Source organism: Canis lupus, chromosome 6 (genome assembly GCF_011100685.1).
Source record: "Canis lupus familiaris isolate Mischka breed German Shepherd chromosome 6, alternate assembly UU_Cfam_GSD_1.0, whole genome shotgun sequence".
Lineage (NCBI taxonomy): Eukaryota > Metazoa > Chordata > Mammalia > Carnivora > Canidae > Canis > Canis lupus.
Window position 1 is genome coordinate 21615901 of NC_049227.1, and position 72089 is coordinate 21687989.

Sequence of the window (72089 nt, forward strand, 5' to 3'; positions counted from 1 at the left end):
AGTAATTAAATGGTTTGATACTAATGCAAGGATAGACATACAGATCAATGGAATAGAATTGAGAACACAGATTTTAAAAAAAGAGAATACAGAAGTAAACCCTCACATTTATGATCAATTGATTTTCAACAGAGATGTTAAAACAATTCAATGAGGAAAAGAGTAGTCTTTTTAACAAATGGTGCCGGGACAACAGGATATTCAAATTTGAAGAATGAGGCTTGATCCATATCTCATGCTACATACAAACGTTAACTCAAAGACCTAAATGTAAGGGCTAAAACTGTAAAACTCTTAGAACAAAATATAGGAGTAAATTTTTATGATCTCAGATTTGGCTATGATTTCTTAGATATGACACTGAAAGTACAAGACACAAAACCACAAAATAGATTAATTAAACAGATCAATTGGACTTCATCAAAATTAGAAACTTTGGTGCATCCCAAGGACAGTACCAAGAAACTGAAAAGACAATCCACATAGTTTAAGAAAACATTTGCAACTGATATGTTTGATGAGGGACTTGTATCTAGAAATTAAATATAATGAACTCTTACAACTCAAGAATAAAAAGACACATAACCCAAATTAGAGATGCCCAAAGATCAGTATGGACAGTCCACCAAGAAGTTATACAAATGTCCGATAGAGCATGAAAATTTGATCAACGTCATTAGTTGGAAAATGTAAATCAAAGCCACGATGAGATATTATTCATCACACTAGGAGTGCTATGATCAAAAAGACAGATAATAATAAAGACTGGTAAGAATGTGGAGAAGTTGGAACCCTTGATGGGAACATAAAATGGTGCAGCCACATTGGAAAACAGTGTAGTAGTTCCTCAAAAAGTTAAACTTAGTTACCATATGGATCCATTGACTCCGCTTCTAAGTATCTACCCAAGGGACCCTGGGTGGCTCAGTGGTTTAGCGCCTGCCTTTGGCCCAGGGCGCCATCCTGGAGTCCTGGGATCGAGTCCCATGTCGGGCTTCCTGCATGGAGCCTGCTTCTCCCTCTGCCTATGTCTTTGTCTCTCTCTGTGTGTCTTTCATGAATTAAAAAAAAAAAAAGTTTCTACCCAAGAGTAATGAAGCATATATCCACTCAAGAACTTGTGCATAAATGGATTCAGCAGTTCTGTTCATAATAGTCAAGAAGTAGAAATAACCCAAATGTCTATCAACTGATGAGTGTATAAACAAATGTAGTATATTCATTCAGTGGATTATTATTTGGCCATAAAAAGGGATGAAGTACTGAGGGCACCTGGGTGGCTCAGTTGGTTAAGTGGCTGCCTTCGGCTCAGGTCATGATCTCAGGGTTGTGGGATCAAGCACCACATCAGGCTCCCTGCTTGGCAGGGAGTCTGCTTCTCCCTCTCCATCTGTCTCTGCCCGTCCCCCTATTTGTGCTCTCTCTCAAATAAATGAAGAAATAAATCTTTTTAAAAAGGGGGATGAAGGGCAGCCCGGGTGGCTCAGCGGTTTAGCACCTGTCTTTAGCTCAGGGTGTGATCCTGGAGACCCGGGATCGAGTCCCACCCATGTCGGGCTCCCTGCATGGAGCCTGCTTCTCCCTCTGCCTGTGTTGTGTCTCTGCCTCTCTCTCTCTCTCTCTCTCTCTCTCTCTCTCTCTCCCTCTGCCTGTGTCTCTGCCTCTCTCTCTCTCTCTCTCTCTGTGTGTGTCTCTCATGAATAAATAAATAAAATCTTTAAAAAAATAAATAAAAAGGGGATGAAGTACTGACACGTATTACACAAATGAATCTTGAAAATATTACGCCAAGTGAAAGAAGCCAGGCAGAAAAAAATCACATATTATATGTTCCATTTATGAAATGTCCAGAATAGGCAAATCCATAGAGACATGTAGTAAATTAATGGTTGCCTAAGGCATGGGTGGGGGGGTTGGGGGCCTGGGAGGTGATAGTTCAAGGATATTGGGATTTCTTTTTGAGGTGATAAAAATGTTCTAAAGTAGATTGTGATGGTTGCACAATCCTGTGAATATACTAGAAACCACTGAATTGTACTCTTTATTGTATTTTTTTAATTAAAGTATAGTTGACACATGATGTTACCTTAGTTACAGGTGTCCATGATGTACACTTTAAATGTGTGAATTGTAAGTATGTGAGTTATATCTCAATAAAGCTGTTGCCAGAAAAAAGAAGGCAATTTCATATGGTTCAACTTAGTGTCTGAATAGAAATGATAGACTATGGTATGTCCTGAAGTTTTTTCTTTTTTTTTTTTTTATAAGATTTATTTATTTATTTGAGGGGGGAGGGGAGGCAGAGAGAGAAACTCTCAAGCAGACTCCACTGAGCTCAGAGCCCCAACACAGGGCTCAATCTCATGATGCTGAGGTCATGAGCTGAAACCAAGTTGTCCACTCAACCGACTGTGCCACCCAGGTGCCCTGGAATGGACTGCAGATTTGATAGAGCTTATGTATGAGGCCTGGCCTTCTGCATAGAAGGAGAAAGAACCAGCAGAATGGGAGATGAAGGAACTGGCCTGAGGTTGATGGACGGACCCCAGAGTCTGGGTGGAAGAAATCATATTGGAGGGGGTCCAGTTTCTTTTCCATAAGACCAGAGGAAAGAGGAACGGATGAGGTCAGATACTAATTAGCTGGTGGTGCAGAGAATATTTTTTCCCCTTATTTTCTCAGGAAAGAAGGCACAGTCATTTGCAAAATGAGAGGAGAGAGAGCAGGACAGTGGGTTTGAGGGAAGGGGAAAGTTGCTGAGAGTTTAATAAGAGAGTGAGAGTGAGTGGGGAACTCAGAGGGGACTCAGGGAGCATCAGAGGCCCTGCGGCCAGCAGAGGAAGGAATTCTAAAGTGCAGGAGATCTGGTTCCTGAAGGGTTCCCCTCCAGTTCCCTGCAGCCTTGTTTGGGAGCCACCTCCTCCTGAGTCATCTCTGCTTTAGGCCAGACAACCCCAATTCTTTCAATGTTACTCATACATCTTGGCTTTGAGCCTCTCACTCTGGACAATCTCCTGTGAACTGGCTGCCTTTGGCAACCTTCCTCCCAGAACTGAATGTTCTTCCCCGATGAGGACTGATCCAAGTCCACCTCCCGGGTTCTGGGCCCTATGCCTTCATTAATTCAGCCTGGGATGACAGATTCCATTTGGCAGCCTCCTGGCATTGGGTTGATGACAAATCCAAAGAGCGGAGGGAGGTCTGTGTGACAATGGGTCAGTCCTCCTTGTTAGCCACAGGAGAAGGTGGGATGGGAGGAGACCAGGCTTTGTTAAAGAAGCTGGAAAAGATGATTAATGTGTTGAGAAGTGGAGAATGTCTAAAGGTGTGGGATCAGGGATCAGATATGGAACCACGTAGGTGGGGTATTCCCTGCTGCCAGGATCTCCTCTGGTAGGCCAGCCGGATAGATAGGCTCGGCACTCATCACCTTGAACCTAGTTATTGAACACAGCCAATCAAGCACTTCCACCCAGGAGATCCACAGCCAATGAGAGCTCAGGAACGCAGCAAGAGGATGGGAAGAGTGTGAGGGAAACCTCCAGGACACCTTCTGAAAAAAAAATGAGATTTGGGATGCCTGGGTGGCTCAGTGGTTCAGCATTGGGGTTGAGCATTCAACTCAGGGCATGATCTTGGGTCTCAGGATTGGGCTCGCCGTGAAGAGCCTGCTTTTTCCCTCTGCCTATGCCCCTGCCACTCTCTCTCTGTGTCTCTCATGAATAAATAAATACATGATCTTTTTTAAAAGTTTAAGATTTTGTTTTTCAACTTAGGTCTTGATCTCAGGTTGCCAGGTCAAGCCTTTCACTGGGCTCTGTGCTGGGCAAAGAGTCAGCTTGAGATTCTCTTCCTCTCCCCCTGCCCCTACCACCTCTTAAAAAAAAAAAAAGGTGTCCCCAAGGGACACCTGGCTGGCTCAGTTGGTGGAGCGTGCAACTCTTGGTCTTAGGTCATGAGTTCAAGCCCCACATTAGGTGTAGAGATTACTTAAAAATTGGAGTTGGGGGAGCTCCGTCAGAAGCCCCTTTTACCCAGCCCAGCTCTGCCTGCATCTCACCTGGTCATCCTGCAGGCCTCATCTGGCCCTTTTCTGTCTCCCGCAAGCCTTCCTGGTCAGGCGTCCCCCTTCTGCACTCCCACAGTACTACCCACTCTGCTCATCCTCTGCATAGGACTAATCACACCACACCCAGAACTCTCTACCTGTCCATCTCCCCACAGGTCTGTGGAGGCGGGAGTGCTATCTGGCTCGTCCTTGTGTCTCCAGCTCAAGGCACATCCCAGGCACTCAATAGGCATGTGTTGATGGAATGAAGTTTTGAAGGAGACATGAGATGATGCTTTGTCTAGCCCAGGACTCTCAGACCACACTGCTGGGTGTAAAAATAAGAGCACAGAAAATTCTTATCCACCTTCTACCCTTTCTGTAATAGGTTCTTTGGCTCCCTTAATATTCTCCCTAAAGACTGTGGGGAGACCCCAAGGAAAAGAGCACGGACTCCAGAAACAGAATTTTTCAGAGTCACTTACTAGCTCTGTGATTTACCCTACTTGTGCCTCGGTTTTACTTATCCATGAAATGAGTCATAAGGTTGCCATGGAGATTAAGTGTGCTACCACTGGTATAGCACTTGGTAACAGTGCCTGGAACTGTAAACACCATATAAATTTTATTTATTTTTTAAGATTTTATTTATTTATTCATGAGAGAGAGAGAGAGAGGCAGAGACACAGGCAGAGAGAGAAGCAGGCTCCATGCAGGGATCCCGGTGCGGGACTTGATCCTGGAACTCCAGGATAACACCCTGGGCTGAAGGCAGACACTCCAGCGCTGAGCCACCCGGGTGTCCCTACACCATATAAGTTTTAAATAAATATCCAGAAAATGCTCCACAAACTGGTCCTTCTGGCTGCCCTGCCATGTTCCCTCTTTCCACTCCAGCTGCCTATGATGATCTCCCAGTAGTGATGATGCCCCAAATGGTACCTAATCCAGTCTTGTGGGGGTCCAGGCAACCTCTATGCATTGATTAGGTTGCATTCAGCCACACTCCTACAATCACCGAAACCAGGGCTTCTCACGCTTTGATGTACCTATGGACCAACTCAGGATGTTGTAGATTCTGATTTGGAATCTGAGGCAGGCCTGAGAATCTGCATTTCTAACAAGATCCCAGATGATGTCAATGCCTTGGGTCTGTGGATCACATTTACTTGACAAGGACCTAAACAATAAGGATTTATTTTTCTCACAAATCTGTGAGAAGCAAGCTTATAAACAAACATTAGAAAAAGGCTTAAAGGGATCCCTGGGTGGCACAGCGGTTTGGCGCCTGCCTTTGGCCCAGGGCACGATCCTGGGGACCCGGGATCGAATCCCACGTCGGGCTCCCGGTGCATGGGGCCTGCTTCTCCCTCTGCCTGTGTCTCTGCCTCTCTCTCTCTCTGTAACTATCATAAATAAATAAAAATTAAAAAAAAAAGAAAAAGGCTTAAAAAAAAAGAAACATGAAAAGATATCGAGAGGGAGGTCGTATCTGTCATTGCTTTAACATTTTAATATTACTAGAGTCTGTGCCTCTGTGATTCTCTGGGCCACAAAATGGCTGCTTCGGCTCCAGCCATAAAGTCAGTGATCAAGGCAAAAAGAGGGATGGATAAAGGGGAGGGCAAATTCTGAGTGTACCTTTTCCTTTTGTAAAGATTTTATTTATTTATCTACTTATTTATTTATTCATGAGAGACACAGAGAGAGAGGCAGAGACACAGGCAGAGGGAGAAGCAGGCTCCACACAGGCAGCCAGACGTGGGACTCAATCTCGGGTCCCCAGGATCATGCCGTGGGCCTAAAACCACTGAGCCACCGGGCTGCCCCTGAGCATACCTTTTTAATACAAAAGCCTAAGCTATCCCACACACCTCGAGCAAAGCTCTGCTTACAGGTCATTGGCAAGAATGCCTTCATGTGGCCACCACCAGCGCTGAGGAAGGATGAGAAGGTGACTGACTGTGCACAGTCTTGCCCAACACAAAACAGGGAAGAATGAGAAGAATGGATATTAGGTAAGCAGTTGGCAGTGTCAGCCACAGTCTGTACTTATGCCCAGAGGCCTATGCACATCAAGTCTTGTCACACTCAGATTACAGGATTAGTAACATAGTATCTCCCAGCCTCCAAGGCTCAGGGCTGTGTCTAAATGGGGATGGTGGGAGGATAATCTGAGGGCTGGTCTCAGAGCTCTCACCTCTGACCCATTATTTTGAGGCAAAACAAAACTTTATTTATTTATTTATTTATTTAATTTATTTATAAAGATTTTCTTTCTTTATTCATGAGAGACACACAGAGAGGCAGAGACACAGGCAGAGGGAGAAGCAGGCTCCGTGCGGCAGGGAGCCCGATGCGGGACTGGATCCCAGGACCTGAGTCGAAGGCAGATGCTCAACCACTGAGTCACCCAGGTGCCCCCAAACAAAACTTTTAGCATGAATTCTTCTGCAGGAAGCATCTCAAACTCAGATATATGAAGAGAGCAGTGGAATCCCCTTCACCCCCAACACACCCCCTCCCCGCAGGGAGCCACTCCCCTCGTTTTTTGCTTTTTAAAATTTTATTTATTTATTCATGAGAGACACACAGACAGAGGCAGAGACACAGGCAGAGGGAGAAGCAGGCTCTCTGTGGGGAGCCCGATGCAGGACTCGATTCCGGGACCTCGGGATCATGACCTGGGCTAAAGGCAGATAGAGCCACCCAGGCATCCAGTCATTCCCTTCTTGAGGCAATAGCATAGTGGCATTGCTTGGAGGGAGTTAGACTACACCCACCCCCCATCCTCATAGCATCCCTCTATGCTTCGGCAAACTGACCAACCTCAAGCTCAAGGGGTGGGGCCTGGAACTAAAGCCAGATCAGTGTGCCCCACATCCCTAAACTACCAGTGATTAGTTCAGAGCCAAATCAATCATCAGATTGAATATTGGAATGAGCTTATGCTTTAACACAAGGAACCAGTGGCAAGGCTAAGAATGCTTTTGAGCCATGCCGTGTCCTTTGGAAATAAGATGCTCTGAGATAGGAATTCCTATGCCCGTATCTACCCCTTATTTTTATTCAGTGATGCATATTATTAGTCTCTAGCATTTCTGGTGCTCTGGTAGATGAGCTAAAGTTAGCAGAACCGGAGTCCCTAGAGATCTGAGCTGCTGCGCCCCAGCTCCCCCCACACAATGGCTGACATTACCAGTTGATTGGCAGTCAATCTGTTGAGCCCAGCTACAGGGGAACACCTGGGCACGTTAACAGGGGTGTTCTCAGGGAGTGACCCTCATGCAGCCTCTTGGGTATCGTGGCAGCTAGAGGATCAGGAGAGGGCATGTGGGGGTCAAGGAGAGATGTTCATCTTGGCCATCAAGCCTCACCAGTTAAACCAATCTCCAGAGCTAAAAAGACTCGATCCAGTGCTTTGGGTTGTAATATTGGAGAAGCAAACTTGCTTTTCCATGCTGCATGTCAGCAAGGATGGCCACAGCTTCAGAAGATTGAGGAAGCCCTCTTGAAATCCCAAGGAGGTGACCATCACCAAAAACAGAGCCAGCTATGAGGAGGTGGAATGAAGACTCAGAAAAAAAGAAGAGTCACAGGGTTTATGACCTACGTAAACCACGCTTGGACCATTACATTTGGTAACATAATACAGCTGAAAGCACCATAGCTAATGCAAGGAGGCATCACAGTTTGGGGTGATTATACACATGGCTCCAGCATCAGACAAATCAGAGGGTGACTCATCCTCCCACCACTTGCTAACTGCTTGACCTCACTTCCAAGAAGCTCTTTCTTCAGCTCTAAAAGGAAAAAGCTGCCTTGGTGGGACAGGCTCCGTCTGCTCAGGTGCAAGGAAAGTCACAGTACATTGTGGGACTTCTTACATCACATTAAAGGCCTGGGAGCCCCAACAGCTCAGGGGACCTGTTGGAAGTGTCAGTTATGCCCTTGGTGGGTGATGAGCCTGGGAGAGCTCTGAGGGCTGGCCCTTGGGTCACTGTACTTAGTGCCATTGTCTGAGCCCACATGTGGGTTTTTAAAATTTTTTATTAAAAAATTTTTTTTTCACCTGTGGGTTTTTTAAACTTAAATGGCTTTAAGTGGCTTGGCCATTCTGCTGAGCACAGAGGCCTTGGCTAAGCTGGAGCCCCAGGCCACAGTCCAAATGAGCACATGAGGTCATTTCCCCCAGGGGCACTGTCACCTTCCCAGGTGGCATACGAGGTGGGAGGGGCAGGGGAGGGAGGGTAGAGGATCAGTCAGGTTCCAGGGCCTCATGCTTTCCCTCGATCTAAAATACTTTTCTCCCCTCATCCTCAGAGATGACCCAACATATGTCCCACAACGAATAATATTTTGGAGAGCAAAGCCAGAAATGGGTATTGTTTAGACTTCTGCTGTCTTTCATAGCAACCAACCCCCTGCAGGTGAGAGAACATGCAGTCTGATTTTCTTCTGAGAGCAAGGGACGAACAAATCCGTTGGGGACAAACTATGAATCCATAGCTCACTAAATTATCTTGCTATCACACAAGTATATTATTTTTCACAATACTATTACTATTAAATTGTTATTTTAAATATATAGCAGTTGGGAATGTATTTACCAATTTACCCTCAGGTAAACACAGCTTTGACTCAAACCTGAGATCTCTAGGATTTGCATTAAATGGTTCTGTGTGCCTATTGAGACTGTAGTATTAGTTTTCTTCCCTAGGTCTTCACAAAGAACAATTCCTGGTGAGGTGTTAGATATCTAAGGTTGACTGCCACTTTTTTTTTTAGAAGTTTTTTTTTTAATTTTTATTTATTTATGATAGTCACAGAGAGAGAGAGAGAGAGGCAGAGACACAGGCAGAGGGAGAAGCAGGCTCCATGCACCGGGAGCCCGACGTGGGATTCGATCCCGGGTCTCCAGGATCGCGCTCTGGGCCAAAGGCAGGCGCCAAACCGCTGCGCCACCCAGGGATCCCCTCACTTTTTTTTTTTTTTAAGATTGTCTTTATTTATTCATGAGAGACACAGAGAGATAGACAGAGGGAGAAGCAGACTCCCTGTGGGGAGCCCAATGCGGGGGACTCCATTTGAGGACCCTAGGATCATGACCTGAGTCAAAGGGCATATGCTCAACCACTGAGCCACCCAGTGCCCGTTCTTTTCTTTTTTAAAAGATTTATTTATTTGAGAGATAGAGAAAAAAACATGGGGGAGGAGCAGAGGGATAGGGGGAGAGAATCTCAAGCAGACTCCCCACTGAGTGTGGAGCCAGACTCGAGGCTCAGATCCCACAACCCTGAGATCATGACCTGAGCTGAAATCAAGAGTCAGAGGCTTAACCAACTGAGTCACGCAGGTGCCCTAGGGTCGACTACCTCTTAAATAAATAGTGAAAATGTCAGTATAGTATGATACTATTTGTGTAATTTTTTTTTTTTTAAAGCACATAGCAACAGTATATAGATACTATACAAAAGGATCTGTTTAGAGGAACATCTGGAAGGCTACACTCCAAACACAATAAAGGCAGGGAAAAGAATCCCAGGACTAGTGACGGTGACCAAAGGAGACTTTAGCCTTATCTGCCACATTGTAATTCTTTTTTAAAAGGAGAATACATTCAGGTATTATGTATACAATTAAAATAGCTTTCCAACAACTTAAGTCACAATAAAACAACAACAACATCAACATGTGGGTGAGAGAGGAGTCAAGTGGCCCCAAGTAGGGTATCCACAAAGCACCCTTTGCTCTGCTTCTTGCCCTTGAGGCTTTTGCCCCCAAGGGGTTTCCATCACTGTATTTGCGAGTTTGTTTACAAAAGGAACAAGGCGTCCTTTCTCTAAAATCTGGTTGACTCTGTGCTCTAAGCTCCAAAGATCTTTACCTTTCTGGGTCTGTTTCTGTCCTCCAACAAGCCCCAGGCAGCTCCTAGAGGTGATGACTATGGAAACACAAAGTGGAGATGTGGAAGCCACAGAGAGAGAGAGAGAGAGAGAGAGAGAGAGAGAGAGAGAGAGATAACTAAGAATCGTGGTGAAAAGGCTAGCCACTTCTTGAGGTCAGGTTTAGCTACCTTTGACGAAGGAGACTTGGAAGAAAGGCAGGCAGGGACAAGGTCCCCAGATCCACACCTAAGAGGAAACCACCTTTAAAAGGATTTTTACTCCACCCAGGAAAGAGCCCTCCACCCTTTCCTACAAGATAGATGACAAAAACCTGATTGGATAACAGGTGCATGGAGGTTAATCAGATTAAAACAGCCTGCCAACAAGCCCATAAAAACCCCTTAGACTAAAAACCAACCAAACCAAACAAAAAACCCTTAGACTTAGAAACTCCGGTGGCAACCCTCTTGAGTTCCCTCTCCCTTTAGGAGCTTTTTGCTATCACTCAATAAACTTTGCCTTGATGCCCACCACTCTTCATCTGGTCTTCATACTTCAAAGTGGCATGACCAAGAACTGTAGGAACTCAAGGGAAAGAAATCCTGTAACATCTTTACTTTTTACCTTTTCTTCTTCTTTTTTTGATTTTATTTATTTGAGAGAGAGAGAGAGAGCACAAACGGGGAGCGGGAGAGGGAGGAGCAGACTCCCTGCTGAGCAGGGAACCTGATGGGAGACTCTATTTGGGGGCCCCAGGATCATGACCTGAGCCGACAGCAGATGCTCAACCCATTGAGCCATCCAGGCGCCCCTACCCTTTACTTTTTTTTTTTTTCCCTACCCTTTACTTTTAAAAAATATTTTATTTTTAGAGAGTGCATAGGGTGGAGGGGCAGAGGGAGAGGGAGAGAGAGCATCTCAGGCAGACTTCGTGCTTAGCCAAAGAGCCTGACTCCAGCTCCATCTTGGGACTGTGAGATAATGACCTGGGCTTAACTGACTAAGCCACCCAGAAACCTCTATATTTACTTTTTAAAAACCTTTATACTTCCTCTCATGGATACCCTTTGAAAGATTTCATTCATCTAATCACACTTAGCCTTCACAATGAATTCATTTTCTCTTTCCTTGTCTTTTCTAATACTACCGCTCATAGCTGCTGAGGAACATGACTTTAAGTTAGCATCATACAATCAAAAAGGAGAACAGAGTGCTGTTGAATGGACCCGGGTCCAGAACTAATGCCACTGTGCCATCTTGGGTGGCTTACTTTTCATCATTGGCTTTTGGTTCCCTTATCTATAAAGTGGAGAATAAGTAAAGTAATAGTTGTGAACAGATTGGAATGATGCCTGTAGTAGGGGCCCAATAAATACTTGGGTTACTTTACCATAATAGTAGTTACTTTTGTGCACTTAGTCAGCCACAGAATATGGAAAGGTACTGTTCCCTGAAGCTTTTTGTTGAGTAAAACCTCTACTTTTGAAGAGCATTTACTGGGAACTTCTGGATGAGTAATTTCACCTCCCAACTCCTTATTTCTTTACTCTTTAAAATTTTTTTCTTCACAGAATGGATCGCCATATTACCAATTTTTAAAAAATAATTTTTAAAAGATTTTTATTTGAGAGAGCACAGAGGGAGAGGGAGAAGCAGATTCTCTGGTATACCATATAACCAATTTTGTATGTGTACTTACTCATTTTCTTTATTGTCTGTCCCTCCATGAAGCTGTTGATTCTACAGGGGCAGCAATTGTGTCTGTCTTGTTCACTGCTCTATCTCCAGCAGCTAGCACAGTGCTGGCCCAGGAGAGCTCAAAAAAACAGGTTGGATGAATGAATAAATATTCCTAAAATTTCTCCTGGCCTGTCATGTGGTCTCATCTCAGAGCATTTGGAGCCTGAAGAAGAATCCTTGTCCATGTGTATATTTCAGCTTCCAGTCCAGTGTCACCTTCATTGTCCTTGGTCTACGCCCATACAAGAATGGTCTACGCCCATACAAGAATGGTCTTCAATCCCATTCACTTTCCTCACTACCACCAGAGGGCTCTTTTAAAGCATTAGATCTGGCCATGTTACTCTCTCTGGAAGATCCTAGGTTGCCTCTTGATGGCTAGTTCTCCATGCCACATGTTTATACCAGTTGGGATGCTTCTGGATTTTTTTTTTCTCCAACCAGAAAACATGTCTCCTTCTGGTTTACACAATGTGGAAGCTAATCAAACCCAATAAGGAGTCCAGATATGGAGACTTTAAGTCTAATTGGACCCAGTGGCTCCTGCCTCATTTGCCTTGGTTCAGTCCTACATAGATTTCGTTCACAGGCTTGTAGAGAAAACAGCCTCAATGCTGGCTTCACTTCCTCACCCAACAATGTCCGCAAGAGGAGGGACCAATGTATCTCGAGCATCATGAGTCTTTGTCTAACTCACTGGGCCTCAATAGACTGAGTTGGGTCACTGCCCATCCTTAAGCCAATCCTTTCCTCTGAGAAAATGCCACACGTGGATTGACATAGGTCTAGATTTCTGAATCACTGATGTAGAAGATGAAATATCCAAAATGGTTTTGTCAATCAGGATTCTCCCCTTTTCCTGCTTGACCCTGGTGCTGAGGGTCAATGTCTCAAGGTGCTTCAGAATGTCAGAGAGGATGTAGAAAGTGTGCTGAAGGGACGGCAAAATCTCCTTTACAATTTATTTCATAGCATCCCGTACACTATTATTTTGATCACAGTTGTTATTTTAAATAAATGTGAGTGAGTAAATAAATGAGTAGGATTTCACCTGTTAGCAAAGGAGAGAAGGATGTCGAAGAAAGTTGGGACAGCCCTTTAAATTCATGGCTTCTTAAGGTTTATTACAACTGGAGCCTAGGGTGGTGGGCTGGGAAGAATTTCCAGAAATTTTATTAAGTATGATGAATGTATTAGTCAGGGTTCTTCAAAGAAACAGATCTAATAGGATATATAGAAAGAGATTTATGATAAACAATTGACTCACCTGATTATGGAGGATGAGAAATCTAAACCCAGGAGAGCCAATGGTATTGTTCTAGTCCAATTCCAAAGACCTGAGACCCAGGAGAGCCAGTGGTATAAATCCCAGCCCGAGTCTGAAGCTGAAGGCAGGAGACTAATGTCTCAGCTTGAATACAGTCAGGCAGAGAAAGAAAATTCTTTCTTATACAGCCTGTTAATTCTGTTCAGGTCTTCAACAGATTAGATGAGCCCCACCAGCACCATTAATCTGTTTTACTCAGTCTACCAATTCCAACGGTAATCACATCCAAAAACACTCTTACAGATGCATCCAAAAATAGTGTTTAACCAAACATCTGGACACCCTGTGGCCCAGTCAAACTGACACATAAAATTGACCATCACAGAAGGTGTTAGTCAAATTGCAAGCATGACAAGGAGATTAGACTTAGCTTTCAGCCATTCAATTGTTCACATTTTCGCTGATCTCTTACTCCACGGACTGTGCTCAGAGGTGGGAATAAGATGCAGGAAATAATGCAAATATGATCCCTGACTTTAAGGAAGTAGGAGGAGGTATAGATGTTAAATAGCTAATTATCTAGACGCTCCCTCCTCTGGTAAGGTCTCTCTCACTGCTCATCCTCCAATTCTCCACAGAGACTGTCTCTCTCCTCTGGGTTCCCAGGGTCCTTTGAGGTGGTGGCAATGTTACAACAGATCTAAGGGTACTGTCCTAGGTGCTTGCCCTCGCTCACTTAAACCTCAAGTAGCTCTGTGCAGCGGGCACTAGGACAGTCCGCACTGAACAGAGAGGTTAACTAACTTGCCCAAGCTGGTAAGTAGTAGAGCTGAAACCTGAACCAGTCAGTGTCATGCCAGAAGGCAGACCCCCTAACCACCATGCTATGTAATGCCCCCAAGGGGTAACCCCATTTTACAGATGAGAAGACCGAGGCTTGGGCTCAGACTCAGGATTTGCCTAAGGCCACAGAGTTTAGGAGCTGATTCTAATGCAGGCAGGTGGCAGAGGTTGAGCTTGCCATCATGGGTCCACACCACCCTGCAGAGCCCTCTGTCAAGGCGCGAGGCATACTGGACTGTGCTTAGCCATCCACATGTCTGTCCCTTCAGTAGACAGGCTCCTCAAGACCGAAGACCCAGTCTATTCTGCTCATTTCTTCAGTTCCAGAACAGTTTTGGGATTTAATCCAGTACACAAGTGTTTGTTGAATGAATAAAACTATTTTTTTAAAAATGAAAGGATGAATGAATGAATGAATGAATGGCTGTTAGTGAAATTTCTAGACTCAGGGTATGACCTGTGATTAGGGGGACTTAAAAATATTCTTAGCTAACCAGAGATGCGTGTGAGCCTCTGTGTCCTCAGCCGCAGTAAGAAACAAAACCCTCGAAAAGGAAGACAGAAAGAAAATGGGGCGTAGCAAGGATTCCGGGTTGGATTCCATGACGTCACCCTCAAGTTGGATGTCTGGGCTGGTAAACAAAGGCTCTTGTGACATGGGCCCTGGCTGGGCGGCCCACCCGGCCGGCGTGGGGGAGGCAGTTAAAGTGGCTTGCCTCAACCCTGGCCTCCGCCCCGAGCTTTAGCCCAGACGCCTCTGCATTCAGCAGGTATCTCGTCCAAGGGAAAACCAGGACAGGAAATCACGTTGCCATGGAGACCAGAGAGGCCCTTCCAGACACAGGGGAAAATAAACACGTTCTGGTTGGACTTAACCCCAACGAAGCCAGGGTAGCCTCACCTCCTAATCTGAGAGGTCCTGCTTTTCACTAGAAATATCCAGGGGCCCCTCCTCCAAGGGCCTCCAGTACCAAGGGCTGTGCAGCCCCTCCAGCCCCTTCAAGCTCTCTGGGAGCAATGTCACGCAGGGCTGAAGGAGGAAGGCATTTCTTTTGCCCAGACCTAAGACCTCTGTCTCCTTCACAGCTGAGTGCTTAACGTTGACAAGGACTAATGCTGGGCACGTTTCTACACACTGTTGGTCTATGAACTCATTCAGTCATCACGAGAACCCAGGGAGAACGGCCTTGTGATTATTTTCATGCCCATTTTACTGACAAGGAAACTGAGACACAGAGGGACGAAGTGACTCACCCGAGGTTGCCAGATAGTGGATGGTGGCATCTGAATACGAGGCACTTTGAGAGTTCTGGAGCAACAGAGGAAAGCACTCTGAAGCCTCCCAAACCAGCTGTGTGGCCTTGAGCAAGTTAAGTCACCTCTCTGAGCCTCAGACGTCCCCTTGGCATGTAGGCACCTACCTTGAGGCCCTGTTGTGGGGTTAATGTACGTTTATTGAGCACTGACTGTATGCGAGGCACTATCCTGGGACTTGAAAGTACAGTGGGAACAAAGACAGATGCAGTCCCATGATCACGCAGTGGGCAGGTGCACTCAGGACAGAGGGAAGTGCCCTTCTGGAAGCCCTGAGGCAGGAAGGAGTTGGCCCCTTGGAAGAATTGGGAATATGCCAGAGGGGCTGAAGTTCCCGGCACTGTGCAGGCGAGAGCCAGAAGCTGGATCGCACAGGGCCCATGGTCGATTTATCTTAACCGGAGGAGGTGGGGTTTGTTCCCAGGCCTGACCCTGAGCGAATGCAGAAGAAAGTCAGGTTTCATGTGCACTGCTAGGGGGTCCGTTGTACCTGAAGAGGCCCACACCTGGGGGTGGCTAATTTCAGACTAAGGGCTTAACCTGGCTTGCCACTTGTTTTTGTTTGTTTTAAAATTTTACTTATTTATTTGAGAGAGAGAGAGTGCATGAGAGAGACAGCAAGTACAAGTCGGGGGAAGGGCAGAGGCAGAGGGAGAAGCAGATGCCTCGCTGAGCAGGGAGCCTGATGCGGGGCTCGATCCCAGGACCCCAGGATTATGACCGGAGTCAAAGGCAGACGCTTAACTGACTGAGCCATCCAGGTGCCCGCCGGCTGCTTGTTTTTGTATGGTCCTCCAGCTAAGAATGATTGTAAGTTGTTGAAAAAGAATCCAAGAAATATTATTTTGTGACATGAAATTCAGATATCAGTGTCCATATAAAGGTTTATTGGAACCCAGCCCTGCCCGCGTTTACAGATCATCTCTGGCGTCTTTTGCCCTGGGAAGGCAGCGGTGGGTTGGTGGCAGGGAGGTATGGCCCACGAAGCCAGAAATACTGACTAGCTGGCCCCTTACAGCCCTGGGCAAGACGCCCTGGCTTGGGGAGCAGAGTGCAAGTAAGGAGAGCCGTAGCCCGGGAGCTCTGCAGGGGGGCGAGGCTGCAGCCCTCTGGGAGGCACAGCGCACCCAAAGGAGCCGGCCGCTCCACGCTGTGACTCACGAAGCCCTCGCAACAGTCCGGAGGAAGACCCACGATTATCCCCGCTTTCCAGAGGGAGGGACAGGACCAGGATAAGCTGAGGGGCCTGCCCAAGGTTGCGTAGCTGGTGGGGGACAGAGTGGGGATCTGACCTGGAGCAGCCGTGCCCACAGTCAGACATGCAACCCTGCTCTGCCCCCCTCCTGTGTGCACCTCCGTAGGCCGTGGCTGGCGTGGTGGGGTACCTGGCCTCTGCCCCTGAGCTAGCACCTCACATGTCCCCGAGGCTGCAGGAGGGCCCGGATCCACGGTGTTGGGGAGTTTCGATACCTGACAACAGGTTTGCGCTGACTATTGCCTACTTGCTGTCAGGTCCAAGCTCCATAGCCCTTGAGCACAGAGCTCAGGAGCCCTCAAAAACCAACGTGACCTTGGGCAAGTTAGTTAATCTCTCTGAGCCTCAGTTTCCCCACTGAAATGTAAGTACCTACGCCTCAAAGACTTGCCGTGACCGTTATATCCAATGACACATTTATTGAGCATTTACTATATGCTGTATGACTTATGCCTCAGAAAGCCAAGTATGTAGATGATTCAAAGGGCTCCCTTGCCCTCTGGCTTTCCACCGGTTGTGACTCAGAGGGAGTCCCAGAAGGTAACAGGAGGGGAGAAGGAGGAGAGGGAGGTTAGGATATTAAATTGCCAGCTTCCTCCCTGGCAGGTCTCGAGGTGCCTTAGAAGGACAGCTCTTCCCAGGCAGCCTTCTCCACGTGCCCTTCTCAGTGCCTGGGTTACAGTACTTTTGCCACTCTTCTGCTGGCCTCTGTGGCCCTAGGGTGATAACTGAGCCTGCTGTACTTAGGCCGTGAGGATGCTTGTGGCATTCTGATAACCTGCTCTCCTTTGGGAAGAGTCCCTTTATTAAATGTTCCTCTGGTCACCCTAATCTGAGTGTGCCTTCTCTCTCCTGCTGGGACCCTGACCATTGTACTCTTCGTTTATAATAATTTCCCGAGTGCGCTGGGTAGGCTCAGTGCCTGGTCTCCAGTTCTCCAATACAATATTGAAAGGGACTTTTCTTTCTTTTTTTTTTTTTTAAGATTTTATTTATTTATTCATCAGAGAGCGAGAGAGAGAGGCAGAGACACAGGCAGAGGGAGAAGCAGGCTCCACTCGATCCTAAGACTGCAGGGCCACGCCCTGGACCGAAGGCAGGCACCAAACCACTGAGCCACCCAGGGATCCCTTCCAATACAATATTGATAGTTGAGGAGCCATCACTGCCTTAGGTCAGAGATGAGTTCTATACACTGCTGGGGACATGGGGGACACAGGCACTTGTATACACCAATGGGTAGGAATGGAATATAGTCGATGCCAAATGCAGAGGGATTTGGCAACATGCTTAGAGATTTTTAAGACAGCCCTTGTGACCCTGTGATTCATCTTTAGGAATCCATCTCAAGGAAATAATCATACCAGTATGAAAAAGATGTACAAGGGCAGAATCAAACCAATTGTCCGTCAGTAGTGACCAGATAAATGAACGCACTCAATGGATATTTTTTGAGTAACCGCTAAGCTTCAAGCATTGTGCCAACCCCTAAGGATACAGTGGTAAGCATATGCAAAAAAAAATTAATAGTCCCATGTATAGGAGTATAGAAAGATACCCACAATATATGGATAGTAGAAAAAAAATCAGGCTACAGAACAGTAAGTGAAATAGGATCCCATTTTTATTCATTAGGTTTAGAAAAAAGTATGGAAGAGTATAGAATAAACTGTTAGTAATGGTTAACTGGGGAGATGGAATGATCATGGACTTCCATCTTTTACTTTATACAGTCTATATTACTTGAGTTTTATTGGAATAAGCTTTACTAACTTTTTAAAAGATTCTATTTATTTATGAGAGACACACACAGAGAGAGAAAGAGAGAGAGAGACAGAGACACAGGCAAAGGGAGAAGCAGGCTCCATGTGGAGAGCCCGACGTGGGACTCGATCCTGGGACTCCAGGATCACCCCCTGGGGCTCAAGGCGGCGCTAAACTGCTGAGCCACCCGGGCTGCCCCTAAGCTTCACTAATTAAAAGAAATTTCCATTTTGAACAACTAACCTCATGCCTGTTTTCTTCCTTTTTAGTGTAATATTTACCCATTTCATTATATTTTTTTAAAGATTTTTATTTATTTATTCATGAGAGACAGAGAGAGAGAGAGAGAGAGAGAGAGAGAAAGAGAGAGAAGCAGAGACAGGCAGAGGGAGAAGCAGGCTCCACACAGGGAGCCTGATGTGGGACTTGATCCTGGGACTCCAGGATCACACCCTGGCCCGAAGGCAGGCACTAAACCTGCTGAGCCACACAGGCATCCCCCCATTTCATTATAAAAGCTATACATAAACATATTCCTTGAGTTAAATCTTCAAAAACTATAGACAGAGTTTAAGTCCTTAACCACCTCGAGGTAACCACTGCTATCTGTGGATATGTTTACCTCCGGAATTATTTTGCATTTTACATGCATTTACATACACTTACATGTAGCTATAGATAATATATTGTGTGTTGTGTTGGATTTTTTCTTTTACATGAATGATACCCTATGATATGTATTACTCTGCACCTTGCTTTTTATTTTTTATTTATTTTTTAAAAGATTATTTATTTATTTATTTATTTATTTATTTATTCATGACAGAGAGAGAGAGAGAGAGAGGGGCAGAGACACAGGCAAAGGGAGAAGCAGGCTCCATGCAGGGAGCCCAACGTGGGACTCGGTCCCGGGTCTCCAGGATCACACCCTGGGCTGAAGTCGGGGCTAAACCGCTGAGCCACCTGGGCTGCCCTGCACCTTGCTTCTTAAAGTCCAATGTCTTGAAAGCCTTTTCACATTAGTATGATCAACTTAGCTTCTCTTAACCACTCCCAAGTATTTATAGTATGAATATACCACAGATAACACAGGCTATTAGAGGTTTTAGAACTTGCAATTTTACATTAAGCCTTAGGTCACATATTAGTTGTCCATATTTACAGAACAAATCACTGTGGAATTTAGCAGCTTAAAACAATCAATATTTATTATCTTACAGTTTCGGTGGATCAGGGTCGCCCACAAGGGTGCAGTCAAGGTGTTGACTGGGATTACAGTTTCATCTGATGGCTCAAGTGAGGAAGAATCAAATTCCCAGCTCACTCACACAGTTGCTGGCAGGTCTCCTTGCTGGCTGTTGGCTGGGGGGTCTTCCTCAGTTCCTTGCCATGTGGGTCTTTCCACTGGATAGCTCACAACATAGTAGCTGTCTTCCCTCAGAGAGAGCAAGCAAGAAAAGGCAGGCAAAATGGAACCAGAGTCTTTTTGTCACCTAATCTTAGAAGTGACATCCTATTGCTTCTTTGGCATATTCAATTCATTTGAAGTGATTCGCTAGGCCCAGTCCAAGTGTTAAGGGGAGGAAATTATATAAGGGCATGAACATAGAAAGGCAAGATTGGGAACCATCTTGGAGGTTATCCACCATTGGAAAGATAATCCAGCAATCACGTGAACCATGGATATAGTGAGAGAACAGAAGAAGCATAGCCTGTTCAAGGAAGGTGTTGTTCATGAATTGAACAAATATGTCCTGAGCACCCATTTTATGCCTAGGCTCTATCCTAGGTCCTGAGGGTAAAATGGTGACTGAGACAGGCCAAGCTGAAGACAGACCTTATGGAGTTTATAACATAGCAGAGGCAAGACAAGGCATCTAGAGAGATTATGAGCATAAGGAACAAGAAACAATGGTCATGCGATTCACAAGCTATTTTGCAGGTAAATTCACCCCAGTCTGTGACTGGATGTGGTGAGTGAAGGGGCGGGAGGCATTCAGGATGACTCCCATGTTTCAAGTTTGGGTAACTGGTAGAGTTTGCCTTTGCCTGAGGGGAAGAAAACTGGAGGTAGAATAGACTTAGAGAGGGATGTAAGCCCAGTATTGGACATGTTGAGTTTAAGGAATTTAGGGGACAACCAGGTGATATTCAAGAGTCCACGGGACACCAACGTAGGAGCTCAGAAGTGACGCCTGAACTGGAGAGAGAAAATAGGGCATCAGTGCCATGGGGATGGTATTTAAACTACATCAATGACTGTAGAGAGAATAGAAGGCAGAGAATGGAACTCTGACAAGTGGGAACATCTAAGGGATTGGGGATGTCATGGATTCTGCAGGAGAAAAGAATCGGAAAATAAAGAAGTGATCAGATACATCCGACACAGTAAAGAAATCAAGATGTCTCCCTCGGCGCAAAAAGGAGGTCATCGGTGACCGTGATGAGAAGGGTTTCGGGTGGAAACTGTGAGGAGAACAGTTTCAGAAGTGGTGAGTGGGAAGAGGAGAAGGTTGAGGAGCAGAGACAGTGAGTGCAAATCACCCTCGACTCTTTCCACCCTACCAGCACAGATGTGAATTCTGAAGCATTATCTGAATTAAATGTCCATCCTTGAAGTTATTTTAGTGTCTGGGAGGCCGCCAGAAATTCCTTTTTCATTCAGTCCTTTTACTGTGGTTGGGAATCATTCCATTAAGCAAGAAGAATAGGTGTGCTTTTGACAGGTGGGGAACAAGAAGGAAGAAAAGCCAGAGTGGCACATCCTTCTGGGCTGCGATTGCGAGGCTGTGTGACATCCAGTGAACAGAGAAGTGAAGGTGTCCAGGGGCACCATGGTGGGCGTTGTATGAATTCCCGGATCCCATGTAGGTGCTCAAGATCCCATATCTAATGTGAAGCTTCTTCCAAAGCTGAAATGCATCTGTATCCATTAGCAACCTGGCATCTTAGGAAATTCAGACATCTGTAGGAAGGATTCTAGGTTTTCTCATGTGAAGTATCTTTGTGTACTTCTCTTGCAATTTCAGTGTGTTCGCTCTCTGTCCACCAGAGGCCTTGCTTCTCTGATCTCCCCTACACCCTTGGGATCAGGAAACTGCATGAAATTGGTGACGTTGGCTGGAGAACTGGAGTGGATGAACCAAAATGATTAGGCTGGTAGCCTTTCCATAACCTTTTGGTGATCCTTTCTAAAAAAGTTTATGGACATAATTGCTGAGATTTAAACCAACATGTATATGTGTGTGTGTGTGTGTGTGTGTGTGTGTGTGTGTGTGTGTGTGTTGAGGGAGGGATGTTTTCAGAGAATATTCATACTTAAAAGGATGACTTTTCAGGGTGTCAGCTTCGTCACAATACATTGAACAGTGTACCTGCTTTTGTGTGTCACTTTGTTGAAATGGAGAGGAGAGGATGTCCCACCTCTACTTATTACCATTATAAGGCCCTATAACCTGCGAAAGCCCTTTCTAGTTAGTCTCAGATAATTAATTCCACCCAGGAAAACTGGTACCTCTCTGTTTGTGGGCTCACCAAATCCTTCACTACTATTTTACTTTTGCGTCAACTATGGTTTGGAAATAAAAAGTAAACCGTTGGTAAACTTTCTCATTCTACCTGAATGGCTTTCCTTTGGGAAGTAGCATTTAGAAAGAGGTACCCAGGGCTGGAAAATTTTAGACCTAATTTGCCAGTGGCATTTTTGTTTTTACTTGCCTTCTAAATAATCATATCCCCATGGCTGTTTTTATTTTAAGCCACCCTTCCCTCCCTCCATTTCATTTTATTAATACATGTTCAGATACTGCCCTGCATTTAGGATCCAAAACCAGTTAAGTTTTGCGAAATGTTATCGTCAGTAGAAATTATTTGCAATCTGTAGATTTCACTCCTTGGGAGAGACTAATGATGCTTCCAGGTCTGGTGTGATATCCCCTCAACCGGGCTTTGATGACTTATAACAGTACATCCTTCAGGGGAGTTTGTGTAGCTCTTCCCATTTTCTCCTTCAATTCCTCTTCCGCATGGTAATGATTCCGGGTAGTAAACCTTTGTTGTGTTATATCATTAAATTTTAGCTTTAAAATAAATAAATAAATAAATAAATAAATAAATAAATAAATAAATTTTAGCTTTAAGACTCACTGCCAGTGTTTTCCCACCACAGGGAAGTCAGAAGCTCCATGATCTGGTTCTTCTCTTACTTTTTTCCTTTCTTGATTAATTTCCTCTGCATTTCCCAAGTTCTTCTTTTGTCATCTTGAAACAACTTCCTCCTGTGTCATTTCTGCTTTTCCCGCCTTCCTAAAATTTTGGCTAAGTTGATCCTTTGTATCCATTTCTTTCTTTTCACCCTGGTTTAGTATCTGCCCTTTTATCTCCTTGAGTATAGGCCATTTTTCAAACATGCTGCCTTCTTGGCAGTAAATCTTTCTATCTGGAGAAACATTTTCTTCCAAGCTCTTTGGTCTGTGTAATTGATCTTAGGCTGCTAAATATTTTCATAAACCCCAAGGTTTTATTTTTTTATTCATTGATAACCTATTAGTTTACTTTTTTGATCTACATATGTGTTGCTGGAGTATCTTCAAGATTGAGTAGATGTTTCAACCAATACAGATGGCCCCTGATTTACGATGGTTTGACTTAGATTTTTCGACTTTACGCTGGTGTGAAAGCCATATGCATTCCGTAGAAACCGTACTTCAAATTTTGAATTTGGATCTTTTCCCGGGCTAGGGATATGTGGTATGATCCTCTCTTACGATGCTCAGCGGTGGCAGCCAGCGGCAGTTCCCGGTTGGCCACATGATTACCTTAATACTTTCAGGCTTGTTAAGTCTTATGTTGAAAGTAAATTTTGGACTTGGTGCTTTTAAGAAATACTCTCGATAATATTGCTAATGTTGATGTTGTTATTGACACTGAAGATATTTTGATGCTACAAAAATGATAGAACATAGCTCCTGACTCCCCTTCCTAGGGTGCACCCAGAAATATGTTTCAAATGATATCTGATGCCAGACTCTGCTGCTAAGAATGTAGTCTAAAGTGGTTGCAATGTAAGCTGCACAGAGGCGGGGATTTTTGTCTGTTTTCATTCACAACTGCATTCCTGTAGCCTCTGACAGTCACACAATTGTCTCACAAAAAGATCTCTTGAGTGAATAGCTGAAGGGTTGTTTCACTGCTTGGGCTGGTGGGATTCTCCGACCATGCCAGAACCTGCTTCCTCACTGTCACAGGGTACATGGCCCCCTGCAAAGTGAACCTGCTGGTATGTCTAAGGTGAGCAACAGAACACGGTTCTGGGACACAGGCTTTGAAGCCAGGAGGCTCGGAGCAGAGTTCACTTCTGACACCTAACAGCTATGACCTTGGGACTTGGACAAGTTATTCAACTTTTCTTTTCTACTTTTCCTCACACTTGTTATGAAAAATTTCATGCATACAGAAAAGTTGAAAGGATAATACTATTACGACCTACTATGCTACTGATAACCTAAGGATGAACCACCAGGGTTCAATAGTTGTTAACACTTTCCTATATTTGTGTGTGTGCATAAGTGTGATATCACAACAAAAATCGATATTTGTTCCCCCCCCCCCCCCCAGTTTCCTGGTACACAGCTCCTAACCCCCCTGTAATCCCTGGGATTGATAAGAATGCTTTTTTTTTTTTTTTAAGAATGCCTTTTGTATGCTAATGAACGACTGTGGCTGGGGGTCCCTAGATAGCTTCAGGATGGGGGGGCTGGTCACCAGAAAGACCAAGCAAGGCACATGGAGATGGCTGGAACTTTCAGCCCCCTCCTCCCACATCTGGGAAGGGGAGAGGGGCTGGAGATAGGAGTTGGCTGCTAACAGCCAATGATTTCATCAATCCTGCCTATGTGATGCAACCTCTGTAAGAACCTGCCAGTGACAGGGTTTAGAGAGCTTTGGTGATAGCAAACACCCTGAGAGGCTGGGAGGGTCATGTGCCCCGAGACGGCCTGGAAGCTCTGCGCCTTTTTCCCTTACCCTGAATTTACAGCCTGGCAGTCAGAAGTACAGGTGACAACCCGGGGCTTATGACTGGTATCTCAAGTGGGGCAGTCTTGTGGGACGGACCATGGGGTCTGCACTAACTCTGGGCAGTAGTTACAGTCACAATTGAATTGGATTGTAGGGCTCCTAGTTAGAGAGAATCAGAGAGTTCACTATTAGAAAATATCACAGAGTAAGTATATGTTCAAGTAAATTGCAGGCATCATGGCACTTCTCCCCCACGTATTACAGCTTATATCACTTAAAATAAGTATGTTCTCCTACATAAGCACAATACTAGTATCACACTTAGTAAAAATTAACAATGATTCCTAATGTCATCTAATATGCAGTCCATATTCAAATCTCACCAATTGTGCCTCTAACGTCTTCTATACTGTTATTATTTTCCCTATCAGGACTGAATATAAGATCACAGATTGCATTTGGTTCTTAGTCTCTTTTCTCTTCTTTTTTCTAGGAAGGAACCCTACCCTTTCGTAAATGACATCAGTATTTTGGAAGAGTTCAGGCCAACTGTCTTGTAGAATGGCCCATGTTCTGGATTTGCAGGATTGTTCTTCCTTGGGGTGAGATATTTAACTTTTCTACATCTTATATCCCCACCTGTGAATGGGGTATAGGAATAGTAGCTACCACCTAGCTAGTACATGTCACTGCATAGTTGATATAAGGATTCTATGCAAAAATGCTTGCAAAGTGCTTAGTATGAAGTCTGGCACACAGTAAATACTCAATAAATGGTCTGTTGTCATCATCAGGATCAACACCCTTATCCTCTGCATCACCACCTGCATCACAACCACCATTACCATCTTCAGTGCCCCAGGCTGCAAGCTGCTTCAACATGAGAACTTTTTTTTTTTAAGATTTTATTTATTTATTCATGAAAGACAGAGAGACAGAGAGAGACAGACAGAGACACAGGCAGAGGGAGAAGCAGGCTCCATACAGGGAGCCCGAAGTGGGACTCGATCCTGGGTCTCCAGGATCACACCCCAGGCTGAAGGCGATGCTAAACTGCTAAGCCACCAGGGCTGCCCACTTTTTTTTTTTTTTTTTTAGATTTATTTATTTATCAGAGAGAGAGCGAGTGAGCACATGAGCAGGAGTGGGGGAGAGGGAGAAGCAGATTCCCCACTTAGCAGGCAGCCCAACATGGGGCTCAATCCCAGAACCTTGAGATCATGACCTGAGCTGAAGGCAGACGCTTAACCGACTGAGCCACCCAGGCACCCTGACATGGGAACTTTTCTGATTCTTTTCTCACCCTTCCTGAGATATTGTACTCATCTTGACTCTGTCTTTCTGTCCAGGAGAACCTAATTGATGAATCTCAAACCGAACGAATCTCTTAACCCATCCAAGGACTGGTGTTTCCCCTTACCTGTTCTCCTAGGGACACCCTCTTTTTTTTTTTTTTTTAAGATTTACTTATTTTTATTTTTGAGAAAAAGAGAGAGAGGGAGGGAGGAGGGGCAGAGAGAGAGAGAAAATCTCAAGCAGACTCCATGCTTAGTGCAGAGCCTGATGTGGGGCTTCATCTCATGACCCTGAGATGATGACCTAAGCTGAAACCAAGAGTCAGACACTTAATCGACTGAGCCACCCAAGTGCCCCAATGGACAGCCTGTTTTTTCAGATCACAATCTTATAACCCCAATGGCTCAGACAACAGTGAGGTATCAGCTGGTACAATGCCCACCCAAGAAGGAAGGGGGTGCTTTGTCACTGTTGGCCCTGGTGGTGACCTTGGTGCTAAGATGGTTGGTGCAGCTGCTGCAGTGCTGATGGAGGGATGCTGGGGAAAGGAGATTGGCTGGCGGGGAAGGTGAGGAATGTGCTGCCAGAACACTGGGCTCAGAGCCAAATGCTAATGACATGGAGGGGTATACTGGTCCCCGCTGTCAGCGGCATCTAAGGAAGTGCGGGGGCTGGTGGGAGTGGGGGATGTGAGAGGAACAGGAAAGGTGAGAGGGACTGACAGGTTGGAGAAATCCACTTGTTCCCCTAGGGTCCACCCTCCCTTCAGACCCAAGCTGTCTGGGAGAAATTGTGGCTGTCACCATGGCAACAGCCAGCAGCTGATGCGTGATGCACAGTGTCTTTATTAGAGAACCTCGGTCAAGCTTGTGCCAGTATTTTTCCACCTGAATCTCATTTCTTCAGTGAAACAAGAGACTAGAAGCTGGAGATGGCATGGGTGGGGCTGGGGGTGTTTGGAGACAGAGTAGAGACAGGAGAGTTCTCAGATATTCTACTGAAATTCTGGGCATTGTAGTAAATTGAAGAGAAGCAGATTTTTTTTTACGTTGCCTTCATAAGACATAATTTAAATATTCAAATTGCTTCAGATTTTCCTTAAATTATACATGAATTGCTGAAGCAACGTTCCCATTGCCTTTGGAAAGGTGCAAAGCATTGCATTCTGGAAACCCTTGTGTGAGGAGTTGTCTCTGGTCACGAAGAGCACAAACCTGGGAATCAGACTGACCGTAGACTCGCAGCTTTGCTACTTCCCAGCCAATTATTTGAGCTCATCAAGCTTCAATGTCTCATCTGTAAAATGGAGGTAGTAAGAGTAGCTTGTAGGGTTGTGATGAGAACAAATGGGCAGGTGCATCGAGGATTAAGTCCAATACCTGGTCCATATTAGGTGTTCAGCAAACGGTTGCTACTCTTACCACCATGACTAGTTCTACTATTGCTACTCCGACAACCACACCTCCTATCACCATGACCGCTCCTGGTACTGTTACCATTTCTACTCTTACTATTACTACAATTGCTACTAACAGTACTCCTTCTTTCCCTCTTCTCCTACTATCACTGCCAGGATAATGCAATCCGGCTGAGTACAGGATTATGAATCACTGGCTACTCCCTCACCTCCCACGAACAGCCCCAGAATGCTGACTTTGCCAGCACCTTTGTGAGGAGCTGGTGGCAAAGACTGGGAAGACCTGGTCGCTGCCCTCGCAGACTGAGGATCTGGTGTTAGACAAAGGCATGACTCCACCAACAACTAGGGAAGCCTATAAGCACTGGAGGATTTTTATTAGAAGAGTTTGTATAGTTGATCCATTTCAGGATTTTCCCAAACTTGTCACTCTACTATCCCTTCTCTATTTTTGTCCTGAGGACCACCCACATTGATATTTACTTTAGGTTTTCTCTTTTAATTGGTTCCTTTTTTATTGGCCAAATAAAGGCAGTTTTGAAGGAAACTTTACAGGGCCATGAAAAATGTAAAACTCTCTTGCCACGAAAGAAAGTAACTGTAAAAATAAAAATGATGGAAACAATTCAGTGCTAATTCTTTTTTCCTCCCGAAAGGTTTGAGACCCAGGTTCACTTTCTCTCTGTTAAAAAAGGAGACTGCCAAGGATACCGGGGATGTTCAAAGACACACCAGCACCAAAAGGAAACTTTCCTGTGTGATCGGAAGTACTGAGACACTGAAGAGAGGGTGACTCCCTCAAGATGTGGTTCAATGATAACCAGTACTTCCTGTGTGTCCCACCTACGGTCACCATGGACCTTTGTAAAGAATGAATCATTACCTCTTCTCAGAGAGGGAGGGCTGGGGCAAGAAGCAGGCCCCACAGGAGACCGCATCTCAGCTGCATTGAAGTGATCAGGGGCTGCCAAGGAGACAGGTGGATGTCCCAGGTGGAAGGAACAGCATTAGTGAAAACATGGAAGCACAGGTTGGGATGACATACCTTCAAGCAAATTAAAGTAGTTACTGACATGAGATGGGGAGGTCGGGAAGGATTCGATCGACAAGATCCAAATCATGAAGGCTTTCACAGTGGCACTAAGGGATTCAAATTTCATTCCCCAAGGGAAGGGCAATCGTTGAAATATATTAAAGGGCAGAATGACAAGACAGTAACCATAGCTATTATACGGAAGCACTAATCATGTACTAGGCACAGAATCTTCACGACTCTGAGGTAGATAATATTCCCCTCCTGTTTTACAGCTGAGAAAGTGGAGGCTTACGGAGGTTTAAGAAGCTTGCCCGAATGTGGTAGATTGCAGAAATGACCACAGTTTCCATCTCTCCCTGTGTCTGTCACCTTGCAAATGACTTTGCAGCTCTTCCCATCAAGAGAGGAATCTGTCCCCGACCCGCCCCAGCCTTGTGATCTTCTTGGCTCAAAGAAATGCAGGGGAAGGGATGCAGGGCCCAGGCCATGCATGGCTCCAGTTGTGCTTTGGGAACCCCGACATTCCCATGTGTACAAGGCCTAGCTAGCCTTTTGCAGAAGGAGAGACCAGGTGGAAAGGAGTCCAGTTTTTCTGGCTAAGACCCAGGCATGTGACGGAGCCCAACTAATATCAACAAAGCCACTTCTCCAACGTGCAGCTGACCACAGACACATGAGTGAGCCCAGATAAGTCCAGCACAGCCTCCCAGCTGACCATAGATTCATGAACAACAGGATAGTGCTATTTTCAGCCTTTTTTTTTTCTTCACTGGCTTTGGTTAGTAGAAGCTAACTAAAAAACCAAGATAACTCGGGGAATAAATGTTGCAATCAGGATTTGTTCCTGGGCTGTGCTCTTTTTCCTTTTTTTCCCAGCCTGTGCTTTAAACGCCATTTCTCAGAAACACTCAGAAAATTTCCAATTTACATTGGTGTGCATCGTTGCTGCAGGACAACTGCTCGTAACTTTCCACTGATTGTGGACCACACATCAGCTGCCTTGTACCAGTAGCACTTCACACAGATTTGATTGATACGCCAGCAGAGCACAGATAGAGGGGCAGAGAAAGATCTGTTCCCCTCAAGAAAATTTACTGCAAGTGGCACCTTTAATAATTCTTTAAAGGCTGTAGTTCTCAGCCAGAAGTGATTTTGACCCCCTGGTGAATATTGGCAGTGTCTGGAGACATTTTTTATTGTTGCAACTGGGGAGTGGGGTGTTACTGGCATATAGAGGGTAGAGGCCAATGGGTACTGCTAAACACACACCCTACAATGCACAAGACAAGCCCCCAAATCAGGATAATTGGGCCAAAATATCAATAGTAGTGAGGTTGAGAAATCCTGTTGATTATTGTTAGAACTGTGATGGTCGTTTCTGAGCAGTGGATCTCAACCCTGTCTATGCATTAGATTCATCCACGGAATTAAAAAAAAAAAAAAAGGCAAACCAAAACCAAAAAAAAAAAAAAAAAAAAAAACCAAAAAACCACTGCTCAGCCCTGATTTCCAGAGACTCTGATTCATTTGGGGTGGGGCCATTTAAAAAATTCTTTCCAAGTGATTGGAATGTATGGCCAGGGCTGAAAGCCACCACTTGAGAGAAAGCACTATGACAATGAGTCCTACAAAGAAGACAGAGAAATGGTGGGGTTTTTTTTGTTTTTTGTTTTTAAGATTTTATTTATTTCTTTTAGAGAGAGAGAGAGAGAGAGCAAGCTCCATGCAGGGAGCCCGATGTGGGACTCGATCCCAGGTCTCCAGGATCATACACCGGGCTGAAGGCGGCGCTAAATAGCTGAGCCCCCCGGGCTGCCCGAGAGAAATGGTGTTTTAAAAAATACACTTGCCCGTTTTCTCATCAAAACAGCCTCTCCACCCTGGTCCAGCCCCCCTGATAGTGGAAGCTGATGGCACCCCCCTGCATGATTCCCTCTAGTCCTGTGGCTTACCTTCCCTGGTTTCTGTCTGCCTCCACTTTTGTTCTCTACCACCCTCGCCCCAAATGAACACTTTTTTCTGATGCAAAACTACGTGCTCACAGAAAGCCTTTACAGAAAGCATTTCAGGGCTTATAAGCTTTTCTCGGAGATTTGGGGATTATAGGCAGGACACTCTGTCCACAAGAGTCTTCTGACGTCCCAGTTTTCATTTGTCCTTCCTTTCTATGCCCTATGGGGTTAACTCAGCAGGCTTGGGATGGTCAAACCTTGCATATTTCATAAAAAAGCCTGGCTTCTCATATGCCCTGGAAGATGACCTTTAAGGCCTTGGAATAACCGGTGTGAGAAGAGTGTCTTTGTAGACCTGAAGCCTTGGGCCCTGCCAGAGAGTTTATGCGAATATGTGATTTGTGGTGGGGACTTTGGGCCACGCTCTATCAGTGGGACTTCTGGACAGGCTGGAGACGGCTGACCTAATTAAGGTCAGTCACACGGTCCTGACATGATTGACCCCCAGTAAAAACTAAAGACACCAAGGCTTAGAGGAGCCTCCCTGGTTGAAAGCACTCTGTGTGAGTTGTCACACATCCCTGCCAGGACAATTCAGTGTTGTCTACATGATCCCTCTTTGGAGGTACAACTGGAAGCCAGCGCCTGGACTCTGCAGGGGCAGCTTTCCCCTTGGCTCCTTTAATGCGTACCCTTTCACATAACAAATGTTAACTGTGAATATAACAGCTTTTTTGAGCTCTATGAACCCTTCCAGGAATCATCGAAGCTGAGAGTGGTCTTGGGAACCCCTGACACATCTTCCTACTCCTCGCTTTCCACTTCTTCTGGAATGAACCAGAAGATTCTTTTGTCTCTTACAAAATTTAGGTCACTTGTATTTTGCACTCACTTCTAAGTAGTTTATCAATAAATTTCTTTCAAATAGGGGTACTGAGGTGGTTCAGGTACTTAAGCATCTGCCATCAGCTCACGTCATGATCCTGGGATGGAGTCCCCACATTGGGCTCCCTCTGCAGCGGGGAGTCTGCTTTTCCTCTCCCTCTACCCCTCCTCCCAGCTTATGCTCACTTTCTCTCTCTCTTAAATAAATAAATTTTTTTTAAAAGAAATTTCTTTCAAATAAATTCAGTGCTCCCTTTAGAAGTGATGTTGGTAAAAACAGTTTTTTCTAGCTTATCTCCTTTTTTCTAGCTTATCTCACATGCTAGGAAGCATGTGAGTGTATGCATGCTTGGGTACACACATGTATACTCACACTCATACCCTTAGAGTGGTCCTACCTTTACCAGAACCAGGACTAGGAATTACTTTACTGCCAGAATCTAGGCATTATTTCCACTGACTGTAGGCCAGTGAAAGAAGATGAAAAACACCACGGGCAGCGCACCTCAGAGTGCCTCTCTGCACACAACGTGAGGTCTCTTTACCACCCCTTCACAGTGACTAATGGCTGCATAGATCTCACCACATACCTGTACCATAATTTTCTAACCAGACATCTATTGTTGAATAATTGCATTTCCAACATTTTTGCTTTTCCAAATAAAGCACCAGTGAAGATTCTTGCATAGTAATCATCAGGCTCTGCTATAATTATTTTCTTAACATCAATTTCTACACATGGGATTTCTGAATTAAAGAGCACAGATGTTTTTAAGATTGTTGATAGATTACATCTTTTGAGGACTGTATCGGTTGAAAATTCCACCAGTTCTATGTAAACATGATCATTTCCCTGCTTCCTTATCATGCTGGGCATTAATTACTCGCTCCATTAATTAATTAACTGCTCTTTCAGTAAAAGGATGGTTAGTTAAATTACAGTGCATGTATACTTCAGAATATTATGCTGTGAAGAACAAGGGAACTTTCTGGAATATAAAGGTGGAGAGAAACAAAAATACTTTTCCTATTCCAATAAAACAAAATGAACAAAAAAATGAAAAAAATCTAGATTTAAAAAACCCATCAGGAACATTTAGAAGAAGAGAGAGGTTTATGACCCCATGTTATGGCTTTAAAATGTCAATGGAGGAAATACAGAAGCTTCATGGAATCAACAAGCAGCTTCTACCCTGCATCCCAAGAAGAGGGGTTGAGGAATGGGTAGGAGGTAATGGTGAAAATGCTGGAAAATCTGAGTAATATCCCCAATTTGGAGAGAAGTCAACTGACGGATGAGTCCCAGCCTAGAGAGAAGGCTCCCCCATCCTTGGAGAAGGCCCTGCCTTCATCTCGCTGTTCTACTAGAGTGTTGGAAAACAGCTACGGGCTGGCAGCGTTTTTCTCAGATGGTAGGAGAGCAGGAAAAAGAGGTATAGATGGGTTTCAACCACCTCATTCTAACCATCCCCTGTCATAAAAGGAATTAGACAGAAGACAATAAGGAGAAGAAATCAGGTAAGTCTCCTGAGGGCAGTTGTGATAGGTGGAGGTACATGGTGGCCGTCTCCTACCCCCACTTTTGGCAAGAAGGGTAGTGGATGGGATCTCTGGAAAAGCTGGGTGAGACATTTTCTATCACTGACAAATGAGGAAGTAGAGGTTTAAAATATTATCTAAAAGCATAAAGGCAAGCTAAAATTATAAAGCTAAAAATTACCAGAAACACATAGATACAAAGTAATGTGAAGCAATGCAAACATAATGCTTGTATCAAATTGGAGAGAACTGAGAAAATGTTAAAACAGAAAATAGAACATGAGAGAATTAAAACAAAGTGCTTCTTATTTCAATAAGTGTATGTGGATTTTTTTTTTTAAAGAAACAATTTACAGAGAAAACCCTTTCAGGTTGGGTCAAAAAAGCAAAACCCAACTTTGAGTTGAAAACAAAATAATATGTTTTAAGTTTCTCAGAAAGGTTGAAAGGTGTGAACAAAGACATGCTGGATGAAGTTAACAACAACAAAGAAAGCAAGGTTCATGACATTAATATTAGGCAAAATTAAATCCAAGTTTCAATGAGGTAATGAAGACCAGTGGAGGGATTTTATAATGACAAAGGGCTCATACCTTCCACATTTAGGCTAAAACTTCAATGATTGAGAAAATAACCAAAAATAGCATCAAAATATTCAGAGTATCAACTTCCAACACACACCAAGGACTAACAGACTTAACTATAGTTCGTTTCTCCCCTGATAGATAAGGAAATTAAAAATAAAGACTTCAAGGACCTGGGATGCCGGGGTGGCTCAGTGGTTGAGCATCTGCCTTTGGATCAGGTCGTGATCCCGGAGTTCCAGAATCGAATTCCACACCGGGATCCCCGCAGGGAGCCTGCCCCTCCCTCTGCCTCTCTCTCTGTCTGTCGTGAATAAATAAATAAAATCTTAAAAAAAAAAAACAAAACTTCAAGAACCTGAATGTATATTTAATAAAGCTGGTTTTGTCATTTTGTATCAGATGCTATACTCTGATATAGAGGATAAACCTTTTCATGAGCCTGTGGAATTTGTGTGTGTGTGTGTGTGAAGATTTTATTTATTCATAAGAGACACAGAGAGAGAGGCAGAGACATAGGTAGAGGGAGAAGCAGGCTCCATGCAGGGAGCCTGATGCGGGACTGGATTCCAGAACCCTGGGATCACGCCCTGAACCCGTGAGCCACCCAGGTGTCCCTAGCCTGTGGAATTTTTACAATAACAGACTATATATCAGGCTACAAAGAAAATCCTAACAAAATTCAAAAAAGCACAAACAGTACAGACCATTTTCAAATCACAATGCTAGAAAACTAGAAAACTCACAACAAAACAAGGATTAGAAAATAATTATAATGAAAAACCTACCACCCATTGAGGTGGGGAGGGATCAAAGAAAAATTGTAAACCAGAATTTCCCCCAGTATCTTGAATAATGAAAAAAAGCTTAATAGATGGTAAAAACCTATGTCATACAGCTAATGCTGGGTTAAGAGGAAAATACATAGTCTTAAACACATTAGTAAAGAAGGCAATGAAATAAATTCAGTATGCCATTGACAGAATTAGAAAAAGAACAAACTATCCTATGAAGTCAGAAGGAAGAAAATAATAAAGAAATTCATGAATTTGGAAACAAAACCATCAGACAGGGGAACATCATACAGGAGAAATGAAAATACTTAGTACCTTGCTAAACTTTGTGCAATTATTTTTCTTTAAAGATTTTATTTATTTATTCATAAAAGACACAGAGAGAGGCAGAGACACAGGCAGAGGGAGAAGCAGACTCCCTGCAGAGAGCCCGAATCAGAACTGGATCCCAGGACCCCAGGATCACGCCCTGGGCCGAAGGCAGAGGCTCAAGCACTGAGCCACCCAGGCGTCCCAAAGTTTGTGCAATTAAATTAGAGAATCTAGGGGTGCCTGGGTGGCTCAGTCCATTAAGTATTTGACTCTTGGTTTCTGCTCAGGTTATGATCTCGCCATTGTGAGATGAAGCCCTGCATCTGACTCTGTGATCAGTGCAGTCAGCTTTGGATTCTTCTCCCTTTGCCCCTCCCTGTTGGTGCTCTCTCTCTCTCTCTCTCTATCAAATAAATATATCTTTTTAAAAAAAATTGAAAATCTGAATGAAAATCTCCAAACAATAAACAGAAACAAAACTGAGAATATCAACCAGCTCCCTGTAGCAAATCCACCAGACCCTGAGGGTTTCTCAGAGGAATTTTTTCAATTAGCCACTAACAGACAATTCTACTTCTATATAAATTATATTAGAGCAAAGAGAATGAAAAGACATTCATTTTTTCTGTGAAAGCCACATTAAAACCTGAAAATCATGTTATAAAAAACTATATACCAATCTCATTTATAAATATCATATCTTAAATAAGATATTATTTAAAGAAAACTTAACATATTTCAGAAATGTAGGAAATGCTGAGTATTTGGAAGTATATTAATAAGCATCTGGGCAGCCCAGGTGGCTCAGCGGTTTAGTGCTGCATTTGGCCTAGGGTGTGATCCTGGAGACCCAGGATCAAGTCCCATATCGGGCTCCCGGCATGGAGCCTGCTTCTCCCTCTGCCTGTGTCTGTGTGTCTCTCTCATGAATAAATAAATAAAACCTTAAAAAAAAAAAAAAAAAGCATTGGTCCTCATATATCTTGGTAAAAAAAAAATCGTAAAATAATCTAAAAAACTTAATTTAAAAATTAGCATAGAATTGACAAAATTTTCTCCTATCTTTCTAAATCTCAACTGGATCTCTGGCTAAACCTACTTTTTTATTTTGAAATTTTAAAATATGCATTCTATTTTCCTTGATAGATCTCTCTAGAGTTTTATTTTACTGATTTCATCAATGATCCAGGTCATGTATTTATTTAACATTTTTTTCTCTATATCGCTTAACTTTGTCATGTCTGCTTTTATCATGCTTAATTCCATCTACCTGCTATTTTACTCCTTTTAGGTGTCTTTCTGTAATTCCCCCCCCCCCTTTTTTAAGATTTCATTTGTAAGTAATCTCTCCACCCAATATGGGGCTTGAACTCATGATCCTGAGGTGAAGAGTTGCATGCTCCACCAAATGAGCCAGCCAGGCACCCCTCATAACCCCCTTTTATCAGAAACATTTCTTTTCCTCCCTTCCTTCCTTCCTTCCTTCCTTCCTTCTTCTTCTCTCTCTCTCTCTCTCTCTCTCTCTCTCTCTCTCTCTCTCAAGCAGGATCACACCCAGTGTGGAGCCCAATGTGGGACTTGATCTCATGACCCTGAGATCATGATCTGAGATGAAATCAAGAGTTGGACACTATAACTGAGCCTCTCAGGCGCCTCTCTTTTCATTCTATCTTAACAAACGCACTTAAAATTATGATTTTGCTTCTGATTATTGAGTTGCCTACATCTCATCAGTTTTTGAAAGGCAGTGTTCTATTTGTATTCTTTTGTACATAAACAGAAACTGAAGGGTTTTTTTTTTCCTTTTTTCCCCAAAGTAATTTATAGGGGTGATTTTTAAAAAATTCTACGCATTCTGATTTTTTCATTACCCTGATATTATTCATCGATATGTGTTTTTTTAGACTGACTGATTGATTTATGAATGAGGGAGGAGGAGCAGAGGAAGAGAGAGAATTTAAAGCAGGCTCCACCCCCAGTGTAGAGCCCAATGCAGGGTTTGATCTCATGACCCTGAGATCATGACCTGAGCCAAAATTAAGAGTTGGACAGTTTACCGAGTCACCCAGGCGCCCCTTAAGTTTTATTTATTTAAATAATCTCTGCACCCAATGTGGGCTCAAATTCACAACCCTAAGATCAAGAGTTGCAAGCTCTGTGACAGTCAGCCAGGCACCTCTACTTAGATTTCTTTAAAAAAACAAAAATGAAATAAATATTTATATGCTAGTCATAAAATTAAGTTAAATCTGTACTTTTATGAATTTTTGGCATCATAAAATTAAGTTTTGATCTAACTTTGATAATTAAGAAAGGCAAGGAACTTTAAGTTCAGATATCGGTTTTAGTATTCTAAGGACTTGTTGACTTAACATTTTAAAACAATAACCATTTGATACAGGAAATGCATTTGCTACATTTTTTTGTAGCAGAGAATTTTGTTGGCTTCTTTAATGCTGTAAGCTACGTTTATCACAGGAGATTAATTTTTCTTACTGAACTAGTTATAATGAGCTCAGCCAGCATATATTATCCTGGAATCAGGAAAAACTCTGGTAAGACTTTCCTCCTTACTTTGGTCATGTCATAGAAATAAATGATGACTACAGTAGGAATGGCTTAAAAACACAAAGCAGAATTTCTCTTTGACAATTTCTATCATTTTTTTTTCTGTCAGTGCTTTGCTTTTTATTTCAGACGTTCATAAAAAGGTTATTATCCTTTAGAGAGATTCTACTTCCTACCATAAAATAACACTCTGCCTAAAATGCTTTGGTTATGTGTCCTCTTTCCTCTAGAATTGCTATTACTGTCCTGTTTATGTTTGTATTCCTGGTGTATTCTAGAGCAGCCTCCCTTTTCCCCCCTTAACACTAAAAAAAATAAATAAAAAATAAAAAAAAATAAATTATTTATTTGAGAAAGAGAAAGGGAACCAGCATGGGGAGCGGCAGGCTGAGAGAGAGGGAGAAGCAGGCTCCCCGCTGAGCAGGGCTCCATCCTAGGACCCTGGGATCATGTCCTGAGGTGAAGGCACATCTGTAACCCAGGCACCCCACCCCTTAACATTTTTGATTCGCTTTTTATTAGTCTGGCCTCTTTGGAAACATGATATGGCTGGATTTTAAAAATCTAAAATGTTTTGTTTTTAATTGGGTTGCTTAAGTCTTTTTTATTTCTGCTGTATTATTAGGTCTTATCATTTTCCTCCTGTTTTGTATTTCCCGAAGGTAATGCTCTCTTGTTTACTTTTTCTTCTTGTCATTTGCAGTGTGAGTCATGTTGTCTTTGTTGGTGTTATGGCTCTACTTTTTATAGATTAATTCATTTCGGTTTTATTCATAGACACACATCCTCCACTTAGATAGTTTCCACAATTCAGTCTTAGGCTGCATTTCTAAGGCTGTGATCTTACAGAAGTGGAATGCAATTTCAATTTAGGGAATGGTTTGAAGCAAACGCTCCCAAGAAGCTCCAATTTCAGGACGCGTTTATACAGTTTGAGGAGATTCTCTGGTCTCTCTGCTGATTTCGTTGTCTTTCTTGACTAATCTATTTACTCAATCAATGTCAGGTGGAGATAGGGTCATTTGGGATAAAGATTAAATTTATCAGTCCATGTCCTATAGGCCCTGGGGTAAACTGGATCTACTGGGAGGGCAGAGAACTGGCGTTGGGAATCTATTCATTTGAAATCGGGTTTTTCTAAGGTAAAAAGAGGGTGCATTGAGGACTCCAGACATTTAGATTCCACAGCCTCTTCTTTCCTGAGAAAGGTTATGTTGTTTAGATCCTAGTTCCCACTTAATCAACGTCTATATTTAAGAAATCAAGAAAGCAGAAGAAAAGAACAGTGGATATGAAAATGGAAATACAGGAACGACTGGAAAATGTTGAGGTCAGTGGGTTGGATGCCAACTGAGACCGTGGTCTGGAGGCTTTTCATGCAGCAGCAGTGTTGATGGGGAACCTGGATGCTAGCCAAAACACTGGTGGAAGCAAGCCTCATAAATTAGTTTTGATCACTGTTTGGCATTTCCCACTTTCCGTTTACAGAAAGGCCACCATATAATTTGCGCATCTTCTTTTTGAAGAATTACTTTTGACATATGCACTAAATATTATAACCATGTGATAACACTTATTTAGACACCGTATAATCTGTATTGCAGTTAATTCTATTTAATTGGTGTCTTTGCTCATCTTTCCACTTATCAAGACTTCCTCTTAAGTTCTTTTTCTCCCAAGTTAATTTTAATTATATGAGTAATACATTAATGTATTCTTCTTATTAAATCCCAGTTAGTCTAAATTTTCTCTCTCCCTCCACAGAGACTCAGAGGTAACCACCCTGGTGTGTATCTATTTATCCAACTATCTACTCAATTTTAAAATGTGTTTTTTGTTTGTTTGTTTGTTTTAATTTGGGAAACAGAGAGAGAGAGAGCAAGAGGGAGGAACAGAGCTCTAGGAGAGGGCAAAGCAGACTCCTCAACTGAGCAGTGAGCCCTACCCAGGGCTCAATCCCAGGACCCTGAGATCACGACCTGAGCCAAAATCAAGGGTTGGAGGCCTAAATAACTGAGCCACCCAGGCACCCCCAAAATGTGGTATTTTAAAAATATATTTTTTAATTTTATTTTATAAATTTATTTATTTATTTATGATAGTCACACACACAGAGAGAGAGAGAGGCAGAGACATAGGCAGAGGGAGAAGCAGGCTCCATGCACTGGGAGCCCGACGTGGGATTTGATCCCGGGTCTCCAGGATCGCGCCCTGGGCCAAAGGCAGGCGCCAAACCGCTGCGCCACCCAGGGATCCCGGTATTTTAAAAATAATATCACATTGTACAATTTGCTTTTTCCCCTCCCCACCTGTAATATGTCTTGGAGATTTAAGTAAATACCTGTTTAATTTTTTAAAAAGATTTATTTGTTTGAGAGACAGAGAGTATGGGGGGAGTGGCAGATGGAGATTGAGAGAGAGAATCTCAAGCAGATTCTCCATTGAGCATGCAGCCTGATGCAGGGCTCGATCTCATGACCCTGAGATGATGACCTAAGCCAAAATCAAGTTAGATGTTTAGCTGACTGATCCACCCAATTGCGCTGGTTAAAAAAAAACTATCTTATTTATTCTTATTTTTAAAAAATATTTACTTATGAGAGAGAGAGAGTAAGAGAGAGAGAAAGAGAGAAGGAATGGTGTGTGTGTGTGGGGGGGGGGGGTGCAGTCCAGGACTCCAAGATCATGACCTGAGCTGAAGGCAGAGGCTTAACGTACTGAGCCACCCAGGCACTCCTAAAAATCTTTTAAACTGTGGCATAAAGTTCCTTAGAATGGATACACTGCAATTTTTTGGGTCATAGTCCAATTGATAGGTATCAGGGTTGTTCTGGTTGCTGACCACTGTAAACAAGGTTGCAAGGGATACCCTCCTGCCTGCCCTCTGGTACACATGGGGGAAGTTTCTTCATGGAAGAAACTAAGCAGAAGAATTGCTTAGGCCATTTATTGTCGTGGTTTTGTATTTCTACTGTGCTTTCCAATATAGTAGCCACTAGCCACGTGTAACCACTGAGCATTTTCACTGTGGCTAATGTAAGTGGAGAATTAATTCTTAGTTTTACTTAAGTTTTAAAATTTCAAAACTAAATCAGTGTAAGAATTTTCTGTTAAATTCCATTTTGGGCAGCCCGGGTGGCTCAGTGGTTTAGCGCTGCCTTCAGCCCAGGGTGTGATCCTGGAGACCCGGGATCGAGTCCCACGTCAGGCTCTTTGCATGGAACCTGCTTCTCCCTCTGCCTCTCTCTCTGTGTGTTTTTCATGAATAAATAAGTAAAATCTTATAAATAAATAAATAAATAAATAAATATATAAATTCCGTTTTATCAGTAGGACAAACAAACAATTGCTTTCTAGTAATTGCACCACATGAAATATTTCTGCTACATTCATTGTAGGTCATGTGCTAGGTACATAAAGCATACATAGTGTTACAGATCAGCCATTATTGCATGTTTCTGGAATTACTAGGTGCCAATGGAATGATTTGGCTTAAATGATCTTTTCTGTGCACTGACATAACACCACAACGTGATTACTTGAATATTTGTGCAAACAGTATGGGTTGCACGACATCTTTGTAAACCACAACTTGTAATTAAATAAAAATCCATTATTATTTTCATTATCATAAAACCCAATCATTTTTCTATGTAGGGACATAATTTTAAATTTATTTTATTTTTTTAAGATTTTATTTACTTATTCATGAGAGATACACAGAGAGAGAGAGAGGCAGAGACACGGGCAGAGGGAGAAGCAGGCTTCATGCAGGGAGCTCGACGTGGGACTCGATCCCAGGTCTCCAGGATCAGGCCCTGGGCTGAAGGCGGCGCTAAACTGCTGAGCCACCTGGGCTGCCCCTAATTTTAAATTTAAAACGAAGGCATCCAGTGAACGCAGAACCAAATGGAGATGCAGAAGCTAGTGCTATGATGAGAAGAGGGAAAAAAAAAAAAAGAAAATATAGAGATTGAAAGAGGATAAACCACAAATTTCATGATGAATGGCAACTGTAATTTGCTGGGCAAAGCAAAACAAAAATGCTGCATTTGTTGTAGAACAAACATTTAAAAAGATAATAAAGTGGAAAATATTGATGCATTTTCAGCAAACACAGAATGAATTTGATAAGAGGTTTTCTCTCAACATTCAAAAAAACTGATGGCAAGGGAAACAAAAGCAAAAATAAGCTACTGGAACTACATCAAAATAAAAAGCTTCTGCACAGCAAAGGAACCATCAACGAAATGAAAAGGCATCCTACAGAATGGGAGAAGATATTTGCAAATGATGTATCTGATAAGGGGTTAATATCCAAAATATATAAAGAACTTATACAACACAATACCAAAAAAAAAAAAAAAAAAAAAAACCCTATAACTCCATTAAAGATTGGGCAGAGGATATGAATAGATATTTTTTCAAAGAAGCATCCAGATGGCCAACATATACATGAAAAGATGCTCAACATCACTCATCATCAGGGAAATGCAAATCAGAACTGCAATGAGATATCACCTCACACCTGTCAGAATGGCTGGTATCAAAAAGGCAAGAAATAACAAGTGTAGAGGAGGATGTAGAGAAAAATGACCCCTTGTGCACTGTTGGTGCCAATGTAAATTGGTGCAGCCACTAGAGAAAAACAGTATGGAGGTTCCTTAAAAAAATTAAAAATAGAAATACCATTTAACAATTCCTTTATTGGGTAATGACCCAAAGAAAACAAAAACACTAATCAAAAAAGATATATGCACCCCTGTGTTTATTACAGCATTCCTTATAAAAGGCAAGATATTGAATATTATGCAGCCATAAGAAAGGATGAGATTTGCCATTTGCTACAACATGGATGCATAGATGGACCTAGAGTGTATTATGCTAAGTAAAATATATCAGACTGAGAAAGACAAATACTAAATGATTTCATTCATTTGTGGAATCTAAATAAAAAAGAATAAACAAACAGAAAGCAGAATCATACCTGTAAATACAGAGAACTGATGGTTGCCAGAGGGGAGGGAGTGGGGAATGGGTACAATGGGTAAAGAGGGGTGGGAGATACAGGGTTCCGATTATGGAATGAATATATTACAGGAATAAAAGGCACAACATAAGGAATATAGCCAATGATACTGTTCTAGCACCGTAGCTACACTTGTATGAACTTCTCAAATACTGTGTTATACACGTGAAACTAATGTAACATTGTGTGTCAACTATACTCAAAAGAATTTTTTTAAAGAAGAATTGATGACACACAAGACAAGATGGCCACTATCACTTCCCAGTCAGGAGGGAAATGCAAATTAAAATCACAACGAGATCTCACCTCACCATGCCCACTAAGTTGGCTATTACCAAAAACTAACGTGTTGATGAGGAACTGGAACCCTTGTACCATGCAAAATGGTACTTTCATTGTGAAAAACAGTATGGCAGCTGTTCCTCAAAAAATCATGAGAGAAAGACTAAAAAGATATATCATAAAAAGTAAACAGTTTTCAGTTAAGCCACCAATCAATTGCCTGAAGAATAAAAGATCTTATTGAAGATAAATTCAAATTTTGAAACAATAGCAAACCTTAGCGGAGTTACGCCATAAGACACTGCCCAATTAATACTGAGTTTAATTATTTTATTTATTTATTTTTAAGTTTATTTATTTAAGTCATCTCTCCATCCAATGTGGGGCTCGAACTCATGACCCTAAGATCAGGAGTCACATGCTCTTCTCACCGAGCCAGACAAGCATCCTGAGTATATTTCGTTTTAAAAGTCTTCCAAATTTATGAAGAAACATTGTCAATTGCTTAAAAATATAAACTGTGGCATAGAGTTTTAAAAAATTTTTTACATCTGACAAAGAAGAAGCTCAGTTAGAAATGAAATAAATTAGTTTCTATCACGCCAGATGGTGCTCCAGCTATGTTCAGTTAAAAAAAAAAAAAATCTGGATTTATTGTAATTTCAAAACAGGAGACTGATGTTTCCCTTATTGCTTCATTCCACCGTATGATATATATTGAAAATATTTGTGTTCATTTTCAGAAGTAGACTCTGTGGAAAGTGTCATGGACATAGCTGTTAAAATTGATCAGTGTATACATTCAAATGCTGTGAATCACCAGCTTTGGAAAGGAACAGAAAGCAATAAATGTGATGATCTTGTCTCTGTATCTATGTTCATTGGTTGGGTCACGGAAGGGTTCTACAAAGACTTACTGTGCTGTGAAATTTCAATTCAAGATTTGCTTGAAACAACAGGAATTCTTACCAAATATTTAATAATCAAAGACAAAACATGGTGATCTATGTTTTCTCACTGATACCACAGTATATATGAATGAGATAAATTTGAAGCTCTAAGGACACAAAAAGCTTCCTTGCAGCCTAGCTAGAAGGCTACAAGAATTTTCATTGAAATGGAAGCTTCTCATAATATATATCGATGATTTATTGAATGATTTAACGAATTTTCCCATATGAATATATATGTAAAAGATTTTTAATTGTAATCACCAACATTATGTAAACTATGTGCAAAATCTACAAGAAAAACTTAAAGAGTGTTTTGTTGGCAGCAATGAACTTAGTTTTCAATTTATGCAATACCCCTTTACATTCCATGTTAATAATACTGAGTTGACATGAGTCAGTGAATTGATGTAACTTGGACAGACCTAATTTTGACACTGATCTGCTTTTGCTACAAACAATAGTTCTAATAAAAATGAATTTGCTTTGTCAATGTGGAAATGAACATTAAAGGAAAATCACTTTCTGGTACTTGGTCCAGTAATTGAAAAAGTTTTAAGCATGCTTAGAAGAGCTTGGGTATGTGACTTGACCTTTTCAACCGTAAATATAAATACAGATCAAATATTTCCAATGAAAATCTAGCATCTAGATTGAGTTCTGCTGAGTATAAAATACACCCTGGATTTCCAAGACTTAAAACAACAACAACAAAAAGGAACGACATCTCATTAATGATTTTTTATATTGAATATATGTTGATGTGATGAAATTTTGGAAATATTGGGTTAAATAAAATGTACCATTAAAATTAATTTCACCTGTTCCTACCTTTTTACTGTGGTTACTAGAAGATTTTAAATTATATTTGTGGTTTAGATTATATTCTATCAAACGGCACTAATCTAGAATCCCTCCATTCTGTGTGTGCCAGATCTCCTCTGTGGGAATTATTCACTGGGATTAGGTCTCACATGAGGGCAAAAGAAGACATTTGCCTCCTCTCACAATTCTCACTGCAGAGGCAGAAGGAGTCAGGTCTAAAGTAATAGCCATAAACCCGAGTGATCAGGTGCTTACTTCTGGGAATTCAATTCTGGAGTAGTGGTGCAGAGACAGAAGCATTATCTAGAAGTGGAACTCAATATGGTGGCAGTGGCAGTGTGTGGACCAGGCTTTTTTAATTTCCCAAACTACTTACTGCTGCTGCTATGGGGGTGGGGTGGATGGATGGAGAAGCAAACACAATGTCCACTACAGAAGTATAACTAGAGAAAGATGTTGAATCAGGTGAAGATGGTGTCAAGCATCAAGTCTGAAGGGTTAGGGAGGCCTCCAAATAGGGACTAAGCAACAAGGGTGGAAGCCAGGAAGGTGGCAAGGGGCTGGAGTGTAGAGTGTAGCATGAGCTGTACCTAAGAATGAATGGTGGATGGGGGTGGTAGATGAAAGAAACCATAGAAAGATTAAGTAAGGTGGAGGTAAGGATTCTCTATCTGTCCTAATCAACAGTCCTGCTAACAAAACCATCCTCTGAATTATGGAGTGAATACCTGGGTTAATTCAAGAAAAAGGACTCTCTGGAACCACAATATCATGGCAACCACGAAGGAATTCTACTTTCTCTATAGACTGGGTTGCATGGTTCTGCAATGGATTCTTTTCTTAATCTGGAGAGATTTAACGGTTCAGGAGCTCAGTCTGTTTGGCTATTATTTCAGGTGTAAGGACCCAGCTTGTAACTGGGCTCCTGCCACCAATGCCCCAGTTCTGAGGGTATCTCCCTTCTTCACTCCTGCACCTGAGTCTCTGTCCTAATGCATTGCTTGGGATGTGACTTATTTGTCTCAGAGGCTGGAAATGTTCCTTGAATCTCAATTCAGTGACCACAGCCCTGCTCTGGCTTCCTTAGTTGGAAGCCCAGGCAGCTCTGGGCTGAATGGACTGACCCATGGCCCCCAGCATGAGTGATACTACCTGTTCCATTCCTCGGGCAGCGGAATGTCTTGAGAGCCAGGACACCTGGCTTCTAGGCCTGGCTCTGCCACTAGTTGCATGACTTTAGGCAAATCACATCACCTCTCTGGTCCTCAGTTTTCACACCTGAGAAACGAAGGGGTTGCATTATATTAGTGATTCTCTACTTTTAATTAGTTTTCCCTCCCAAACACAGCCAGTGGTGTATATTTACCTATTTACACACCCCCATTTGCAACTCCCGGGTGTTAACTAATCTCATCCCTTCCTTCCCCACTCAAGAAAGCCTATGGGAATGCAGGGAAGACAGTTGGATTGCATTTTTATTAAGATTAAAAATAATCATCTGCAACCTTTTGACTACAACAGAGTTCACTTATTGAGGATTTAATTACCCACCTTCCAAATCAACAGTGAGAGAGAGGGAAAGAGAGAAGGCACAAGAAGGAAAACCTCATCATTTAGTGAGGAATGAGCGTGAGGTGGGAAACAGACCCATCATCTCCTCCACTGGTCTCTGTAGTGCAAACCTTCCATCCTGTGACCTTCCTTCCCACCCTCTGAGGTTCTCATTAGCTGAGAATCATACAAATAATTTTAATACAAAGTCCCTAAATGCAAACAATGACTTCAGCTCATAGTCTACTAAAGAAACAAAAATTTGTACTGATGCTGAGAGAAAGCTTGACAGCATAGTATTTCCAGCAGAGCTTCTTCCTTAGACATTTTTATTTTTAATTAATTTATTTGAGAGGGAGAGAGAGAGCAAGCATGAGTGGGGGTGAGGGTGCGGGTGCAGGTTGAGAAAGGAAGAGGGAGGGAGCATCTCAAGTAGGCTTCGTGCTGAGTGTGGAGCCCTACCTGGGGCTCAATCTCACAACCTGAGCAGAAACCAAGAGTCCGTTGCTTAGCCGACTGCGCCACCCAGAGGCCCCATCCCTAGATGTTTTCAAGGGAAACTACAGTTTTTGCCTTCTACACTGGCCTACTGAGTGTAAGACCTGATTCTACAGGATTCTCCATGGTCTTATTTCCAGGCCTCACAAGTCACCCTTCACAACTGCTGGGTTTGTGTCCCAGGGCTGGTGTCTCTGAGGTTTCTGCCCACATCAGAGGGCTGGGAAACCACCTGTTTTCAGCCTCCCACCCTCTACCTGGCTTCCTCTACCTGGTGCTCCTCTTCCACACTCCTGCCTAGGACTATGAACACTAGCAGTAGTCTTTCTTGTCAGTATTTGCATCCACTTTACAGTTGTTGACCCTTTGTGAGCTGCACAAGGGCAGAGATTTGTCTAGTTAATTCCTTGCTCTGTTGCCGCCGGCATGACAGGTATATAGTTAAGTACTTATGGAATATAAGAATGACCAAAAGATTGAAAGCAGAAATAAATAGAGGAAATTCTTTCTATAGACTGATTTACACCCCCTTAGCACATAAATAGGTGCTAGTCTTTCTCTTCTTTTATGATAAACACTCACATGAACACTAAAGAAAAATTGTCAGCCCCACATAATTCTCTCCTAACTTTCAGAGCCAAGGAATTTGAAATATTTGTTAGCATGCTCTGTTTCCCCTTCTTCGTATCCCATTTCTCCTCAAACCTCTAGGATCTGGCATCTGGTGCCTCCACATGAGTAAAAGTGCTTCCATCATGAAGAACCTACACATCGCCAAATCCAACGGACACATTTTTCGTCCTTATTTTACTTGCTCTCTTGACTCTAAAACCTCAAATTAGTCTGAATATCCACTGAATGCGTTTATTATTCTTAAGTAGAGGGAAGACAGAAGTGATTTAAAAAAAAACCCACAGGAATGACAGTAAAAGTCAGTATTGTTCCTGTTTTCCCAATGTGATCAGCTTAAGGGGGAGACTAAATACAAAATCTTTTGGAGATTATAGGGATGTGTTTGTTCAATCATTCACATATTCACACACACACTGAATCCCTTCACTGTGCCCAGCAGTGGAGAAGTAAGACAAGCCAGCGGATTTCAAGGAGGGTCCCTCTGGGGGTTGTGCCATCGCCAATAAGATGGGTCATTTTGAATTTTAAAAATGATAACGAGGGATCCCTGGGTGGCTCAGCAGTTGAGCATCTGCCTTCGGCCCAGGGCGTGATCCTGCAATTTTGGGATAGAGTCCCGCATCAGGATCCCCCCCCGGGAGCCTGCTTCTCCCTCTGCCTGTGTCTCTGCCTCTTTCTCTGTTCTCTCATGAATAAGGAAATAAAATCTTTTAATTAAAAAAAATGATAACGAAACTGTTGACAGGCAGTATTCATATAGGAATTGTACACATTTCAAAAGTTCAGTTTGATGAATTTTCACAGACCGAACGTATGAGTGTTAACATCACCTGGGTTAAGAGACAGCACATTACCAGAATTCCCACTGTCTTCTTCTGGACCCTCTCTGCTCCACAGTAACCGCTGTCCTCACTTTTAGAGGGTAGATCCCTGTTGCCTGAATCTGTTTTGTTCTCCATATGAATGGACTCTCATGTTGCCTTGCTTCTTTTGCTCAATTATGGCATTTGCAAGATGTATTGATACTGTGGCAAGCAGTCGGACATCATTCATTCTCCCTGATGTCTGAATTCTCTATAGCAATATCCTCTACTTCCCCACGTGGGACCTTCCTTCCCATAATTAACCATGGTTCCCTCTCTCCCATCCCCCTTCCCTGCTTTTTCTCCATACCTCCTATCACCATCTAACGTACTACTCATTTTATTTCTTTATCATTTGCCCCTTGCCTAGAATGTAAGTTCCATGGAGTCAGAGAAGTGTTGGATGAATTGTCTTTGAACAAATGAACCTCAGCTACTTCCGCATGGTGCCCAGCATGCTCTAGCTGGAGGGAATGCCGAGTTGCCCAGACAGAACAGATGCGTCAAAACTGCAACAAAGTGTCATTTAGCAGGAGGAGCCAACCTGATGTGAAGCCAGGTGTGGCTCTCCTACTGTGACATCTGTACCTCAACCATGAATATCGATGTGAAAAGCCTACATAAAATGCTTGCAAATGAATTTTAAAAGTTTATTAAAATGGAGAAAAAAAATAGCCTAGAAGTTATCTGTCAATTGGGAATATCCCTTGGGGTACTGGGAAATTGGATTTGAACTTCCTGCTTTTCCACCCTTTTATATTTTTGGAATTCTTTTTTTTTTTTTTAAGATTTTAAAAATTTATTCATGAGACAGGCAGAGAATAGGCAGAGGGAGAAGCAGGTTCCTTATGGAGCCGGATGCAGGACTGGATCCCAGGATCCTGGGATCACGTCCTGAGTCAAATGCAGACAGACGCTCAACTGCTGAGCCACCCAGACATCCTATATTTTTGGAATTCTTAATAATAAGATCCATTGATTTAGTAGTTAAAAATTAAAGAGGGAAGGCAGAAGTGATTTAAAAAAAGAAAAACCAGGAAGTGCAGTCTATCTTAGTACTGTAAAAACTGTTTAATATTTGCAAATGGATATTAAAGATATCACTAAGCCCTACAACATTTTACAAAAAATTACAAATTTAATAGTACAATAATAGAAGAATGCCTAGCTTCTAGTAGGCACCCAGATATTTCTTGAATGAATGAAAATATATTAAGATGTTAAGTCATGTCATTAAGTCAAATAAGAAAAAAAAGACATCATTTAACTAATAAATACAGAAAAAGCATTTAAAAAGAATTCAGCATCCATTCCTGATGAAAACCCTTGGCACGCATTAAAGAAAAAGGTTTCCATCCTATGCCTCTCTGCAAACCACTGCAATCTGGCTTTTGCTGGCACCACGCCATGGAAACTGCTTTCCCCAAGGCGATCAGTGCCCTACATATTGCCAAATCCAATGCACTTGGATGGGGACCAATAAATATGTAATGAATAAAGCAATAGATGATAAAAGAATCTCAGATCAACAGTCAACATCACTCTTAAAAATAAAACACCAGAGATGTCTCTTCAAAGTCAGAAACTAAACCAGGATGTGAGCCACTGCTATCATTTGACATTTTTCTGGAAGCTCAAGCAAAAACAAGCAAAAAAAAAAAAAAAAAAAAAAAAGCCAACAAAAAAAGCAAAACAAAACAAAAAATGCCCCCAAAAACTATGGAGACAAAACAAAGTACAGCTATTGGAAATAAGGAAATAATAATTATCTTTTTTGCATGGAATCTAGGAGAATCATAAAAAAAACCTATCAGAAATAATGAGAGTTCTAGAAGTTTACAAAATAAATACACAAAGAGCAATTGTTTCCCCCAAATATCAGCAAAGGGAATGTCTATTAAATGATGAAGCCACTAAGAAAGTAAGATATAAAGAAGGCACAGAATCCCACAAAGGAGAAGGAAAACAATCTAGGTAAAAGTTACAGAATTCCAGCATTACAAATGTAAAGGAAACATTGTACAGTAGATAATATTTTTAACTGACTAAATGCAAAAAATAAGTTATGCTCAGGTTGCAAATTTTATATTAAATTCTAAGTGAAAGAGGCTTGATATCTAGCATCAGGTACAGCTTAACTACGAGACAGGGTCAAGACTGTTAACATGGGCGCTGAAATCATACTCCAGTTCCTTTGTTTCCGTCCGTGACCTCTGATTGGAGTTTCTCCTGAATTTGTAAGGTCAGCTGACCTGAGATGGTTAATTCTGCTCCCTTGTAGGGAAGTGACTTGATGAAAGTGGGAAAGTGTGAACAAGTGTAGGGACGATGGACAAATCAAAGCTGTGGTATCAATACTTCTGTTAGTTTCAGCAGGAAGCTTATAGTTCTTGTGATCACTTGTGGGTTCCACATATTAGTTAAGGGGTGTGAAGCACTTGAAAGAATTTTATGTATTTAACGTGCATTTGGTTTGAAACATATTGAGTGAATTGTCACACTATTCTAAGAGGTACTGGAGATATTGTGCTGAAAAGACACATGAGGTCCCTGCCTCAAAAGAGCTTACCTTCTAATCAGAGAAGGGCACAGAGAACAAACAAATGATTAACAGGATTTTTTTTAAAGACCCTTTGAAAGAGTCACTTTTTTTTTTTTAAGATTTTATTATTTATTTATTAGAGACAGAAAGAGAGGAGATGGACACAGGCAGAGGGAGAAGCAGGCTCCATGCAGGGAGCCCGATGTGGGTCTCAATTTCAGGTCTCCAGGATCACACCCTGGGCTGAAAGTGGTGCTAAACCGCTGAGCCACCCGGGCTGCCCTCACTTTTTTTTTTTTTTTTAAGATTTTATTTATTTATTCACGAGACACAGAGAGAAAGGCAGAGACATAGGCAGAGGAAAAGCAGGCTCCCTGTGGGGAGCCCTATACAGGACTCAATCCCAGGACCCCAGGATTATGCCCTGAGCCAAAGGCAGATGCTCAACCACTGAGTCATCCAGGTACCCCTTTAAAAGTGACTGATGCTGTGAAGAAAATAAACCTGGCTAGGGATAGACATTGAAAGGGGGGGAGGGTGCTTTATTTATTTATTGAAGATTTTATTTATTTGACAGAGAGAGAGAGCGAGAGAGAGAGAGAGAGAGAGAGAGAGACAGTACAACCAGGGAGAGCAGCACAGGATGAGGATTAAGCAGACACCCCATTGAGCAGGGAGCCTAATGCAGGGCTCGATTCTAGAACCCCGGGATCATGAGCTGAGTCAGACGCTTAACTGACTGAGCCACCCAGGTGCCCCAGGAAGAGAGTATTTTACTTAGCAGTTTGCTCAATTGATAACATTTAGATATTTAGACATATGGTGTATAGACCTTCTCTGGTACTTCTGGTCTGACAGGCACCCACTCCAATCACATTTTTATAAGTCCCTTGAAAACTCTCTGGTGAAGGCCATTGTTGACCTTCAGTTTGCCAATCCAGTGGCCCAGTCTCGGCCCTTATTTTTCTCAACATCTCAACAGCATTTCATGCAATTAATCACTTTCTTTTGAGTTCTGGGACTCCCCTGCTCCCTCTCAGTTCTTCACTTCATTCCTCCTCCTCTTCCCATTTGCCCTAAATAATGGGATGCCCCAGGGTTCAGGCCTCAGACTTCACCATCACTCCATTTGTAATCCTTTCCTTTTGGTATCATGGGTCTCTTGTCTGGAAAAACCACCTACAAGCTGATGACTCTCTTATACTTTCCCATATCCTGCTGCCCGCTCACCATCTCCACTTGGGTAGCCAGGAGGCACCTCACGTTTTACAGGTCCACACTAGAATTCTTGATTTCTCCTCAACTTACATGTCCCTCAGCCCTCCCCACCTCCACTTTCTTCCCACCATCCATCCAGCTGTGTCATTCTAAATCCTAGAAGTTCTTGATTTTCCATTGCCTTATATCCCACACTCAATCAATCTCTAGAGTTCAGTTCTTTCGCTCCACCTTCAAAACATCTCCCATTTACACCACATCATCGTCTTCCAATCCAATATCATCTTCTACCTGGACTACTTAAGGAGCATCTCAGCTGGCCTGTCTGGTTCCAGTCGTACCCCTCTCCTCACTGCAGATGATCAATCTAACAGCAGCCCCCATGGGCTTTTAGAATCATAAAACAGATCACATTACACCCATGCCGAAAACCTTCCAGTGACTTCCCTTCACATTAAAAATAAAATCCACAGGGGCACCTGGGTGGCTCAGTCAGTTAAGCATCAGACCCTTGGTTTCAGCTTAGGTCAGAATCTCAGGGTCGTGAGAAGTCCTGCATTGGGCTCCGTGCTAGGTGAGGAGTTTGCTTAAGACTCTCTCTCTCTCAGAAAATAAAAATAAAAATAAATAAAATCCAGACTCCTCCCCAGGGTCATCAGCACCTGCTTTGCTTTCTGTCTCCGCTCTCCATCACCCCTCTGTTTCAGCCGTCAGTGGTTGCCTTACAGACTCTGAACATATCAAATCAAGCTCATTTTTGCCTGTTTCGTATGCATGAACTGCTTTGCTTCTACATGGGTTACTCCATTCGTTTTTTGATCTCAGCTCAAATACCTCCTCAAAGAAGTCTTTTTTTTTTTTTAAGATTTTATTTATTTATTCATGAGAAACACACAGAGAGAGGCAGAGACGCAGGCAGAGGGAGAAGCAGGCTCCCTGCAAGGAGCTCAATGCGGGACTTGATCCTGGGACCAAAGGCAGCCGCTCAACTGCTGAGCCACTGAGGTGTCCCGTCAAAGAAGTCTTTGATCTAAAGTACACCCCTCGGGTACCTAGGTGTCTCAGTCAGTTAAGCATCTGCCTTTGGCTCAGGTCATGATCTTAGGGTCCTGGGGTTGAGCCCTGAGTTGGGCACCCTGTTCAGCCGGGAGTCTGCTTCTTCCTCTCCCTCTGCCCCTCCTCCTGTTTGTGCTGTCTCAAATAAATAAATAAAAATCTTAAAAAAAAAAAGGGCCAGGAATAATTCTTCCACTATAAGAGGAGGGGGAGCAGATTAAATGTGCACAGATGCAGCAGGTTGGTAACTCCCAGCATTAGGAAGATAAAAGACCATTCTTTTCTAATCGCTCCTTGTATTTTTAATTGCATAAGTGAGATTATTCGCTGAGTATAGGGAGAGACTAGTTGTGAAAAGTGATAGGGGAGCACTTAAAAATGGTTAAGATGGTAAATTTCACGTCATGTGTTTTTTTTAATCACAATTAAAAATAAAGAATTATAAAAAGGCTAATAAATGACCATCTTCCTCTACCTCCTCCAAAAAAAAAAAAAAAAAGCTATCTGGAAAAACAGGAGAGTAAATACATTATGGAAATGTAATATTAGAGGGGCAGTGCTGGAGGCTTACTAAAGATTTGTGGACATAATTTTAAAGCAAAACCAATAAACATAATTGTGCATGTTTTTCCTCCTGCTGCTTTCCATTGCCAGGTGAAGTATGTAAAAAGTTGGGTTAGGGGAGTTTGAGAGTTTGATTGATATAAGATTTGTGACTTTAATTAAAAATGCTTAAGAGAATTTGATTGATTTAGACGGCAATGGAATGTGTAGAAACCTCGGGATTAGTAAATAATTTCAGACTTAATAGGTTTGTAAACAGTGTTTCAGCGTTCAGCAATTCTGTTTGTTACATTTATAAGTCTGCCTTGTCAGACGTTTGAAGCACTGAAGAGAATCAAATTTGCAATTGTGGTTAAAAATGCCAACGCTACGGGAATGTTATTAATCAAGTTTGTAAATGATGGCTAAATATTTAGGGGAATTTACTATGTCAAATTTACAAGCTAATTTAGCATTGATCTAAGAACAAATAAAAATCTGTCAGTCATTAACTTTACATAAGCGATAGCTGGCCTTATAAACACAATAATATGATCTGTGGGTTGTATGTTAAAGGCTTAGGGAAAACTAGGTTTTCAAATCTATAACTTAACACATTGAGCATTAGTTAACATACAAGTAACTGTAAGTATACTCCTGTTTGCATTAAGGCTGAAATTTAGATGCTAAAAATACAGCTGTTCCCTGTGAGATGCCATCTTATGCCAGTCTATTTTATTTTCTCAGTACAGGTGTCTACCGCCCATGTTCCAAAATCCTACTAAAATGATACAAAAATACGGTAGTCTCTCATTATGTGGGGTTTTTCTTGCCGTCGTTTAAGTTACCTGGAATCAACCGCAGTCCAGAAGCACATGATCCTCCTGATTCATGGTCAGAAGGGTTAATAGTAGCCTAGCGCTATGTCACAGTGCCTACGTCATTCACCTCATTTCATCCCATCGGTGGGCATTTTATTGTCTCACATCATCACGAGAAGAGGGAGGGTGAGAACAGGATAATAAGATCCTTTGAGAGAGAGACCACATTCACATAACTTTTATTACAGTATATTATAATCGTCCTATTTGTTATTATCGTTAGTCTCTTATGGTGTCTAATTTACATTTTTTAAAGATTTATTTTAGAGAGAGAGAGAGAGAGAGTGAGTGTGGTGGGGGAAGAGCAGAGGGAGAGAGAGAATCTCAAGCAGACTCCATGCTAATGCAGACCCGGACTTGGGGCTTGATCTCACGACCCTGAGGTCATGACCTGAGCTGAAACCAAGAGTCAGATGCTTAACCGACTGTGCCACCCAGGTGCCCCCGTGCCTAATTTATAAATTAAACCATAGGTATGTTATGTGCAGGACAAAACACAGTACATAGTAGGTTTGGGACTACTCGTGGTTTCAGGCATTCACTGGGGGGTTGGAACATATAACCTGTGGTTAAAGAGAGGCTACTGTATATATCTTTTTTTTTAAGATTTTATTTATTTATTCATGAGAGATACAGAGAGAGAGAGGCAGAGACACAGGCAGAGGGAGAAGCAGGTTCCCCATGAGGAGCCTGATGCAGGACTCGATCCCAGGACCCCGGGATCATGCCCTGAGCCGAAGGCAGATGCTCAACCACCGAGCCACCCAGGCATCCTGCTACTGTATATATCTTATATTTATATAAAAATGCAAATTTTGCATATAGAGCCATAATTGCCAAAAACAAGAGAGCATCCTAGCTCTGAGCAAATCAGAAATGGTGACAAGTTCTTGTAAGACAGACTATACAAGGCAAAGTCAGGGCAGAGAAACTTGAGGCTAAACACTCTGGAGGGAAGGCCGCTCTTCCCGAGGAAGGCTAGGGGAAATCCAAGATGAGAGGAAACTTTACACACAAAGAATGAAAAAGGTCTCCCAGGGCAGTCCTAGAGGTAACTAAATACAGGGCTGCATTTGGCCTGGCTGAATCAGACAGACATCGCCTTCTGGCTGGCAGCTCCAGGAGGATAAAGTTTCCCGGGTAAAGACCATAAGACTATTTTTTGAACAAGAGAAGAAATACTTCTCCTGGGGAAGGGTCTTAATTTAAAAGTGGGCCTGGATGGGGAAGCAGAGCCCTTCTTCACAAGGCCTCCGTAACAACAGGCTGGGGACAAGGAAGAAGGGTTGTCCCCAGCACCTGCCCGCACAACAGCCACATGGTAGCTCTCCAAGGTAGGACACTTCAGAGTAACCATGGGGGCTGCAGAGGAAGGTGAGCAGTGGCCTGGATAATATTTAGCTACCATGCAGGAGAGAAAATCAGCACGTGGGTCTGGCAGTACATTTACCCCCTGTCTCTTAGAATCTCAAGACTGGCTCCAGAAGTAAGAACAGGGATTCTCGTTTGGACAGATGCTCCAGCTTCCAACACCGCAAAGTCTAGAGAAAGGAAGTGGTGGATTTAAGAAACTATTTAAGATACTATGGTATCTCGGGCAGCCGGGGTGGCTCAGCGGTTGAGCGTCTGCCTTCGGCCCAGGGCGTGATCCTGGGGTCCTGGGATCGAGTCCCATGTCAGGCTCCCTGCATGGAACCTGCTTCTCCCTCTGTCTGTGTCTCTGCCTCTGTCTCTCTCTCTGTGTCTCTCATTAATAAATAAATAAAATCTTAAAAAAAAAAAAGAAACATAGTATCTAAAAATAACTAGTAAAACTTATAGTAACTAGTAATTAGTAAAACTTTATTTACTTATACCTAAGTAAATAAATCTAAGTAGAATTTCCTAAGATTTTACTACTGGAGTTGGGACAGGAAAAAGCTTGATAGTATGTTATGGCTTGACTGGTCCCGAGGGGGTATAGGTGTAGTGTATATCTAGACACTGCCAGGAAGATATCTGTTTAAGGAGATTTAATATAAATCAGGATGGGTCATGCAACAGGCTTCTAGGGTGTTGGTAATACTTCATTTCTCAACGTAAGAATTTTAAGCTTTCTTTATGTTCTTTTTTTCCAGGATGTGTTATATTTCTGTACTTATGGCATTTTATAATAAAACATTTAAAAGAAAAAACAGGGGATCCCTGGATGGCTCAGCAGTTTAGCGCCTGCCTTCGGCCCAGGGCGTGATCCTGGAGTCCCGGGATCGAGTCCCACATCGGTCTCCCGGCATGGAGCCTGCTTCTCCCTCTGCCCGTGTCTCTGCCTCTCTCTCTTTCTCATAAACAAACAAACAAACAAACAAACAAATAAATAAATAAATCTTAAAAAAAAAAAAAGAAAAAACAATAATCAAGAATTACCATTAGATTCTCAAACCTGGCTGAGCACTAAAAGAATCTGGGAAGGGTTTGAAAAAATACTGATGCTCAGAACACACCCTAGACCAAATAAATTAGAATCTCTGGAATGGAGTCAGGCATCTGCATCCAAGAACCGCTGGACTGGATGAATAAGAATAAAAATAAACAAATTCAACAGGAGGAAACATTAATCACAATCATTGTTAATGGGCTAAATTCTCCAATTAAAAGGCGGGAACCTGGGACGCCTGGATGATTCAGTGGTTGTGCGTCTGCCCAGGGCATGGTTCTGGAGTCCTGGGTTCGAGTCCCACATCAGGCTCCCTGCATGGAACCTGCTTCTCCCTCTGTCTGTGTCTCTGCCTCTCTCTTTCTGTGTCTCTCATGAATAAATAATAAAATCTTAAAAAAAAAAAAGGCAGGAACCCAAACAAGATCACCAAAATCCACATTTTCTCCATTTCTCAGGTTTCCTATTAGTACAGGCTCTGTTCTCAAATTCCTTGTGGTTATAAGATGGCTGTAGAAATATTGTCCCTATATTCTTTTACATTTGCATAAAGAGGGAACACTCTTGAGTTTGTGCCAGAAACCTCAGCAAAAGTGTCAGGCATCTCTTTCTCTAAGATTTTTAAAATTTATTTATTCAAGATAGACAGAGAGAGAGAGAGGCAGAGACACAGGCAGAGGGAGAAGCAGGAGATTTTTTTTTAAAAAAAGACAGAGAGCATGAGGGGCACCTGGGTGGCTCAGTGGTTGAGCATCTGCCTTCGGCTCAGGTCGTGATCCTGCATCAGGCTCCCGAAAGGGAGCCTGCTTCTCCCTCTGCCTACATCTCTGCCTCTCTCTCTCTGTCTTATGAATAAATAAATAAAATCTTTTTAAAAATTATTTTTAAATTAAAAAAAAAAGAAAGTATGAGAGAGCGCACAAGTGGGGGGAGGAGCAGAGAGAGAGAGAGAGAGAGAGAGAGAAAGAATTTCAAGCAGACTCCCCACTGAATGTGGAACCCAACATGAGGCTCCATCCCAGGCCCCTGAAATCATGCCCTGAGCTGAAACCAAGAGTCTGATGCTTAACCAACTGAGCCACCTGGGTGCCTCAGCATCTCTTTTTCCTACTGTGACCATGTGTCAATCACTTATCCTTGAGCCAAACACAATGACCAAGAAGCTTTGATTGGTCAGATCTACTGCATAGGCATGGGGTGGAGTCAATGCCACCAGAGCTAGTGGGATAAGAGTGTGGCGGAAAGGTAGAACCTCAAACAAAACCCAGAAGCTGTTAATAGTAGAGTGATGGAAGCTGGACATTCCAAAAAAAAAAAAAAAAGATTTTCATAATGTAAATATAGAGTTACAGTATTAGAAAATAGATATAAAAAAGAGAAAAAGAAAAAAGATATAAACTACAGAGTGGGGTAGTTTCAAAGTGGAGGTTAAGAGATGGAAACTGGTTGAAAAAAAAAAAAACATTCGTCCTTATTGAAACTGTTGCCTGTGGTCTTGGTTATGGTCGAAGAAGGAGCAGCATCCAAGCTGAGTCAATATTCATGACAACTCGTCCATACTATATCCCCAATATGTATCTGCAGCTCACATTCTTTCTCCACATTTATATACACACTTTCTGGATAACTATTCTGTATATCTGAGAGGCAGCTTAATTATTGAAAGACCATAAACCTGCTCTTTCTCTTGAGTTTCTTTCTTTCTTTTTTTTCTCTTGAGTTTCTTCTCTTTGTTAACCCCATCCTCTTAACCAGGGACCTGAGAAAATCTTTCTTTCTTTCTCTCTCTTCCTTCCTTCCTTCCTTCTTCCTTCCTTCCTTCCTTCCTTCCTTCCTTCCTTCCTTCCTTCCTTCCTTCCTTCCTTCGTTCCTTCCTTCTCTTTCTCTGCTCCACACCCAGCATGGAGCCTAATACAGGGCTTGAACTCATGACACTGACATTAAGATCTGGGTGGCGCTTAACTGGCTGAGCCTCCCGGGCATCCTCTGGGATCACCTTTTTTTTTTTTTTTTTTAGATTTATTATTTGTTTGTTTGTTTGTTTGTTTATTTATTTATTTATTTGACACACAGAGAGAGAACACAAGTAGGGAAACGGCAGAGGGAGAAGGAAAAATAGACTCCTTGTTGAGCACCAAGCCCGATGCAAGACTCGATTCCACAATCCTAAGATCATGACTCGAGACAAAATCAAGAGTCTGATGTTCAACCAACTGAGCCACCCAGGCACCCTAGTAATCTGAAAATGCAAATCTGACTATATTTTCTCCTCTGTTTAAAACTTTTGCATCTTTCAATGCTTCCCCCCACCCCACCAATCACCAAAAGCAAAACAGTGTTTCTTAAATTTTCAGTATCTGATAACCACTTATTGGCTGTCTGGAGCATATGCAAACTTCACATTTTAGTAAAAATTAATCAATTTTTAAGTAACAAAATTAAAATAACCTAAAACTAATAATGTTCAAGAATCCCTTGCTGTCCAAATCCATTTATCTCTTGAGTTTGGAAATCAAGTTCATATAGCAAGGGATGAAGTATGATTTGCACATAGTTGGTACCTGAATTTTGGGTAACACGTAGCAAGAATTTGGATAGAGCAGTCTACCAGCCCTATTAACAAGAAGTGTTTGAATATAGTCAGAGCCTGAATTTTGGAAGAAAGAGTTGAAATTGTGAAAGCAGGATGGTGAGAAATATCAGGTCAGTAAAAGGGATACTGTTGTGTGCAATTATTAATGTATATACTTCAGATAAATAAATATATATGTATCTGAATTAATGACAAACTTAACTTACTTTCATTCTACTAAATCCTAGCATTAACTAGGAATTATGGGCTATTAAATAAAGCAACAAACGTTTAGTGGTCCTGACAACAGTTTTGTATAGTTGGATGGGAAGCATACCTAGAAACAGTGGTGAGATTTCTCATCAAAGACCATCTTCATGAACAGCAAAGTCAAAGAACAGATCTTATTCAAAGGTTGCATGGTTTCACTTGGGTGCTAGTTGCAAATAAATTTCTGGTGTTTCTTGTTTGGCTTTAGCTCTGGAAAGAATTTGTTCATCTTTCCTGGCATTGTGTATGGTCATTAAATAGTAATATGTCATTGATTTCTTTCTCCAGAGAATGAAGAAAATCAAGTGTTAGCAAAAAGTCAATGCCTACCAATGAAGCCACTTGCAAAGTTCAATTTCCTGATATCTTATCCTCAGCACTGAATATCCTCAGCACATAATATCCTATTATGTTAGGCTTAAAAGGAGAAGTTCAAGATTTTCAAGCTCCTGACCACAGTGTGTTGACATATCACTTGAAATCAGAGATAACATATCTTCACAACGCTGATAATGAAAACAAGGACAAGATTTGTGATTTCTGTTCTTTCATGGAGTCATTAATGTCATAAAGAAATTTTATCTCCTCCCTCATTTCGATTATTCACATGAGTACCTTCCCCGTGGACAGCCAGCCTGCTTTAGTGTGGAGAAGCAGTTGTAGTACCTGTCATCCATTTCTTCATAAAGCACACAGGAAAGACATATGCTTAGTGACTGTGATGTGATTGTGCTAACAACTTTTACTACTTCTTCGCCCTTTAATTAAGATTAGGATGCATAACTGTTCGTAGTAAGTAAAGTGGTGGGCAATTTAGCACTCAGATATAACTACATATGAGTGGTCAAGGGAGGCTGATGGTAAAAATGGCACAATTCCCCACCCCTTCTCATCCTATCATGTTGTAGCACCCTCCCTGAGTTCGCCATAGGACTTTGCTGTGACCTGGTAGGATGTCAGAGAATGTGACAAGGCAGAGACTTTAAGGAGTGCTTGCATATTTGGGTTGGTTTATTCTTGCTTATGTGCCTTTGCCATAAAAACATGCTTGGGCTAGCCTGTGGAAAGATGTGATACATGGTGTAGAGTTACCCCAGTTGTCCAGGTAAGTCTATCCTGGACTAGCCAAGCTGATACCCAGAATATGAAAGAAGCCAGCCCAAAGCAGCAGAGCTGCCCATGTGATCCACAGCCCAGTCTGGCTTCATGATCATGTGACCTTTGTAGTCACATAGGGGCTCTGTGTTAAGAAGGCCTCGTGTTTGGTTTAATGTTCTGCTGTACACTGTCTCTAAATTCTTAATAATTTCTCAATAAGGGGCCCTGCATTTTTGTTTTGCACTGAGCTCCACAAATTGTAGCCTGCCTACGTCTTATCAGTAGTAAGACTGATACTGCAGTAAGACTAGCTGAGGTGAGAAGAACCACCCTGCTGGCCTTACAGATTCATGAGAGAAATAAATTCTTAGTACTTAAGTGACTGGATTTTGAAGTTGCTTTGCATTATTGTAACAATAGATACTGATACACCAAATCTTTCTTTGCTGGACATGTGGCTGGTCCTCCATCAGCATTATTTCCAATATGCTTCTAATCTGCATCATGTCTCACAAAAATATTATTAGATTAATTGATAAACAGAACTCAAAATTACCAAGTGTTTCTTTTTTGTCCATATTTATACTACAGGGATGCAAAGAGCTGGTTTATACCTTTCCCACTAGTGCTTTCACTCAGCTATTAAACAAAAAATTGGCTATCCTCATTATGGTAATAGTTCCACCATATTTGTATGCCACTTGTGTTATGCAGCATACAATCCTGTCATTAGATTTGCTTATGGCTACTTTTGCTTTCTGTCCTGGCATTTTATATGTCCTGAATTTGAGGCTGGCTTTATAAACACGATGACCATAGCATGACTTGCATCTGTTGTTGCTGTCTTTTGGCCTTTTTGCATTTAGAAGTAAAATTAATCAATTTCATACCGCAAAATATTTTGTACTTAGTCCAGGAAATTCCCCTGGTTGACCAGAGAGGTTATTCTATTTTGGAAACAACATGAAATCTCTGAAAGCATCATGAAGCTCTCTGACAGTTTTCTAATAGAGTGTACATTGGAAACAAGTGGGATAAATCCCTTTTCAGAAAAAAAAAATCCAGTTTTTAGATATTCATAGCCACATTTTCTATTCACACTTTGCCTTTCAGCTGCTTGGGTGAAATCATCACATTCACATTCACAGATGTACTTGTCCCAACAGATCCTGGAGTCCTGTTTGCTAATTACGCTTCTGAGTTGCGGTGTTTATACTTCTATTTTTATCTTTGCTTTTACACTTCAATGAACCACTCTTTAGTCATTAATCTATTTTTGATCATCAGAACTGCAACAAAACATAATAGTAACAACAAAAATGCAAATTTTACACACATAAACAATAATATGCAAATGATACAGCTAAAATAAACTATATTCTAGTAACTGAATTTTTTTTTCTAGTAACTGAATTTTAACTACTCTTTGTTAAGAGTCTGACCATTTTGAGCTATCTGCACTCTTGCACCATTATTAGGAACTTAATGGTCCTTGATAATATTTCTTCCTTTTCAAATTTATAATATTCGGAAGCACCTATTTTCCCATTGCTTATGTCACAGAAACTGCCAAACAACTTGGAGATAATTTGTTTTACAGACAAATTGGTCGCATTTTAGAAATACTGACCCAAAAGATAAAGCTAGAACTCTTTGACATTGTATATAAGCCATCCTATGATCTAACTGTTGTTACTAGTGTGAGTGTGCAAGTGTGTAGGTGTAGTATAACAATGACAATAACATTTTCTATTTACTGAAGCCTTAAAGGACATCAAGTAATCGGTGCTAATCTAAGCATTTCAAGTGGATTCTCTTATTTCAAACTCACAATAACCCTAGGAGCTAGGTACTAGTGTTGTTATTATACATTTACAGAGAGGGAATTATAAATATTATAGATGTACTCGTTCACAATCACAGGAGACTGAGCAGGAATCTGATCCCAGGTTGGTCTGACTCTTAATAATCACGTTGTTTGGCATCCCTTCTTATGACTTCTCCTTTCTGCACTCTCTCACAAACATATACAGCCTCTGTATGTCCCAGCCACACCACACTCCTTTCCATTCCTCAGTGGTCTTCCATCTGTGTCTGTGCATATTTTGGTCCCTTTGTCTGGGATGTTCTCTTCTGTTTCTTGCCTTGTAACCTTGGTGAACTCTCACTCAACCGTCAGCACCCCATTCAAGAGTCTTCTTTTAAAGTCTTACATTCCACCCACATTGTAGGATTTTTACCTTGTCTATAATAGCCTACATTTTATTTCTTTCTGTTCTCCAGATAAAGACACAAAAATGTCTAGAGTGACAGCTGAGTTATTAAGAATTACAATATGACAGAACATAATTTACTACATTGTATCTGATTGTTCCCTGGTCTATCATTAGTCGACTCTACTTATTGAGTTATGTCTCAATGAATAGGCAATTCCTTACCTTAAAAGTGTTATTCTCAGGTGGTCAGAGAACAGAATTAATTCTCATTGTGTCTGTAATAGCAACTAGTTAACTTCATGAGGCACAGAAAATGTATTCTCTGTTTTACCCTCTCCAATTTACTCTCATAGTGAGACCCATGATAATAGGTAAAGTTTCTAAAATGACTATCTCTGGTAGATGGTATTACAGTATGGATATTTAGAAAATATAGTTCTATCAAGGTGGCAAGAACATATCTCCAGGTCTGCTAGTAATTAAGAAAGCTGTAAGTTAATCAGTTATATTCTTTCTGAAGAGAAATTAGAAGGTAGTGGCTTGGAGTAATGGTCCCTAAACTCGTTTGAATACTCACTTTGACAGTATACATTTTGGGCCTACACTTCCACAAATGTATTTACTTATAGTTTATGTGTACATATAATTGTATGGCGTTCAGTATATTATAAAACATTCATGACATGGAAACTAAAAGAAAAAAAAAGAAACTAAAAGAAACGAAGTAAGGAATAAATATAATCAGAAGTTCCATTATTTTCTTTCCTTATCCAATGGATTATCTGGTATACCTGCTGGGATATATTTGTTCTACTACTGAAGATCAATAGTCTGCAAATCATTTACTGGACAAGTACTACTAGCCCACCTGAATCCAGATGCTGGGCTCACCCCAGTAATCCCCAGTACCTGGATGGCCTCTGTGGACTCAGGATGCACATCCACTTCTATATACCCAAAGATTCCAATAGCAGGCCCACATATGGGTACCACCAGGTGGCCCACCCAGAATCTCTGGATAGGATGACCAGTGAAAGATTTTGCCTGTTGAAGCTAGTGTGTAAAGAGTGGAAAAAGTGCCTACTTCCTTAATTGTGCAGATACCAAGGCAAGACTACAAGGATCATGAAAAATCAAGGAAACATGACATCACCAAAAGAAACTAATAAAACTCCAATAACTGACCCTAAAGAAATGGAGGCCTGTGAACTGTCTGACAAAGAATTCAGAATAACCCTTTTAAAGATATTCTGTGAAATGCAAGAAAACACAGATAGGGGATCCCTGGGTGGCGCAGCGGTTTGGCGCCTGCCTTTGGCCCGGGGCGCGATCCTGGAGACCCGGGATCGAATCCCACGTCAGGCTTCCTGCATGGAGCCTGCTCCTCCCTCTGCCTGTGTTTCTGCCTCTCTGTCTCTCTCTGTATGACTATCATGAATAAATAAATAAAATCTTAAAAAAAAAAAGAAAACACAGATAAACAACTAAATATAGTTAGGGAAACTACACATAAACAAAATGAGAAGCTCAGCAAGAAAAGAAAACATTAAAAAACAAACACAGAAATCCTAGAGTTGACGAATACAATGACTAAAATGAAGAGATCAATAGAGCTCAACAGCAGACTTGACCAAAGAATTTGTGAGCTAGAAGGCCGATTATTTGAAATCACACAGTCAGAGGAGTAAAACGACAAAAAGAATGAGAGTAAAGAAAGCCAACATGAATTCTGTGATACCATTCAAAGAAACCATGTATTACTGGATTACCAGAAGGAGATGAGTGGGGAAAAGAGGTAGAAGACTTATTTAAATAAATAATGGATGTGGGCAACCCCGGTGGCCCAGCGGTTTGGCTGGGGATCGAGTCCCACATCGGGTTCCCTGCATGGAGCCTGCTTCTCCCTCTGCCTGTGTCTCTGCCTCTTTCTCTCTGTGTCTCTCATGAATAAATAAATAAAATCTTTAAAAAAATGGATGTGAACTTCCCAAATCTGGAGAGTGATTTGGACATTAAAACTTGTAAGTTCATAAGTCACCCTAAAATTTCAGCCCAAAATGATCTTCTCTAAGACACTTTAAAATAAAATTATCTAAAAATCAAAGAAAAGGAGAATTTTTAAAGCAGCAAGATTAAGGAAAATTCTCACATATATGGGAACCCCCATAAGGCTATAGAAAATTTTTCAGCAGACGGACGTCTGGCTGGCTCAGCCGTTGAATGTCTGCCTTCTGCTCAAGGCGTGATCCTAGGGTCCTGGGATCGAGTTCCACATCAGGCTCCCGCATGGAGCCTGCTTCTTCCTCTGCCTATGTCTCTGCCCCTCTCTCTCTGTGTCTTTCATAAATAAATAAATAAATAAATAAAATCTTTTAAAAATAAAAAAATAAAGAAAAATTTTCAGCAGAGACCTTGCAGGACAGGAGAGAGTGTAATGATATATTCAGATTGCTGAAAGAAAAAAAAACTATCAACCAAGAATAATTTACCTGGCAAAGTTATTTTGAGAAATGAAGGAGAGACAAAGCTTTTTCCAAACAAACAGAAGCTGAGGGAGATCTGCTTTACAAGACATGCTGAACGGAATTCTTGAAGCAGAATGAAAGGACACTAATTAGCAACATGAAAATATATGCAAATATAAAACACACTGGTAAACGTAAGTATATAGTCAAATTCAGAATACTAATACTATAACATGGTTGTGTGTTAATCACTTAATTATAGTATAAAGGTTTAAAGAATAAAATTACTAAAAGTAATTATTGCTACAATAATATGTTAGTGGATTTACAATATAAATGAGATAAATTGTGATATCAAAAACATAAAATATGAGAGAGGAGTAAGAGTTGAATTTTTGTGTATGATCAAAGTTAAGTTACCATGTTAAAATAGACTGTTAAGTCTATGAGACATTTGATACAATTCTCACGATAACCACAAAACAAAGACCGATGGTAGGCACACAAAAGATAAAGAGAAGAAGACCTATGGAAAATCATCATCTCACAAAAAAAGACAACAAAAGAGGAAGAAAGAAACAAATGAACTACAAAACAACGAGAAGACATAAGACAGCATTAATAAGTACTTACCTATCAATAATTACTTCAAATGTAAATACACTAAATTCTCCAACCAAAAGGCATAGAGTGACTGAATGGGTTAAAAAAACACAACCAAAAAAAAAACCCCAAAAAAACAAAAAAACCCACAACCCAACTATTTGTCGCCTACAAGAGACTCACTTCAGCCTTAAGGACATATATAGTCTCAAAGTGAAGAGGTAGAAAAATATTCCATGCAAATAGAAACCAAAAGAGAGTGGGAGTAGCCATACTTGCATCAGCAAAATAGATTTTAAGTCAGAAATTGTAACAAGAGACAAAAAAAGGTCATTATATAATGATAAAGGGGTTAATTTGTCAAGAGTATAACAAATGTGAATATATATGCACTCAATATCAGAGCAACTAAACGTATTAAGCAAATACTAACAGATCGGAAGGGAGAAATAACACTACAATAATAGTAGGGACATTAGTAGCTCACAAAAATGGACAGATTATCTAGGGAGAAAATCAATTAAGAAACATTTGACTTGAACTATACCTTAGCCCAAATATATGCAGAACATTCCACCCTACAGAATACACATTTGTCTGAAGCACACACAGAGCATTCTCTAGAATAGATATGTTAGGTCACAGAACAATTTTTAGCAAATGTAAGATGATTGAAATCATACCAGATGTCTTTTCTGATCACAATGGTATGAGAACTAGAAGTCAAGTACAAGAAGAAAACTGGAAAAGTCACAAATGTGTGGAAATTAAACAACATACTCGTGAACAACCACTGAGTCAAAGAAAATATCAAAGGGGAAATAAAAAAATATCTCAATACAAAGGAAAATGGAAACACAACACACCAAATTTATGGGATGCAGCAAAAGCGACTCTAAGAGGAAAGTTTAAAGCAATAAATGCCTTCATGGAGAAAAAGGAGAGCATGCTTCCTAGAGCAAAAGAATCCAGCCAGTGTCTCTTGCAAAGGAGATGGTCACTTCTTGGGATAGCTTCCAGCTATGGAAAATGAGTATCCTCAAGGGACCCCGGAATCCAACCATAGCATGTACACTACTTTGATGAAGTCTCATGACAGCTATGACATGATTCCCAAAAGCTCCGATTTGTTTATATTTAATATTTCTCTGTAGGTGAAGAAAGCTTTTTTTTTTCTTTCCCTCTTTGGCAACTAATGGTATCTGAGCTGTGCCTTTGTCGGAAAGTAAGAAGCAAGGTTTTGTGGGTATGCTGGCCATCAGGAATTTTTCACCAATCTCCTGCACAACTACTAATCAACCAGGAGGTATACCTAGTGGAGGGAAGTATACCTACATGACTTCTTTAATCCCCTGTCTGCATTGCTTCTAATGCCAGCTTGTTTGATGCCGTCTCTTCATTAATTCAAAATAAGATCCATAGGCTGCCAGTAATTGACCTGGAACCAGGCAACACCTTATATATCCTCACCTATAAACACATTCTCAAGTTCTTCAAATTGTTCGTTCACTGAGTTTCCCAAGCCAGAGTTCATATCTAAGTCTCAGGAAGACCTGCAGATTAGAACCTAGGCCAACACTGTTATGGGCCACACTACCACCTCTGTCTACATGGCTCTGGACATTTTGTACAGCACTGATGCTCAACCCTGCCAGTGGTAGATGAGAAAGAGCGTGTGCTGGACATCCACTCCAAGTTTTATGTTATTGATTTGGCAGCAGCAAAGACCTACAATAACCTAGATATGTCAGTGACCAAAGCTCTACAATGTTGATCACATTGCTTTCAATGTGTCCTTGAGGTGCCAGGATAATTCAGTCAGTTAAGCATCTGACTCTTGGTTTCAGCTCAGGTCATGATCTCAGGGTTGTGAGATTGAGCCCTGCAACAGGCTCCTTGCTGAGTATGGAATCTGCTGGAGATTCTTTCCCCTTTTCCTCTCTCTTCTCTGCTCCTACTGCCACTCACGTGTATGTGCACTCTCTCTCTAAAATAAATAGATAAATAAAATCTTTAAATATGTCCTCAGGGGATCCCTGGGTGGCGCAGCGGTTTGGCGCCTGCCTTTGGCCCAGGGCGCGATCCTGGAGACCCGGGATCGAATCCCACGTCGGGCTCCCGGTGCATGGAGCCTGCTTCTCCCTCTGCCTATGTCTCTGCCTCTCTCTCTCTCTCTATCTCTGTGTGACTATCATAAATAAATAAAAATTTAAAATAAATAAATAAATAAATAAATAAATAAATAAATAAATAAATATGTCCTCAATGCTATTTCATAAGACTCTGGAGACCATCTCTGGTGGAGAAGAGGTTAATTCGTGGAAACAGATTTGCCTGTGTGTAGTGGTGGATAAGAATGATGCAGTCAAGGAAATTGTATCACTAACTGACATCCTTCAGGCCTTGGTGCTCACAGGCAAAGACAAAAACTCCTAAAGTGGGGAAAGAGGTCAGACAGCAACAGGGGATAAGCCTGACTCACTACCCACCCTGGGAATCACAGATGAGATCTTGAGAGAACTGTTACTATTCCCTGCTCAGGAGACCCCAACTCTTCTACCTGGAAGCTGGGGAAGGTAAGGGAAGAGGAAGGAGAATGGATTTTAAGGGGTCCTTATCCTCATAATACTCTTGAGAAAAACTCAGCCTAACACAGCGTAGTCCCTATCCTTTCAGGCATAGTCCCTTTTCTGAGCAAACTACGGGTTCCGTGACCCTGAGAAAAATTCTGATTTCTAAGAGAGTCTCAAACTTCACCCAGCCCTGTGAACTCTGCCTCTGACTCCACCCTAAGACAATAGCACAACAAAGCACTTCATAAAGGTATTTTTATTCATCCTGCTTCATGCTGTATGGGAGAAGGTAAACCCAAGTTTAGTGACATTTCTTCCCCTAATAGGAATGGAGAGGATGGAGGGGAGGGGAGGTCTTTGGGTTCCTGTGCTGTATACATATGAAGGGGAAGGAGTTAGGAGAAGGAGGGCAAAGCGGTTAGCTGAGGTTATTGCTTTTCATGGCAATCCTGATTAAAAGGACAGGAACCTAAAACAACAACAAAAAAAGAAAATCACAAATAAAAGACCTAACGTTACCCCTTAAGGAACTAGAAAAAGAAGAACAAACTAAGCCCAAGGTTAGCAGAAAGAAGGAAATAATAAAGATCAGAGCAGAAATAATTGAAATAAAGGAAAAACAATAGAGAAAATCAACTAAATTAACAGCTAGTCTTTTGAAAAGATAAACAGATTGACAAACCTTTGGACAAAGAAAAAAAGAGAAGACCCAAATAACTAAAATCAGAAATGAAAGAGGAGGTATTACAACTGATACCACAGTAACCCAAATGATCATAAGAGACTACTATGAACAATTACATGCCAACAAAATGGATAATCTAGGAAAAAATGGATGAATTCCTAGAAACATACAACCTATCAAGACTGAATCATGAAAAAAAAAAAGACTGAATCATGAAGAAATAGAAAATTTGAACAGACCAAAAATAAGTAAGGAGACTGAATTGATAATTTAAAACCTCCCAAGAGAGAAAAGCCCAGCACCAGATGGCTTCAATGGTGAATTCTAAGAAATATTTCAAGAGGAATTAACATCAATCTTTTCAAACTCTTCCCAAAAATTGAAGAAAAAGGAACATTCCCAAACTCATTTTATGAGTCCAGCATTACTCTGATACCAAAGCCAGATAAAGACAACATAAGAATAGTAAACTACAGGCCAATATTCCTAATGAATATAGATATAAAAATTCTTATCAAAATACTAGCAACATGAATTCAACAGCATAATAAAATGATCATACAACGTGATCAAGTGAGATTCATTCCTGGGTTACAAATCGATAAATGTGATATACAGTAATAGAATGAAAGATAAAAATAATATGATCATCTCAATAGAGGGAGAAAAAAGTATTTGACATAACTCAACATCCTTTCATAATAAAAACAAATTGGGTATAGAAGGAACATACCTCAACATAATAAAGGTCCTATATGATGAACCCACACCATATTCAACAATGAAAGGTTGATTTCTCACTAAGATCAGGAACAAAAGAAAGGTGCTCACTCTCAATACTCCTGTTCAAGATAGTACTGGAAGTCCTAGCCAGAGCAATTATGCAAGAAAACAAAATAAGAGGCATCCAAATCAGAGAGAAAGAAGTAAAATCATCTTTGCAGATGTTATGATCTTATACATAGAATATCCTAAAGACTCCACAAAAAAACCCCATTAGAACTAATAAATGGGGCAGCCCCGGTGGCGCAGCGGTTTAGCGCCACCTGCAGCCCAGGGTGTGATGCTGGGGACTGGGGATCAAGTCCCGCATCGGGCTCCCTGCATGGAGCCTGCTTCTCCCTCTGCCTGTGTCTCTGCCTCTCTCTCTCTCTCTGTCTCTCACGAATAAATAAATAAAATCTTAAAAAAAAAAAAAGAACTAATAAATGAATTCTGTAAGGTTGCAGGATACAGAAACAAACTTATAAAATTCCAACTGCATTTCTACACAGTAGCAGCAAAGTATCTGGGAAAAAGTCCCATTTAAAATGGCATCAAAAATAATAAAATACTTAGGAATACATCTTAAACAAGGAGATGAAACATCTATTTGCTGTACATTACAAGACAATAATGAAAAAAATTAAAGAGGACAAAAACAAATACAATATATCCCATGTACATGGGCTGGAAAAATTATTGTTATTAAAATATCTGTACTACCCATCTATAGATTCAATGTAATCCCTATCAAAATTTCAGTTGCCATTTTTTTACAGAAATAGAAAAAACAATCCCAAAATGTAGATAGAAGCACAAAAGACTCTGAATAGCCAAAGCAATCCTTAGAAAGAAGAACAAGCTGGAAGAACAAAATGTACTTCTTGATATCAAGATTTATTACAAACTTGTAGTAATCAAAACAGTATGATACTGGCATAAAAGCACGTATAAACCAATGGAATAGCATTGAGAACCCAGGAATAAACCCACGCATACATGAGAAAGAAGCCAAGAATACTTAATGGGGAAAGGATAACCTCTTCAATAAATGGTGCTGAGAGGGAACACCTGGGTGGCTCAGTGGTTGCGTATCTGCCTTTGGCTCAGCGTATGCTTCTGGAGACCTGGGATCAAGTCCCGCCTGCTTCTCCCTCTGTCTATGTCTCTGCCTTTGTCTCTCATGAATAAATAATTAAAGTGTTTTTTTTTAAATGGTGCTGAGAAAACTGGATATTTACATGCAAAAGGATGAAATTGGATCCCAGTCATACACAACTCACAACGGAAATGGATTAAAGACTTAAATGGGGGAAGCCCTGGTGGCCCAGTGGTTTAGGGCCACCTTCGGTCCAGGGTGTGATCCTGGAGACCCAGGTCCTGCGTCAGGCTCCCCACAGGGAGCCTGCTTCTCCCTCTGCCTGTGTCTCTGCCTCTCTCTGTGTGTCTCTCATGAAGAAATAAATAAAATCTTGAAAAAAAAAAAAAGACTTAAATGGAAGGCCCAAAACTATGAAATGTACCAGAATAAAATGCAAGGGAAATGCTCCTGGACTTTGGTCTTAGTAACAATTCTTAGGATATGACAACAACGTATAAGTAACAAAAGCAAAAATCAAAGAGTGGAACTACATCAAACTTAAAAGCCTCTGCATAGCAAAAGCAATAACCAGCAAAATGAAAAGGCAACCTATAGAATAGGAAAAAATATTTGCAGATCATCTGTTAGGTTTTTTTTTTAATATTTTATTTATTTATTCTTTAGAGACACACAGAGAGAGACAGAGAGAGAGGCGGAGACACAGGCAGAGGGAGAAGCAGGCTCCCTGCAGGAGCCCGATGCAGGACTCGATCCCAGGACCCCAGGATCACACCCTGGGGCAAAGGCAGGCACCAAACCGCTGAGCCACCCAGGGATCCCTCTGTTAGGGGTTAATACCCCAAATACACGAGAACCTCCCACAACTCAATAGAAAACAAAATCTGATTAAAGGATTTGAATAGACATTTTCCCCAAAGAAGACATACAGACAGCCAACAGGTATATGAAAAGATGCTTGGGGCAGCCCGGGTGGCTCAGCGGTTTAGCGCCGCCTTCAGCCCAGGGCGTGATCCTGGAGACCCGGGATGGAGTCAGCTCCCTGCATGGAGCCTGCTTCTCCATCTGCCTGTGTCTCTGCCTCTCTCTCTCTGTGTCTCTCATGAATAAATAAATAAAATCTTAAAAAAAAAAACACAATCAGATACCATCTTATACCTATTAGAATGGCTATTACCAAAAAAGGCAAGAGATAAGTGTTGGGGAGGGTGTGCAGAAAAGGGAGCCCTAGTGTACTGTTGGTGGGAATGCAAATTGGAAGAGCCACTCTGGAGAAGAGTATGGAAGTGCCTCAAAAAATTAAAAATAGAACTACCATATGATCCAGTAATCCTGCTTCTTGGTACATATTTGATGGAAATGCAATCAATATTGAAGAGATATTTGCACCCTCATATTCACTGCAGCATTATCCACAATAGCCAAATCATGGAAACAGCCTAAGTGTCCACTGATGGATGAATGGGTAAATAAGCTGCGTTATTTATTCAACTATAAGAAAGAATGAAATCCTTCATTTTGTGACAATATGGATGGACCGTGGGGGCATTATGATAAGTGAAGTAAGTCAGACAGGGAAACACAAATACAGTGTATTCTCCCTTACATGTGGAATCTAAAAAAATATGAACTCATAGAAACAGAGAGTAAAATGGTGGTTGCTGGGAGGCAGGGAAAATGAGGGAGATGTTGGTCAAAGAGTATAAACTTCTAGCCATAAATTCTGGGAATCTAATGTACAGCATGATGACTATAATTAACAATACTATATTATATTACTGAAAGTTGTTAAGAGAGTAGATCTTAAATGTTATCAGCACAAATACAAAAACAAAATTATAAGAGAGAATGTAAGTGTTTACTAACTACTGTGGCAATCACTTCACAATATATGTGTGTATCAAATCATTACATTGTACAACTTACACCTAAGTTGCTTATA

General features: G+C 41.7%; 1 long non-coding RNA gene and 1 pseudogene across 5 annotated transcripts; both read left to right on the forward strand.

Annotated features, from left to right (window-relative positions):
* The first annotated feature begins 14442 nt into the window (after positions 1-14442).
* LOC102156764 lies at positions 14443-29598 on the forward strand. Of its 5 annotated transcripts, none has more exons than XR_005360792.1 (5): positions 14443-14556; positions 14873-15507; positions 17693-17857; positions 24631-24739; positions 27507-29594. It is a non-coding gene; the product is annotated as an uncharacterized LOC102156764 (long non-coding RNA). The 5 variants fall into 5 exon arrangements; XR_005360791.1 differs by having other exon boundaries at positions 14453-15507; positions 27507-27880; positions 28159-29598; XR_005360790.1 differs by lacking the exon at positions 14873-15507 and having other exon boundaries at positions 14447-14556; positions 27507-29593.
* A 36452-nt stretch (positions 29599-66050) lies between these two features.
* Positions 66051-67464, forward strand: LOC100687897 (annotated as a pseudogene).
* The last annotated feature ends 4625 nt before the right edge of the window (positions 67465-72089 follow it).